The sequence below is a fragment of the Mesoplodon densirostris genome, chromosome 16 (genome assembly GCF_025265405.1).
Source record: "Mesoplodon densirostris isolate mMesDen1 chromosome 16, mMesDen1 primary haplotype, whole genome shotgun sequence".
NCBI lineage: Eukaryota > Metazoa > Chordata > Mammalia > Artiodactyla > Ziphiidae > Mesoplodon > Mesoplodon densirostris.
In genome coordinates this window covers 83,546,770-83,618,858 of record NC_082676.1, presented here as the reverse complement: position 1 = coordinate 83,618,858, position 72,089 = coordinate 83,546,770, and positions in this window count along the sequence as shown.

The following is a 72,089-nucleotide window of genomic DNA, read 5'->3' as shown; positions in this document are numbered from 1 at the left end:
TTTTTAAATCAGTTTTTTTTTTTTAATGTGCTGTCATTTAAAAGGAAACTGCAGTTCAGATTGAAAATGCAGCCTCTGGTGAAAAGTGGGGTCAGGATTGACAGAATTTGCACCTCAAAGGTGTCACCTGTCTGGAAGGGAGCTGGTCACTCACAGTAAGAATCCTCAAAGTTCACACAGGCTGCCAAGGACCTGAAGGAGCACTGGTGATTGAAATAAAAGCAAATCCACCAGGGCTGTAATGAAGATGCTGAGAGGTCTGCTCACAGCTGGCTGGGGCTGAGCCACACGGGGGGTCTCAGAGTGATGGGGCAGGAGCTGCAGCCTGAGGGTGCCGGTGTGTGTGAGTGGAGACGTGGCCACGCCAGCCACAAAGGTGGCTCCTTTCCTGGGTCTCTACCCCTTGGGAGTTATGCAAGGGGCCAGAGAGGGCACGGGGCTATCCAGGGGACAGGCAGCAAGTCCCTCAAACCAGCTCTATGCCTCAGTCGTCTCCCTGTAGGGAGAGCATCCCTCCACCGTGAGCATCTGGTGAGATCACACCTGTAACATGCTGAGACGTGTGCCGGGCACGTTGTTGGCCTTCAGGAAGAACTAGGTCAAGTTCATGTTGTTCAATAAAATAGAAAATATTTCTGAGACAGTATTTCACCGATTATAATGAAAAAAAGGGCAAGGAACTTTGCAGAGTAGAAGTGCTTGGTGGGGTCTGGTAAGGAAATCAGGGGCAGACAGCAAGCCTACCTGGCTGGTACCTCCCATCACAGGATGACCTTTCATGCTCGCTCGAGGTGGGAACCAACACTGCGTATGGACTTTCTGTGGTTGCCAGTGGTCTGGCTGCTACTACTGGATCTTGACTCTGACCCCCCTCCTCCCCAACCCCTGGTTTTGACTGACTCTTGGGATCTCCTTTTATGAAATGAAGGTATTGAGGAAAAAATGGATTTTAAAGTTAAGAAGTTAAACTTCTTTAAAGAAGTTACATCATCAGTAACTTCTTTAAGTTTTGTGACAGTATTTTGCTCAATAATTTGTTGACTAATTTATCTCCTTTAGATGCATCAACACACTTTTCTGGGGCCTCTCAGATCCTTCCCAAGGGATTCAAATGCAGATTAGCATGAACTTTTGGATGTCTGCATCAGCGGCTGGAGGGATTGTTGGGAATAAATGAAAACGCACGTACCAGGGCTGATGAATCAGAAGTTCTGGGGATACGATTGAATAGTTTTCTGTTTATTCTTAATGGAAAGAATGTGTTGCACAGTGGGGTTCAGAAGGTAAACATAAGCTCTGGGGAATTCAGAGAAGAGGGCAGGACTTTTATGGAAGAAAAAGGAAGGAAAAAACAAAACTATACATACAGTAACCAGGTCAGTGTTGCTTTGAATTCCTTGTTGTCTTTGCCAGCTCGTGTTATAAGTTTGGTAATCACCACCACCTACCCCCCAACCCGCCCCATCAAGGGGATGGATGGATGGATGGATGAATGGGTGGAAGAACAGACAGATGGAGGGAGGGAGGGATGGATGGATGGATGGATGGATGGAAAACTCAATAGATCATGAATGTGATGTGCCATTCACCGTGCTGACTGCTTTGTCTCCACTGTATCATTTAATCCCTCCAAAAACTCCACAGACTGGCACCCTTATCTTCATCCCCATGAGGAAGTGGAGGCACAGAGAGGTGCCAAGAGGTGCCTCCAGGATACGGACACTGGTACCACCCACAGGACTATTCAGATGCCAAGAATTCTCCATGCGTTCATTTGTGTGTACTTGTTGTGGGAGGTGAGGGGTAGCTCTGTGCAAATTCATCACAGGTGTAAACACCACACAATCAGGAGACTCACCACAGGGCCCTTCTTGCTGCTGCTTCGTCACCACACCCACCCTCCCCATCCCATCCCTCCCCTCACCCTTGGCAATCACCAACCCGTCCTCTATCTCTAAAATTATGTTATTTCATGAACGTTACATAAATGGAATCATGCAGTGTGTGCTCTTCTGATATTAGCTTTTTTCCACTCAGCATAATTTCCTTGAGATTCATCCAAATGTATCACTTGTTGGTTCTTTTTAGTGCTGAGGAGTTTTCCATGGAAAGCCATTGTGACCTTTTAAATCATAGATTTTTGGCCAATTAAGCAAAATTAACATTAACTTTGTAAGCAAAATGCTGTGTAGTTGCCAATCCACTTGACATGAGTTAAAACTCCAACAGGTTGTGAAACGTGGACACAGTCACTCCGGAGAATTGTGTGAGCGACATCTCACTAGAGCTCGGCACTGGTCTGAGGCTGGGAAACCGGGAGCTGCGTGGAAGAGCTGCTGGGGGCACTTGTTGGACAAACCAGTGGTCCGTGCTTCCATGTTGGCATCGTGCATGTGCCAGGCTGGGGGTGAGTCTGTGAAGGGAGCTGAGTGCCCAGCACAGGGGCTGAGGGAGCAGAACAGTCTTCATTCCCAGACGTTACATGAATCAGAGTCCCTAATCAAGCTCCCAGAGCAAAGAGCAGGAAACCAGACCAGTCAGGCACCCAAGTGTCAGGCAAGGAGAAGCTCCTTCCGTGAAACTGGGGGCACTGATCAGAGTCTGGTTTGGAAAGTGGATTGGCGGAAGTACGCGGGGCCTCTGGGAATGGTTGTGCATGTTGCACACTGCACAACTCCCAGGAACCTGCTCAGAGTAAGGGCGAGGCCTGGTGCCAGAGCCCCGTTGAAACGGACTTGATTTTACTGCAGGGTTCTGGTTGCTCAAGAGGAAGACCAGGCCTGGAAAGCCAGGAGGTGAAGTCAGTCAGCAGCAAGCAGGCATAAGCAGGCAGCCTCAGCCTCTGGGGCTTCCAGCCACTCTGGGTCGTGGAAGCTCCAAGGATAATTGGGACATATCCTCTCTGGGGTTGGTCAGCTGTAAAGGAGACTTGGGGCTTGGGGGTCCCTGAAACCTTGACCTGGGTCCAGGAGTGTGACTTAATTCTACATCATATCTGATTTTGTGGAGGAGGCTGGCCAAAGGACTTACATGTAAATCCTTCTATCGGGCTTCCCTGGTGGCGCAGTGGTTGAGAGTCCGCCTGCCGATGCAGGGGACACGGGTTCGTGCCCCGGTCCGGGAGGATACCACATGCCGCGGAGCGACTGGGCCCGTGAGCCATGGCCGCTGAGCCTGCGCGTCCGGAGCCTGTGCTCCTCAACGGGAGAGGCCACAGCCGTGAGAGGCCCGCGTACCACACACACACACACAAAATCCTTCTATCTTCCAGTGGGCTTACTGGGTAGATATGTAGGGACCCGAGAAGGTAAAAAGTGGTTCAACAGGACAGTTGGAGGAAAATCAGCTCTGCTGGTCCAGCCTCATTGTAGGGGTCATTGGGAAGGCCTGGCAGCAGTGGCGTTATTGTGTCACTAAGTGTCCTTGTATCACCAACAGCTCGTCTATCACAGCAAATACTTCACAGGGAAAACAGGTTTATGGACCGAAGTTCCTAAGACAGCAAAGATTCCTGCAGGAATTTCAACAATAAGGACCTTTATACCTGTGTGCTTGGCTATTGCAAATTGAAATTTAGAAATTGGTTTATCTACAGCTGAAACCAATCTAAAAGTTTCCTCCTTTGTCCTTAAATCCATATGCCACAGCTATTTAGAGTCTTTTGTCATCTTGGCAATCGTGAGATGTGACGCCAACCATCCTGGAAGGGGGACAACAAAGAACAGCAAGGGCATCTCAAGGGCGAGCAGAAGCCCAGGAAGCGCCTTTCTTTGCTCTCATTCAGCTTTGGTCCCAGATCCTGATCAGGCTAGAGCCAATCTCAGTCAAGTCTGAGCAAATCATGTTATCTAACTGAGGAACCTCATGACATCCAATTCATGTTGTGGCAATGCAAGCACTGGGGAAAATATCTGAATTAACAAAAATAGGGGAACGGTCTGTGACTCTCCAAACCCACCATCAGCCGTGTCTGCGGGACCTGCCCATGTGAGCAGAGATCCTAAGACAAGACCCCAGTGAAGGAAGCAAGGCCACCGCCTCTGCTGTCACGAGGTGAGCACGTGACTGGGCAGGCATCCCTGTCCCTGAGGGTGGATGTCTCAGACGGGGGCACTTCGCCACGCCAGACCAGGAGGGCTGAGCTCCTGGAATCCTCCTTCCGGCTTCCGGGTCCTGGGCGGTCTGGGTCCAGCCCATCTCTGGCGGGGTCCCTCATGCCCGTCCCCAGGGCCACATGCGAGTTCAGGCCTTGGCCAGGTCTCAGCCACCCATCAGCCCATCTCACCTGCTTTCACATGCGCTGCACTAAGCCAGCCTCCTGATACACGTGTTGGACGAGGATACATGGCAGATCAGGCTTCCAGGCCCTTTAAACTGCCTTCAGAATATGTTGTAAACTTGCCATCAGAGTATCAGAGGTAGTTTCTGTCTGACTCCCTCCAGCCCCTGACTCCCCTCTGGCCCAGAAGCACCTGAACCCCTAGATTCTGAATGAAGAGCCCCCTCTAACCGCTCCCTCAATCTCTTTTCCTCTCCTTCCCCCCACTTTTTTTTTGCGGTACGTGGGCCTCTCACTGTTGTGGCCTCTCCCGTTGCGGAGCACAGGCTCCGGACGCGCAGGTTCAGCGGCCGTTGGTCACGGGCCCAGCCGCTCCGCGGCATGTGGGATCTTCCCGGACCGGGGCATGAACCCGTGTCCCCTGCATCGGCAGGCGGACTCTCAACCAGTGCGCCACCAGGGAAGCCCTCTCCTTCCCCCGTTTTAGTTCTTTCTTGTGATAATCTTTTTACCTGCCATGCCTTTACCCTAAACTATTCTTCTAGTACCCAATGACAGCATTTATCCGTAATTCCTCAGGAAACCCTCGCCTGACCTCCCTGAAGGCCGCACTCTTGCCTTTGCTAAGCATTTCCATTGCACCTTTTACAGCATAAATATCTTTTATCACAACAGTTCTCAGGCTGTTTAATGATCTGTTTCCCCAACTAGACCGTTGGATTCTCGATGACCAGGAGCAGATCTGATTCAGAACCTCCTATAGACTCTACCGCTCTGCTTAGACTATAAATGCACTGAAAAAGTGCATGCTAAAATGAATGAATAAACAGATTCCCTGAAAGGAGTGTCTTTATTATTTCAGTAGTGAAAATTCAGTTTTCCTGTCCTGTTAGGACTTTCTCTGGGATTTAGAACAGAATAGAAATCAGAGCAAAGGAAGGTGTAGGCAAAGGAAGGGGGTAGGTACAGACAGATGGACGCTTCTATGTTAAGGCATCTCTGTGCATAGAAGTTTTGAGATGCATTTTCCCAATTAGGAATAAGAGAAATAAAATAAGAGCCGAATTCCTCTTCTGCTTTTAGCCGAATGTTCCAGATTTCTTCGTCTTAGATGGGCTCAAGTTCATGATCACCTGCTTCTCAGCATGTGCAGAAACCGGGATTTTTGACTTATTTTGTCATAGACGAGGTGGCGGCACTGGTTGAGCCGAGTCCCCTTTGATGACGTGAAACGTCCCAAGTGCCCTCCTGGCAATGTCCCCAGGACCGTGGGGCTGGACTCCCAGCCGAGATCCTTCCTGAGTGGATCAGAAGTCCAGAGTGGCGAAGGCATCTTGAAAACTCTGTGCATCAGAGGATAGTTAACAACCCTCAGTACACAGTGTCTGGAACTCACAAGAATCTGCTTCTCGAAATCTGGGGGCTGGCCACCAGGGAGGCTTCTGTTGGTTCCCTAGGCTCACATGTGTGCTGCAGTCTCTGAGGGCCTCCCTGGGGCTAGGGGTTCATGAGGGCCGGCAGGTGGCATGGGCTGTTGGTTTTGTGCATCTCCGGGTCCTCTAAGTGGCCTCTCACCATCTAGGAGGCCAGCCCAGGCCTCTTCACAACCAGTAGGCCCAGGGCTTCAGGGGCGGCGAAGGTGGGAGCTGAGGACATCTGGGCTCTGGAGTCTGCCCAGCAACACTTCCCACGCTCGTCTGTCAGAGCAGGGTCCAGGAAGTGCCCGGATCCAGGTAATGCCTATGTTCAGGGGCACCCAGGTCCAGGAGGAAGAGGTTCTTAACAGGCGGAGAAGCAGCATTGCATTTTAAAGGGAGGCCTGGGTTAGACAGTCTGCCACAGCACAGACTAGACCAATATGAGGGGTCTTCACTGACCGAGAGCTGCACCCGCTTGGGCCTGAGACGAATCACAGAGATTCACAGCATCCACAGCCACTGCGACAGTAACGGAACTGGACTAAAGCGGTGGGTCCAGACAGAAGCCTCCCATTGCCCTGGCAGCAGGGACTCGGGCCTGAGTATACACCACGCGTGCCCATCAGAGGAGACTGGGTTAGACTTGGAAACTGTGGCTGAAACAGTCCCGGGGGAAGGGCTGGCAGAGGGGAGAACCGTGAAGGGAAGGTTAGAGCCAGAATGAGCAAGGCCGGGCAGAGCCAGGCTGTGACATCTGCTGGTGGAGAGGTCAGGACCACGCCCCCGGCTGCATCCCTGACCCAGGCCGTGGGAGGGAGGCTCCCAGACCTCTGCCCGGGTCCTGTCCCTCTGACCGCCGTGTGCTCCAGCCCACCTCTACGAGCTCACCCAATCTGTAAAATTGGGAGTGATGAGCAGATAACAATTATGTCTTAACACATCAGGCATTAAAAAAAAGCCTTCTAGATTTTATCTTATTTTTTTCAGTTATCTTCGTGTCTTTGACCATTTCCTGGGCAAAGAGAAACATTTTTTAAAATATTTATTTTTTGGCTGCGTTGGGTCTTCGTTGCTGCACGCGGGCTTTCTCGAATTGCAGCAAGCGGGGGCTACTCTTTGTTGATGTGTGCGGGCTTCTCATTGCGGTGGCTTCTCTTGTTGCGGAACACGGGCTCTAGAGCGCAGGCTCAGTAGTTGTGGCGCACGGGCTTGGTTGCTCCGTGGCATGTGGGATCTTCCCGGACCAGGGCTCGAACCCATGTCCCCTGCATTAGCAGGCTGATTCTTAACCACTGTGCCACCAGGGAAGCCCAGCCTTCTAGATTTTAGAAGTCCCAGGAAGCCTGCGGCTCATAGCCCAACACTGCATGGTTTTGGTGGTTGTGGAGTCAGGAGCCTTCCTGGCTGCGGGGTGTTTGTGTTTCTTGTGTGTGGATCAGGCTGGCTTCCTCTGAGACACTGATGATGTCATGTTGCTGGACCAGGAGGCAGGGGACGGAGGCTGTGAGCTGCTCCCCTCTGGCTGCAGCGGGAGCCATGGGGAAAGACTAGGATGTCCCATAGAAAGGCTGTGGGATTCGAAGACCAGCTCTTCGTTTTACATGGCGACATTAATGTGGTGCCCACAGACAGGTAGAAATACGAACTTGGACTTGGAGAGTCAGCTGTTTATGTCAACAAACACGCAGCAGGTTCATCCTGGGAATCCCAGGCCCACTTGAAATCCCAGCAAACCCAAGGCCTGACAAGGGGCCAGGGGAGCCTCCTTTCCCTAACGTGGATGCAGCAGCAAGGTCCCCCCACCAGCACTGTCCTCCCCACCAGGGCTCCAACCACCCTGTCACTACCAGTGGCCCCAGGGGACTGTCTTCAAGGGGGCCCTGGGCCCGTGCATTGGCCTGGGGGACAGTTTCGCCCCTGCTCACCTGTCACAGCCCACCTAGACCACAGCCTACCTGTCAACAGCATCCTGGTGCTGAGACAATGGCCCCTTGACAGGCCTTGGGTTTGCCAGGATCAACAGGACAGACCGTCGTTTGGTGATCTCACCAATTTATTTGGGAAATTAGCCACTGAGCAGGGTTGATACAGAGGCATTGATTACAGTTAGAGCTTCAGCCACATGATGTATTAATAATACACATAAGAGATTAAGAATACACTTTATACCATAGCCTATATGACTCAACTTATAAGAAGATACCACTAGCTATCTGATTCATTCGCTGAGGGGATCTTAATTCTTGGAGTTTTAGTAATGCTCTGTTAAAAACTCTGATTTAAATGGACACCATAAACAAGACACGTGAATGACTGATACCCACATGAAAAAAAAGTTCATTATTCATTAGGGAAACTCAAATTACAGGCACAAGATACTACCACCACACACACCAGAATGGTTGCAATTTTTACATGGACTGACAATGCTGAATGTTGGCTAGGATTTGGAAGAACTGGGACTCAGATATTTTGGAAAACAGTTTGGAGGTTTCTTATAAAATGAAACATACACTTACCACCAGAGTATGAACACAAGCCCACGCAGAAAGTTGTCTGCTAATGTTCATAGCAACTTTACTCATGAGAGCCAAGAGCTGGGGGAAAACCAAGTATCTACTGTCAGTAGAAATGGGTGACTGTTGATACATGTACGACATGGATGGATCCCAAAAACATGATGCTGAGCAAAATAAGCCAGACGCAAAAGCATACATACTGCGTGATTCCACTTGTACAGAACTCCAGGAGAGGCAAATCTAAACTATTGTGACAGCCTGGGTCTGGGCTTGGGGAGGTTGATCACAGAGGAGCAGGAGGGGATTTGGGGTGATGGAAATATCGGACCCTTGACTACAACTGTGATTACACAGTACATACATTTGTCAAAACCCATCAAACACTGTACTTAAAATAGATGCACTTTATACTGTGTCCCTTTTGCCTCAATGAAGTTTGTTTTTTCGAGCCTCCCTAAAATGTACTCGATAGTCATATTATTTGTGAAGCAAACATATTAAGGCCTGAGCCCCTGCCTGCCGGGCTCTGCTCAGCCGGGGTGAGTGAGGGCTGCTCATACTGTCCTTATCTGACACAAGGTCCCTGTTTGCAGGTCAGCTCTGCTTCCTGTTCCTCTCGGGGCAGAAAGCACTTTGATAATGGAATTAGGGCTTCTCGGCTAGATGCCAACAATGCTCAAATAATTCTCCAGAGGTTGAATCAATCTCCTTCTGAGTTGAACTATTGATCATTGCCAAGTTCATTTCTGCTCAGTCCCCAGAAGATCTTGTTCCTGACGAGAAAATGCCATTAGCATTTCTCTCTTTTTCAACCCAAAGACAGGGATGGTTTTTTCCCACAGTCGATAGAAGTGATGTCTGTTGAACTGTGTTTTCCAGAGATGAGCCACAGAGTGTTATTCTGTGCTGTCATGTTTTGCCAAATGGCAGAAAGAGCTTTAATAGGACAGAACGTGGTATCTGCATCAGCACAGCAATGATCTGCAAAAATACTCATCCAATGATCATAAGATACTCTCCGAAATCTGTTACTTAAACACTAGGTAAAACTGTCTCCTCTTTAGGACTTCCCTGGTGGCTCAGTGGTTAAGAATCCGCCTGCCAGTGCAGGGGACACAGGTTCGATCCCTCGTCCGGGAAGATCTCACAGGCCGTGGAGCAACTAAGCCCGTGTGCCACAACTACTGAGCCTGTGCTCTAGAGCCTGCGAGACACAACTACTGAGCCTGTGTGCCACAACTACTGAAGCCCACATGCCTAGAGCCTGTGCTCCACAACGAGAAGTCACCGCCATGAGAAGCCCGCACTCTGCAACGAAGAGTAGCCCCCGCTCGCTGCAACTGGAGAAAGCCCCTGTGCAGCAACGAAGACCAAACACAGCCAAAAATAAATGAATAAAAATAAATTTAAAAAAACACAACTATCTCCTCTTTAATGCATCTTCTGATGACATGTAGGAAGGAAACTCTGGTTGAAATGAACATTCTTTGGGCCATGATGAAATGACATCACAAAATATAGATTTGCCCAGGGAGAAAAATGACCTCTCAGAGAATATGTTATGTTCTTCACCAGAACTGGAGGCCGGAGGTGCCTCCCGTGATGATGTCATTTCAGACTAGAAATAGCATCTTATTCAATGTTGTTCAAGGCTGGCGCATCCTAACGAATGCAGCAGGGAAAGGCACATCCCTGGAATAAAGATTCAGCCCCTCCCTCTAACATAGTTTCTTGCAAGATGGCGCACATTTCAAGATAAAAAGGTCAGGCTGATATCACGGTGGGGAACTTTTCAAAGCAGATGGTGTCCTCTTATCCTTTGGATTCTGATGGCAGGTGGCACCGTGATGTCAATTTCCAGGTGCAAAGACTGAGTTGCCCCAGTGGGTGTCATGTGAGAACGCACAGTCTACAGAAGGGGAGGAATCCCCGCTATCTCAGAGGTGGGACCTTTGCCTTGCATCCGCACCTGCATCCCTACAGGCCTGCGTTATCCCCAGGGCAGGATCCGAGAATGAGGAGGGGATGGCAGCCTGTGGAACCCCAAGGTTCCAGCTCTGCCATGCTCCCCTCTGGCACTAAAACACTGGTGTCGTCAGAAGAGGAGCCCAAACAGCCCAGACCCTACTCCCCATCTCTACTCCACAGTGTAAAGCACCTCAGCCATTCTCCTCTGACACAGCACAGGATTTGAGTAACAGGGACATCTTCTCCCTACAGGCAGAGGTGGGCTCCCTCTGGCATTGCAAAGGCCCCCGGTTCTGATGGCTTAGCTTCCTGGAGTAGGTGCCGGGGAGCTGAAAACAGAGGTTTGTGTTCAATCGTCCTCATCCAAGGTGACAGACCCCAAATGGATCACGGCGCCCCTGGAAGCCTGTGACAGGCCGAGGGGGTGGGAACAGGATTCACACTTTGTGACTCGGGATCCTGTCATCCCAGGCACTGCAGGCAGGATCAGGATCTAGCCTCACCCAGCGGTCAATGAGACAAGACTCACCTATAAATCAATGATACCACCAGGGCTGACAGCCTCCAGCACAACAAGAAAGAAGCATTTAAAAAATGTATAAGTAACACACGAGGCAAAGAATAAGTGAAAATGGAAACTCAAGAATGGCTACAACTCAAATACATAAATAAAATCCCAATCCTGAGACAGACAGCGGGGGTGGTGTACGTTTTACGTGACTGTATCAGAAGAGAAGAAATGCTGAAAATGGGAAGCACAGAACTTGAGGTGCTAGAAAAGAAACCACAAACTAAGCCCAGTGAAAACAGTGGGAAGGAGAAATAAAGACAAAGGAAGCAATTAATGAAATAGAGAAAATCAACATATTCAAAAGCTTGTTGCTGAAAAGACCAGTAAAATTGAAACATTGATGGAGGAAGGCAGAGAAACAACATAAACAAGATTCAGAACCAAAAATTGTGTATAATTACAGATGTAGCAGAGAATTAATGTTTTCAATAATGGAAAATATGAATTTGAAAATTAGGTAAAGTTGACACGTTCTTAGAGAACTGTAAGTGATCAAACTGAATGGAGAGGAAAGGGCACTGGACCAAGCCCAATCCCCTTGTGATTAAACACACGGAGTGAGCATTGGAAAGCCGCCCACAGATGAGTCTGCACTCAGCTCCCGGGCAGCACTTTCTGGACTTGCTGAAAGCATGTCCGTCATGTGCCAGGCTTTACTCTCAGGGACTTGTGTGTATTAACACTGTCCTAATGACCCCCTTGAGGGGTGTGTGCTGTTCAGACCCGAGAGTGAGTTAACTGGGGCCTGAGGAGGTGTTGAGACCTGCCCGGGGTCACAGGGAACGGAGCCAGGATTTGAACCCAGGCCATCGGTGTGTACAGAAAACACAAGCCACATGCCCTGGATGCATGGATGCTCCCCCAGGAGCATACAGTCCCCGCCCTACACAAACCCTCCCAGAGAAGGAGACCCCTTCACTGAGCTGGCCGAATGCTGATGCCAAAACCAGACATAGGGGCTTCCCTGGTGGCGCAGTGGTTGGGAGTCCGCCTGCCGATGCGGGGGGTGTGGGTTTGTGCCCCGGTCCAGGAGGGTCCCGCGTGCCGCGGAGCGGCTGGGTTTGTGAGCCGTGGCCGCTAGGTCTGCACATCCGGAGCCTGTGCTCTGCAGCATGGGAGGCCGCAGCGGTGAGAGACTCACGTACCGCAAACAAAAACAAAAACAAAAAAAAAAACAGACATAGGAAAGGAAAATCAGACCAACCTCCAGCAGGATCATAGACGCAAAATGTTTAAACAAATTCTGCATTAGATTAAAAAGACAATGCTTATGAGTACGTTGAAATTTTTGCAGAAGGCAATATTGTCTCAACAATAGAAAATCAAATAATATAATTCACCACTGTAATAATTAAAAGAAAACGACAACATAGATAGCTCAATGAAAGCAGAAAAAAGTCTTTTGATAAATTTGATAAAAATCCATGGCAAAAATTCTTAACAACCTAGAAATCAATATAAAAATTTCTTAATTTGATAAAAGATATCTGCCTGATAAGTATGAAAAAAAATCCTACCTAAGTGTGAAATGTCAGAAGCTTTCCGCTTCAAAACAGGAGCAAGAAAAATAAATAGGAACAAGAAAAAAAAACATAGGAACAAGACAGGATGACTACCACTTGCACTTTTGTGCATCCAGGCAGGACTCTCCAATCAGAGCAGTGAGACCAACGGCGGACGCGCCTGGGAAGAAGGAAACAGCCATTATTCAGACGTTACCACACAGAAAACGAAAGATCCTACAGGCAAATTATGAGAAATAATAACAGAACTTAGTGCTGTTGTTTAAAATGTGGACTGTATACTAAAGTTTATTGTATTTTGTATTCAAACAACTGTTAAAAAATCCAATTGAGGGCTTCCCTGGTGGCACAGTGGTTGAGAGTCCGCCTGCCGATGCAGGGGACACAGGTTCGTGCCCCGGTCCAGGAAGATCCCACATGCCGCGAAGCAGCTGGGCCCGTGAGCCATGGCCGCTGAGCCTGCGCGTCCGGAGCCTGTGCTCTGCAACGGGAGAGGCCACAACAGTGAGAGGCCCGCGTACCGAAAAAAAAAAAAAAATTCCAATTGAAAGATTTTGTGGAGAATGGCACAAATATAAGGAACCTAAAAATAAATGTTTAAAATGTAAGACCTTAACATGAAAATGTTTGATGCTCTATTAAAAGCCGTTACAAAAGTCATAAATAAGTGGAGAGACATATGTTTATGGGAAGGAATTCTCAATGTTCTAGAGCTGTCAAGTGTCCCCAGACTGATCTCTCAATATAATACAATTCCAACAAAAGCCTCACCAGGGTTCTTCATGGGTCCCACAGGCTGATTTACCAGGTGTGTGGAAGGGTAAGAGACCCCCCAAGAGCCATTCACAGGTGTCCCAACAGAAACCATGCCCTCCCCTGCCCCTCACCACAGAACGAGCCTGCTGGCACAACCCACAGTGCCGGGGACTCCAACTTCCATCCGGGAGTCCTGTCCACACTCACCCTCTGCAGGGGGCACGTGTGGGAGATGCCCACAAGCACCCTTCCGATCCCTCTCCGTGTTGGGTGTTACCCCCGGGGAGGGGAGGAGGGACTGGCCTCCCTGTGCTCTGCTGAGGAGTCCACCAGAGCCAGGATGCCCTCCGAGCCCAGGGGCCAGGGGACCTCGTCCTCCCCTCATCCACCTGTGCAGACAGGTGAGGCCTGGTCTGCACCTCGGCTGATATCCTGAGCACAGGACTAACCTCCTGCTTCAGAGCCTTGGTTCCCAAAACCTCAATGGCCCAGCTCTGCAGGAGTGATGGGAGGGTCAGAGGACAGTGCTCAGGTCTTCATGGCTGTGAACCAGTGGTGGCCTTGGTCCCTTTTCCAGACGAGAGCGAGGGGACTGAGGCTGCATTCAGACCCCGTCTGACCCTCTCCTTCCCCTCTCCTTTCTTCCCCTCCCCTAGGGGTCTCCTCCCCCTCAGGAGGAGCTCGACAGGGCCGGAGCCAGCAAGTCAGCAGGTCACCAGCCTCCTTGCACAGATGGGGAAACTGAGGCTCAGAGGGACCCCCGGGCAAGTGAAGGCCTGAGTGACACACCGCTGAGGATGTGCCCTCAAGGCCTTCCTGTCCCCAGGAGCCCAGGCTCTAGGGCGGGAGCCACATGGGGGGCTGAGCGGAGACTATCTAGGAAGGCGCGACCCAGTGAGCCTGAGCGAGGCCAGTGTCTGCTCGCGGTCCCTCCGGGGAGCACCAGCGGCTCCCTCCATTTGCTCTTTCAGGGCAAGGTAGAACTGACATCCTCACCACCCTCCCCGCTGTGTCCTGTCCTGGGCCTGCGTCACCTCCAGGGTGTTCTGTGAGTGCCTGAAGTCTCTTCCCAAAGGTTTGGGTCTGTGCCTCTCTCTCGCCTTCTAATCAAACTAGTGGTTTTCCATCTGAGAGGCCAGTGGATTAGTAACAGAATAATCACTGGCAAATTGTCCAGAGAGCCCAAGATGAGACATCTCAGGTCGGCGTAATTTAAACGTGGGTGAAGATGATCGGAGTGGACATGGAGAGACCTGCGCAGGGACACCTGGGCTGGGAAGGGGGAGTTAGGCAGATTCAAGACAGACAGTGTCACAGATGGCTGACTGCAAGTCCCTTGCCTCCAGGACCCCATGAAGGAAGAGAGTACCAGCAGGCACGGGTGGGCCAGCGCACCTGAGCCTCTGCTTCCTAGAATTGCCCTCGTGGTCCAGGGGCCCACACGTCCCCTCCTCTCAGGGTCGGGAGGTATATCCATCCCCAAGGATGTCTATGGCCCCTGGGATGGCACAGCCCTTGGCACAGTCTGCTGGCACGTCCAGGTGCTGTCGCTACTGAGGTCCCAACCAAGAGGGTCTCAGGCCCCTAGAGAACTGGACACCAGGAGGGCTGGACTCTAGTCCGGGCTGGGCCGTAGCTAACCTGCTATCTGTTTGTCATCTGGTCACTTTATTTCTTGGAGCCTCTAGTGACTTATTTGTTAAACAAGGTAACTCAAAACAACTGTCCTTTAGAGCAGGACTATTCTACAACCTGAAATATTCATGAATCTTCGGAATTAATCAAAGGCTTGACATTCTCTCTTTAACATGGAGTAAAACATGGGGCTCTGGCTGGATCCCGCCCATCCTGAGCAAACAACACATCTAAGTTTGTGCAGGGAGAGCACCCCCCAATCCCAGGACAGGCCCCAGTCCCCCAGACCCTGCACTAGCACCTGACTTGCCCTTTCCAGAAGTTCCTCACAATACTGCGTGGTCCCTGACCAGCAGGGTCAGCCTCACCTGGAACCTGTCAGAAGGGTAGATTCCCACCCCACCGCCGGCCCACCCTGCTGGAGAGTCTGGGGTGGGCTCTCGGCCCCAGAGACTGGCGACATGGCTGGCCGGCCTCGACCTTTGCTGTCTTGCCAGCTTACCTGTGCAGGGAGTCTGGCCCCACCTGTCCTGCTTCTCCTGTCAGGGAGGCCTGAGGTTCTTGGGTTTGAGGTGCCACAGCTGATTCTGATACACATCAAAACTGGGAACCCCAGAACTGGTTTTCTCAGACCCAGGTTCTCAGGTATGGGTTTGGAGCTTCAGAGAAGGTCCTGACACATTTCTGAGAGCCTTACATCAAGGAGGAGTCGACCCTGAGGAATCAGGATGTGACCTCAGGTTTGTCCCACTCTTTCCACGATGCCAGTGGTTTTGGCATCAAGCCCGCCTGGGTCCACATGGCAAGGTAGCCTCTCACCAGGCTCAGTCTGTCTCATCGCGCAGGTAAGAGGATGATCTGGCCCTGTGTGTAGGGCTGCTGTACAGAAGAGAGATGACCCTTCAAAATCCAGTACCTGGCAAGGAATAGGCACTCAGTAGAAACTTACTTTCATCAATAATAATACAGGACCACCCCCAAGATATGTCACCCATGCTGAGTTCAAGCTGAGTCCAGAAATGTTCATTCCCGGAGACATTTAAATTGTTTTTCCTGGAACACAGCACAGGAGGTTTATAGTGAGGGCTCCGAAGGGCCTGATGGTGTGTGTGATGTTTGAGAGGGAAGAGTCAGACAGAGGCTAGGACAACTAGTATCACACTCTCCCGTAAATTCACACGGGACCCAGCGTCACCTCCAGCGTGGGTACAGGAAGGGAGAAAGACACACCTCCCTACGCACACTGCAAGACCCCTGACGCCACCACTTCCACCACACACCCACCTCTTTGCACCTCTTGCAGCCCTTACTCACCTTCAGACTATTTTCTCCCTCAGGAAGCAAAGTCACATTCTGATACAAGGTTAGAACTGAATTTAACACATTTTCCCTGATAAACATGATTTCTGCATCCGGCCAGGCAGGTCATTTCCTAATGCGAGGTATTTCCCCTTTGTGTCCACATCAGGGACACCTAATGGGCAGCATCCTTGAGCTTTGTCAGAGTCTGGGGGTGTCAGGACCTCGTGGGGTAACTGGGACGAAATGGCCATTTTACTGTCTAAGGGATTCTCATAGTCACCTGCCCTCATACTCCCCTCGGACCGTCAGAGTTTTCTCATCTATGAAATAACAGGAATCAAATCAGATGCTGCCAGCCTCCAGATCCTGTGATTATGCCACGGAGAGGGGAGGGCACCACAGGACTGCTTGGGGATGCTGTGCACGGCTGTTGGCAAGGGGCAAAGAGGTGACTCACAAATCCTTTGAACCTGAACCCTCCTCTCTCCCTCCAGAAATAACCCTGTGTTCGGTTTCTCACAACAAGATGGAAAGAGGATGGATTAGGTCAGGAATGTAGGTCCATCTTTCGACTTTGTCCTTAACCGGGGGTGTGACCTTGGGGACAGTGTTTCATCCCCCTGAGGATTTGCTTTCTCATTTGAAGAAAAAAACCATTGTTTCACGATCCTTTCCATTTCACCCTCATTAGATTCCAGGAAGCTTCAGTGCTGAGTGCTGCTCTGTTTCCTGGGACTCGGCTCTCTCTCCTCCAAGTTGCCCCGTGGACACACTCCTGGTGATTTCAGGTGACATGTCCCACCCAGAGCCCCACGTCTTCCTGGGGGTTCCAGCCACCAGGGCACTGCTTGTCTGCCCCATGGTCTGAGGCCGTGATGGGTGGGAGCCGCCCTGGGACAGACACGTGCCCTCACTTACTGAACAGTAAGTGCCGCCGGGTTGGTCTCAGATGGGTCCATTCCGTGTGCCCTTCTCATCGCTGATGTCTCTCTGCAGCGTTTTCACCTAGAAATGCCGGTATAACATGGTAATCATACAGAGATTCTTTTCCGAGAGCGAGGTGAGACCGCCCGGCCACCAGCCAGCCTGGGCTTCGGCCACCAGCACACCTGTCGCTTGTCTTGCCCCGAGCTCGTCTCCCGTGTACCTATCACCTTGTCCTCCGATCACGGTGCACATTGAGAGAAGCAAACTCTTATGGGTTATCAGCTCTTCTAATTTGTGACGGGGAGTCTCGGGAAAAGCAAGGTGAAGTCCCAGGACTGGAGAATGAGCTCCAGGGCACCAATGCATTTGAATAAAATCTAAGCTCCACTGAGAGCTGCCAGTTCCTCCCTCATCTGTGTCCTGCTCCTCTCACGCCCCTGTAGTTTCTTCCTTGGTCTTCCCTCATAAACTATGGCCCATGAGCCCCCATCGCAGGCTCTGCTGCTGGGAACCTCTCCCAGATTATTGGGTGCCATCCCTTTGTGCGATCAGGAAAGAGGCCGTTGGTTTAGGTCCATGACCCGCCTGGTCAGACAGGCAGAGAGGGAACAGGGTTCAGACTCAAGTCCTCTCATGAGTCGAGTTCTGTTTTCAACCCTCCACTATGTCCACATTGACTCCTGGGCTGGGCTGCTCCGTGGCTCGGTCCCTGGGAGCTGGGTCTCCATCCCGCCCGACCCCACCGTGGGCAGCGTCCACCAAGAGCACAAACGAGGCTCACGGGCCACGTGGCCGAATATTTAAAATGGAAAACCAAACCAACAGCTTCCTAATAAAATACGTTCTATCATCTCATCTGTACAGGGAACTGGAAGCCAGGTTTTGTTGAAATTCTCTACCCCTTGGACTTCCACGGCAGGGGGTGTTGTGGGAAAGCTGGCTCTGGCCTCCGGGACCTGCCTCAAGCCCCTGCCCCTTTCCCACGCTGGCTGGAGCCCGGCCCTACAATTGAGAGGACGTGTACACACACAGACACTGCGGACATTCACACCTGCTGCAAACAGCCATACCTGGGCCACACCTTGACCTAGAGGTGCAGACAAGCGTGGAACACAGGCTGTCGAGTGGGGCTCCTGGGCTCCGGTTCCTGGAAGGTGGGCACAGGCTCCAGGTGGGCAGGTCCCTCAGGGGCATGGACTCTGGGAACCTCGGAGCCCAGGGCGGAGCCCCTTTGCCTGGCCAAGGCGGTGCTGCTCCCTCCAGCCTGGCACTGTGGTCAGGTCGCTCCCCCTGTAGCCGGCGTCTCTGTCTGTAAGGACAGGATTGCACCATCGGGGGGCCGTTCTTGCACACATGCTTGTGGTCTGTCATCCATCCAGGCACGAGGCTGACCGTGGAGGAAAAGAGACAGATCTTGAAACAAAGCTGTGTTCACAAAGCAGTGCGGGCACATCTGGTGCTCAGTAGGGAAAGGACGTAGGAACGGGTCACGGGCCTCAGATCCACTCACCTGGCATCTCAGGACGAGAACCGCTTCCACACGCGTCTCCCATCACGCACCTAAGACCCAACTGATACCCCTGAGGAGCCTGGGAGCATCTGGCTGCTGTCCCCCTACCGTGTCCCAGAGGTGAGAGTGGGCACGAGTTTCAGGCTTCTCTGGTAGTGCAGTGATTAAGAATCTGCCTGCCAATGCAGGGGACACGGGTTCAATCCCTGGTCCGGGAAGATCCCACATGCTGTGGAGCAACTAAGCCTGTGCGCCACAACTACTGAGCCTGTGCTCTAGAGCCCACAAGCCACAACTACTGAGCCCATGTGCCACAACTACTGAAGCCCATGCGCCTAGAGCCCGTGCTCCACAATGAGAGAAGCCACCGCAATGAGAAGCCCACACGCCGCAACGAAGAGTAGCCACCGCTCGCCACCACTAGAGAAAGCCTATGCACAGCAGTGAAGACCCAACGCAACCAAAAATAAATAAATTAAATTACAAAAAGAAAAGAGTGGGCAGGAGTTTCGAAAGGGGGTGCTGGTTCAGAGCAGAACAAAGGCGCAGTGTCCCCAAAAAGTGCTGCACTTTGATATTGGAAGGCAGGCCCATCAGTATTTCATGGTAACACACTAATGAATATTTAAGCCTGTAAACTCATCCTTAACCAAAACATTTCTATTGTCACAGGGGTTCTCCAAAGCTGACGTGTTTAATTTACCGAAGCCCATCACGCAGCTCAGCGTCGACCCTGCCAGGGCTACCAGGAAGTGACATCAGCAGGACCACCGCCAGGGAACGCTTGGTGAGGCCCTGAGTGCCGCGGCCGTGACATGGTCCAGGAGCAAGGACGTGGGGGCCATGGTGGCGGGAGGAGAGACTCCAGCCTGGCAGGCAGAGCCGCAAGCTGTGGTCACTCATCAGGAAAACGGTGTGCAGGTGGCCTGGGGGAGGCAGGGGCCTCGCAGGACGCGGGAGGACACTGACACGGTTCTGCTCCCCGCGTGCTATCCCAGGTCTGCCCCACAGCTCCACTGCCCAGGACACAGTGGAAGGGCATTTGGTACCATCCGGTTCAGTGGGGTGCAAACTCCTTTCCAAGGAGCTGCCTCCCGGGGGCCAGGGATGCTGTCCAGCAAGCCCGCTCCGCTGCCATCCATGTTAAATATTGCACATCCCTGTTGGGGGCCTCATTCTGAAGAAAGTTTCCGCTGCTCGAAATGAAAGTTTGGAAGTTCTCTAACTTTATTTCAATTTTCTCTCAAGTTGCAATTGGATCCCAGAGAAGGGAGATAAATTGCTGGTGATGTAGCAAGTAATGGATTAGCATGTCTGATCATAATAAATGAAAGAACAGGCCTGATGCTAATGAAGAGATTCTGTGCCTCCCCCCGTGTTTCCAGGTGTGTGTGGACAAAGGGATCTCGGCAGTGATCTCGGCCCCACACTGGGGGGAGGTGCCGTTAAAGCCACCAGCAGGGTTTCCATCATGGCCTGTGTTGAAGGAAGTGGCTTTATGGACTCTGTAACCTGGACGGGGCGTGAGGAGGCCTCCTAGTCCACCCACGTCGGAGAGCCTGGCCCTGATCCGCAAGAGACGGGCGGGCGGCCCTCCCGTTACGTGCCCCCTGGTTGATGTGCCTTGGGATGAAGCACCGCTGCTCTGGTGCCCCTGCCATGGGGATGCGGAGAGCCTTTCCTTCTTGATGGCACGGTTAGGACTTCACCTTCTCTTCATGATGCTGGAGGCCACAGGAAAAGGAAAGGAATGCACTCCTGAGAGGCTGCATGCCTCCAGAATGTGCTCCCCCCAGGGGGGAGGCAGGGATTATGACTGTCTTTTTATTTTTATTTTTCAGTGTTTCACAAATAAATACAAGACAATATGAAGACAGAAAACAGAAGTATTTTCAGTGAGAAATGTGTGTACTCCGTGGGTCAGCAGAAATTTGCACAAAGCAGCACTGGGAGACCGGCTGGAAGCTACTCCTAAAAGGGGCCCTGCCTGGACCCCCAGCAGCACCCCCAGTTTGGATCTGGACTCGAGATTCATTCTGCTCCAGTCAGAAGACTGCAGACCATGCAGTTCATACGAGCGTTTTGGTTTCTGATGTTTTCATTCTCCTTGAGTTTCAGGAAAATGAATGTATAAAGATACATCATTATTTGCAAAGTCAGGGAGGTGCAACTCTGCACAAAGCTTGCTACACATGTCAACACTCACAGCTTCAGACAAGCACTCAGATCCTAAAAGTGGAGAGGCAGCTGTCAGGATGGAAAGAAATAAGACACTGGGCTTTCCTGCTTCATCTCCTGTCTCCTGGGGACAGAGGCCTGAGGGGTGGCATGGGTGGGGGTCAGAGAGCTTTCTTAGGAACCAGGGGAGGAGCACAGTCACTCATCTCTGCCCAAAGCAGACCTGGGGGACAGTTGATAAATTTCCTACAGAAGACGCCACGGATGAGATGCTGGACTTGGGCTCTCGGGCAGGAAGTTGGAGGTGGAAAAAGAGGGAGGTTTCAGAATAAGGGAGCCTATTTTGCTGAAACATAAAAGCTTGAGAGGAGAGCATTTTTCATGTTGACATCTCCTTAGGATATTTCCCTGGCCTGGTACTGTTTTATTTCAGAGCTTGCCAGAATGAAAAACAAACAAAAGAAATGAACCAAAAAAAGAAGAAGAAAGGAAGAAAGGCAATTAATCAGTTCAGGCTCCAGAGATAAGAGATCCCCACTATACCTGCAGCGAGACCTGTTTCTGGCACCTGGATGCCTCCCCCAACCCACCTCCACCCCGCCTACGAGGGAGAGCCTGGAGGTCCAGCTGGCTGGGTGCTTAGAATAGGGTCTCAAGGTCGTATACCCAAGATGACCCTCTGGGTGCACAAAAATAATAGAACCTCCGTTGATATTTTTATCTCAAGCTTTTAAATATTCTATTGTAACATGTTTTATAAGTGCCCCAGTACGAAGTATGCTGTGTACAGGAGTTCATGGCCATTATTATTATTATTATTATTTATTTATTTATTTTTTGCCGTACGCGGGCCTCTCACTGCTGTGGCCTTTCCCGTTGCAGAGCACAGGCTCCGGATGCGCAGGCTCAGCGGCCATGGATCACGGGCCCAGCCGCTCCGCGGCATGTGGGATCCTCCCGGACCGGGGCACGAAACCATGTCCCCTGCATCGGCAGGCGGACTCCCAACCACTGCGCCACCAGGGAAGCCCCATGGCCATTATCTGTAAAGAGGTAAGTGCCCACACATTGGGTGTTTCCTCGTAGAAGTGCTGATCAAATGGATCTGGGGCCTTGGTTTGGAAGATCACTGGAAAGCTAAGCGTGGTCTTGGGCGTTTCTCCAGTAGCTCGGAGCTCTTTGGAATCAGCAGAGTATGGAGCTGCCTCTACCTGGGCCCGGCCCCGAGACTCAAATGCAAGAAGGGGAAGGGGTTAGAAGGGAGGGAAGCTGCAGGAGGTGGGGATCTGTCTGTCCTCTCGGACCACCGCAGGTAATAATGCGTGCAAATGCGTATCACTTAACTCACTGATAGGATAACCAGGATTCCGCACCACCCGACCTCCACACCAACATTTACAAAGCGAAAGAGCAAGAGTTCAGTAGGAAACACTTGGCTGTGGTTTCTGGCTGCAAGAGTCATAAGCTGCTTGTGCCTGGACTGAGCAGAAATGCAAAGTCTGTCTTTGCAAGCTTCCCAACTGTGTTCTGCACCCGTGCAGGACTGTCCCCCATCAAGCCTGCCTGGAACCCACTGTCCTTGCCCTGGGCCCCGGGTCCTCTGGGGACTGTGCCTCTTTCCTCCGACCCTTGCTCCAGGGCTGGGGGCCTTAAGGATCTGTCCTCCTGGGAGGCAGAACCGGGGGGAGCCTGCAGCTTTGCTCTGCATTGAACGGTCGCCCAGGTGCCCGCTGCTGATGCCCGTCACTCTTCCTTTCCCATTACAGGACACCCTGTCCGGCAGCTTCCTTCCCTTCTCAGAAGTGAAGGAAAATAAACGGGCTGCGTCCAGGAGCACCAGAACGAAGGAGCCTTTGTCTGTAGAAAGTGGGGCAAGAGGCAGAGGTCAAGCCTTCATCCACTGTCATGAACCTGCTGCTCTGAGGTCTCTGGCCGCTCCGCCTTTCCCAGTCAAGCTGCCGAGCTGCGTTTCCCTCGCCTGTCTGTTCAGTTCAGTAATGCTAAGTATGTCCACATGGTCACATTGCTGTGCAGCCAATCTCCAAAACTTTGTCATCTTGCAAAACTGAAGCTCTATATCCATTGAACAACAATTTTCATCCCCCTCCTCCCTGCCCCCTACTTTCTGTCTCTACGGGTTTGATTACTCCAGGCACCTCACATAAGTAGAATCACAAAGTCTTAGTCTTTTTTTTTTTTTTTTCTTTTTGCGGTATGTGGGCCTCTGACTGTTGTGGCCTCTCCCGTTGCGGAGCACAGGCTCCGGATGTGCAGGCCCAGCGGCCATGGCTCACAGGCCCAGCCGCTCCGCGGCATATGGGATCCTCCCAGACCGGGGCACGAACCCGTATCCCCTGCATCGGCAGGCGGACTCTTAACCACTGCGCCACCAGGGAGGCCCACAAAGTCTTAGTCTTTTTGTACCCAGCTTATATCACTCAGCACAATGCCCTCCAGATTCATCCGTGTTGTTGGACGTGTTAGAATTTCTTTTCCTTTAAGGCTCAATAATATTCCATTGTACGTATTTACCACATTTTTGATTTTTTATCCTTCACCTGTCAATGGACAGAGGGCAGTCTTTTGTTGGAGTTTTTCTCATCTGCACTGATGGGCACTTCTGGGTTTCTAACCTCTTCAGCTCCAAGTCTGGAATATATGAGGCGGAAAGAAAACCCAGAGAAATTAGCATCACGTCATTCCTCGGGGCCCAGCCCCTCAGTCTGTCTTCTCTCCGCCTTTGTAAGTCTTCTCATGTTCGTTTCATATATAACGTCAGGGTGTTAGTCATGTTGATTGGGAGGAATAGGGCCAAATTCATGCGCTCCATCTCCCTGGAAGAAGAGGTCCTGCGATCGAGTTTTATGTTGGTTTATAATGAGTATTCTACTCTTTCTGAAAATGTTAGTGTTCAAAAATACCCTAAAAATCAGATTTTTTCACTGAATCAGACAAGGTTTTCCTCCCTTTTTGTTTAAAGTACATGTAGTTTTTATTTTTTGAGCCTTTCATTTTAATAGTTCTGTGGTTCTTCACTTGAAGACATGAAATTAGTTGGCAAAGAAATTGTAACTCAAAGGGCCTCTCCTTGTACTATTTGAAAACTCAGTTTCCTTTGTCAATGCCAACCATCTGGTGAGGGTCCCGTAGTCATTCCTGGGACTTGAAGCCACTGACACAAATCTGTATTATTGGACCACGACTTTCAGAATGGCCAGAAGATAAATTCTTTCAAGATTCTCCTAGGCTACTTACAGCCATAAATTTTATTGACTTTGAACACTTCATAAAATTTAAACCTGCTGAGAAAATGATTCGTTACTTAGCTTTTAAAAAAGTGCTGGCTTGAACTCTGCTCAATATTATGTAACAACCTAAATGGGAAAAGAATTTGAAAAAGAATAGATACATGTATGTGTATAACTGAATCACTTTGCGGTACACCTGAAACTAATACAATATTGTTAATCACCTATACTATACTCCAATATAAAATAAAAAGTTTTAAAAAAGTGCTGGGTTTCCCTACAGCACAGAGATGGGACCTCATATCTCTCCACTAACTTGAGAAGCCTCTGTATGAAAGATGGTAAATGGGGCATTTAGCTGAATTAAGAACTGCTCTGACCTAGCAGAGATCTTTTGAGGGCCCCAAAATTTACTTCTAATGAAAAATCTTCCATTTGAAGGACTGTAAGTATAAACAAATTCTGAATCTACAGATTCTATTTCCATAACATTCACATAAATTCAAAAAGGAAGAAAACCTCCTAGACTGAAATATATCATTGCTAATGAGACTGTAAGACAGTTGGAGACATTCCTGAACCACGAAGCTCCTCCCATTTTCTTGGAGAGTATTTTATGATAAAACTACAAGGGAACAGTCATTGCAATGGCTCAAATGAACAAGTATCTGACTCCAAGAGAAATACAAAAATGAAACGAAATCATAAAAGTTGCTCTTGTTTTATTTCTCCTTCAAAGATAAAAACAATATCAAAGCATACATAAGCCAGTGTGGCTTCACTTGTATTCCTGTAGCGCTGATGTGGAAAGTCTTCATGTCTGTAAGGACATCCTTAACTAAGGCAAAAGCACCTGATTTGAGTGGAGGGTCACTGCTAGACCCAGAAATCAGGAACCTCCAGTCTGCTCACTCCTCTTGAACAGCAAGCTGATGACATAGCATAACGATAGGTGTAAACCCCAAAGCTTTAGTGTGTGGAATAAATGACAGGACCTACTGAGCTTGTGCATTATTTCCAGGTGCATTCGTAAATCCCAGCCAAACGGCTGAGACTCTAAGACCTCAACCTAAATGAATCGGCACCATGCTCTGCTCAGCAACTTATGGCTCATAACAAACATTTTATTGTGTCTCACAGCTTTGTGGGTAGGCATTTGGGCAGGGCTCAGCTGGAATCCTTTTGCTCCGAGTGAAATGGCCTGGGCGCTCGGGTGCTCAGCTGGTGGACTGGCTGGTCTGAGGGCCCAAGATGGTTTGTTTACTTGCCCGCTGCCTCGGCACTCGTGTCTGGAAGGCCAAGCTCAGCTCACCCCCTCGGGGATCACCCCATGGCCTCTTCCACTCTCTCCAGTGGAGAGGGTGGACATCTACCACAGAAACTCAGCATGCCAGAAGACCCGCGAGCTGCCAGGCTTCTCACGACCTAGCCATCGGCCTCCCAGTACAGCTCCTCCATCACCTGCAAGGACCCTGGGGTCAAGCAAGTCAATGAAGCAGCGGTCACCAAATTGGGGGAGGGGGCAAGGGCTCCAACTACAATGGGAGAAGCGTTAGAGAATCTATGGTCATCAGTAATTCGTAGTCTTATTTTTCACCAACACAAGTAACATGGTAGTCCTGAATTTTTAGAGGAGATCCCAGCATGACTCAGCCATAAACATAGTCTATGTTCTGGATGAAATCCAAAAACTCAGATAGTCGTCTGGACCCAACGCAGGCCTTCACTGGAGACAGCAGACAGAGGCGGACTGGTGGAGGGAGGCTTCCTCGAAGGTCTCAGGTGCAAAACATCTAAAGATGCTGCTGGTAAGACTCATTCTTCCAGGAAGGAGGGCAGCCTGCGAACGGTACTGCTACAGCACAGCCCAACACAGCCCCTGCTGGCTGATGTTCGTAGAATATTTACTGAGAAGATGGGCTGCAGTGAGAAAAGAGACCAAGGAGCTGCTCAGTGCCCCGGGCTTTACTTCCACCGTCTGTCTCAAGGCACTTGAATTAGCATCTATCAAAGTAATTGGTGTTATACACATATAGACATTCTTTCTTATATATCCTTTTCCGTTATGGTTTATCACAGGATATTGAACATAGTTCCCTGTATAGCAGAGACTGGCACAACATTGTAAATCAATTATACTTCAATAAAAACAATTGAAAAGAAAAGTAATCCAATTCTATTAGTAACAAAAAGTTTGGTTTCAGTAGTTATCCACTTCTAAAATGTCAATGCTATTCTAAAGTAAACGGGGGCAGGGTTCGTCTTCCCTGAGATTGAATTCTTGTTCAGTAGATAAACCTTTACAGGTGCTGCAGCTCCTGCAGAAGCACAGGCTTTATGCAGCCCGGATGGTGATGAAGAGCTCAGAGACGGGAGTGACGAACCAACGAGGCCGGATCTGCTCTCGTGCAATTAACATGGAGCCTGAGTGAGACGGACGAGCCGGCGTGAGGCTCCAGCCCAGGCATTCCTGCCAAGGGCTGCAGCTGTGAGTCAGCATGGATCAGACCTGGGGACACTGTCTCCTGGAACCTGGTGCCTGGAGCATGTGCGCCTTCTGTGTTTGACCAACCCTCTGTACTTTTAGCAGAGAGTCAGGAGCAGGAGAAGAACTTCCCATCTGAAGGGGTCAGGCCCCCAGACAGGCACCAGTTATCTGGTACATACATGTCTGCCTGACGCTCTTCTCCCCAACTCCCAGTTGGTGTTTATGGGCAACTTCTGGACATTCAGGTCCCCCTGGGCCAATCGGACTCTCCCCACTCAGGTCAGGCCCGACCACACTGACTGGAAGATGCAAACATACGTACATTGACCAGACCCTCCCCTGAATCCTGTCATCAATCCTGGGCTGTGGTCTCTTCCACCTTGAGGCATATCCTTCCTCTCGGACACGATCAGTAGTGCCTGGCACACAGGAAGTGCTCAGTAAACGTGAGCTGGGTGCATCAACAGATGGGGGTGGGGTCCGCGTCCATTATAAACTTAGGTCAAGAATAACAATAAATTAAATGATAACTGTAACCAACATACAGGTAAGAAGTAGGGAACCCTGGGGAAGGGGCCTTCTGAGCTTCATTAAAAAGTTGAAGATAAATGAACATGCTGGACTGTCCCAGCTTCCTGACACCCGGACACGACCTTACGGTGATAATCTTATACTCAAAACAATCTTGTATAAAACACCAGTGAACATGATTTGTCTGTGTGTGTGTGTGTGTATACACATGCACCCTTAGGATTTCAAACTGGGAGATGGCAAAGCAGAATCTTGTTCATAACACTTCCTCTGACTTTTCCTGACTGCAGTAACAGGATTCCAACCTGGAATCCTCTTCATTAGCACGGAATGTTATGACTTTTGTGCTGTGTAGGCTGTGGATGGACCGTTCATGTAGGTGAGTTAGTATCAAATTGCTTAGAAAATTGTTGATTTGCCCCTTGGATTCAAGGTGTGTCATGTTGATTGCATCTTTTTATTCCTTCAATATTTTTGGTCTTCAATAAAACTCTATAGTTTTCTCAATATAGTCTTGTTTTTATTTTTTTATTTTTTTATTTTTTTTTGCGGTACGCGGGCCTCTCACTGCTGTGGCCTCTCCCGTTGCAGAGCACAGGCTCCCGACGTGCAGGCTCAGTGGCCATGGCTCACGGGCCCAGCCGCCCCGCGGCATGTGGGATCTTCCCGGACCGGGGCACGAACCTGTGTCCCCTGCATCGGCAGGCGGACTCTCAACCACTGCGCCACCAGGGAAGCCCTAGTCTTGTTTTTAAAGAGATGTATCCCTAATTTTGTCTCCGCTTCTTTATTTATTCTCTCTCCAACCTATTCCAGCCACGCTTCTTCAGGACCTTATCAGGGTGACCAAAGACCCCTCCCCTGCCCACTGCATTTCCTATTCCTAGAATTCCTTGTCATAATTCTATCAACAAGTGCCAAACTGCCCACATGGAAATCTGAGTCCCCACACCACCCCTAAATCAGCTCCTCACCCAGGCTTCTCCATTTCAATAAAGGATGCACCCTCCACCCATTTGCTCCAACCCAGATGCTGGAAGAGTCTTTCATTCTCTCTCAAATCCTACATCCAATCCAACAGTGACTCTTATTGGCTCAAACTACGAAACATTTCCCAAATTTGAAATTTCTTGTCACATCCACAGGCTGATTCACCATCTTTTCTTTCCTGGACACCTCCGTAACCTCTTATTTTTCTGCTCTACAATTTTTCACACGTCATCTGAAGTAAACTTTTTTTAAAAATATTTATTTATTTGGCTATGCTGGGTCTTAGTTGCAGCATGCAGGATCTTTAGCTGAGGCGTGCGAACCCTTAGTTGCAGCGTGTGGGATCGAACCCGGGCCCCCTGCATCGGGAGCATGGAGCCTTAGCCACTGGAGCACCAGGGAAGTCCCTGAAGTAAACTTCTAATAGTGTAAATCTGACCATGTCACCTTCCCATCCGAGCTTTCAAGGGTTCTTGTTTCTCTTGCAGTAAAATCCTGACCCCTCATTGTGGCCCAGAGGCCTTATGTTATCTAGCTACCTGGAGCAGGTTGTATTTTCCAAAGATGGTCAGACCCCCATGTTTGTCCCCTTCTCGACTCTCCTCCCGTTCCTTGAATCTGGGCTTTGACCAACAGAGTAGAATAGAACGGACGTTGCAGAAGAGCTCCGAGGCTGTCCTGTGAAGGACCTATCTCTCTCTCTCTCTCTCTCTCTCTCTCTATCTCTCTCTCTGTGTCTCTGTCTCTCTCTTTGTCTCTGTCTCTCTCTCCCTTCTCACCTTTAGAATTCACCCACCATGTTGTGAGGACAGAGGCCCCAGCCAACAGTCAGGACAATCTTGCCACCCCTGCGAGTAGCCATCTTGGAAGTGGACGCTCCAGCCCCGTCGACCTTCAGGTGATGGAGGCCCTGACTGAGCTCTGACTGCAGCCTTGTGGGAGACTCCGGGCCAGAGCCATGCAGCTAGGCCACACCTGCCCTCTCGACCGACAGAACGAGTGAGTGATAATAAATTATTGTTATTGTTTCAAGCCACTGAGGTTTGGGCTGATTTGTTAGGGGGCATTTAGTAACTGAGGGTCGCCTCATTTTCTGACGCTGTTTCAACCACTCCGTGCTGCTCAGTGGAAGCTTCTTTCTGCCTCAGGAACTTTGTGCTTCTTTTTCCCAAATCAAAGGAAATGTTTCCTTCTGGCACTGCCATATCATTAACTCCCTCACTTTGTTAATGTACCTGTTCTAATGTCAAATCCCAGGAGAGCCCCCTTCACCATCTACACATAAGTGCCTCCTCCTGCCCCACAATCACTTCCTGCCCATGACCTTGTTATTTTCCTTCACTGCCCTTTACTGTACCTGAAACTACATGTCTATGTATTTATTTACCTGTTATCTGTCTCTCATTAGAATGTAAGCTCTATGAAAGCAGCAGTTTGAAAAATCTTATTCAACGGTAGATCTCCAGAAATTGGGATAATGCTTGGCACATAAAAAAAAAAGATTCACCCAGTATATATTAGACAAATATTGAGATAACCCAACAATCTGTCATTGTTCCCTCTCAGGATAAACTGGGTAGAACTTTTCTCCAGAACATATGATGAATTATCTCAAATAAGGGGCAGTCATTCAGTTTTGCTTAAATTTAAACATAGATCCAGGCAATATATTTGTATCATAGACCTTGATATATAAGATCTAATCAATTTTTTTAAATTAAGGATTTTAAAGAGCGTCCCTGGAACAAACGGGAGCAAATATCAAACCTTCACCCTAATACTTCTTGTTTTCTACAAGCCCCATGCAAATGTGGATTAACTTGACCTGGCCATCCTCTGGAAAGGACCAGGATTTTTGATGTGTCAGCTGAGAGACAGTAAGAGTGGGCCACCCATTTATAGGGGAAATGTTGCTATGGGAGAACATGCCGGATTAAAGACACCCACATACTCTTTGACACCTCCTTCAATCAAGAGGTGGAGCCTGTGCCCCTCTCTGAATCGGTGGATGCTTGGTTAAGAGACAATGCAGGCATGACCCTGAACCAGGTTCTGAGACCAGACCTTAAGAAACCGTCAGCCTCCATTTCCCAACGCTTTGAACACTTGCTCTTGGAGCCCTGAGCTCTTGTAAGAAGCCCAACTCTATTCCTGCAGAGACACCTGGACATGACATGCAGATGGAGGGGGACGGCTAAGCCCAGCCTCCCAGCCATCTGCACCAAAGTACCAGAGGCTGGAAAGCCGCCTTGGCCCTCCAGACCAGACCAGCTGCCAGCTGAGCACCACCAAGTAACCCTGGTCAACACCATACGGTGCTGAAGAATCACCCAGCTGAGCCCATCCAGCAGTCCTGACCCACTGATCGTGAGCAAAACAAAGCAATTGTCTTGTCTCTATGTTTTGGGTTCATTTGTTGTAAAACAATGGCTAACAGGAGAAAAGGGCATCCACCCTTCCTTTCTAAGATTAGTACCAGGTCCTCTTACCTGAGATATCCTTGCCCATTCATGTCAGGAGCCTGATGCCAAGGACATTCCTGGGAAACCCTGACAGAAGCTATTGCTTACTGTGCCTGCCTGGCAAAAAGCAGATACATCAAGAAATAATTAAAGTCACACTTTTAATTCTTAACTCCTTTTAATTGAGATCACCAAAGAGAAATAGATTTCATTACAAGCACAGCATGAGGGCTGCATTCTCTGGAGTTCATGTTTATTCATTCAAATTGTTACATTTCACTTGTTGTTTTGTTGCAAATAAGTGACTTAAATTGGGGAAGGGGAAGAGAGAATAATTTAAACTGAAAAGTAAAATTTAATACTTTGGTATTAGATGGATCTGTCAAGAGTGAGATTCTACAACTAAATCTTTCATGACTAATGTAAAAATTGAATATACTGCATGTATTTCTGGTGAGAACATATATTTAATTACTGTCGGGCAAACAGGCAACAATACTCACAGTACAGATACATATCTTTCCCAAAGGAAATATGCCTTTGCAACATGTTTCCTCCTCTTCTTATTTTTTAAGGATTGTTTTATTTTTATCTGCATATCTTTTGAGGGGATATTTCACTGTATCTCTGGCATTTTAATTGTTAAAAATGTTGGATATTATTGAGCAGTTGTGAACATGAGATCCATCTATAATTCTTGAACCTAGTGATAACCACAGTTAACATTTTGGGGTTTTCTTCCTGCTGTATTTCTATGTCTGTTCATGTCTGTCCCTCTCCCCTTCCTAAGAATGGAAGGGTTTATGTGTGTTGTCTTAATTCATAAACAGACAATACCACTGGCTTTTGCTGTGATTTTGCCATTGATGAAATGCATATTTATTCCATTTACACCAAAATAATAAATGCACTAAAAGACATATGTCACAAGTGACAAAGGGCTGAAACAGGGGTTCATTTGCTGCCCTTGAACATCCTGTCCAAATTATATTAATGGTTTATAATTAGAAGAAATAATTATTCCAGAAAGGGTTGAGGCCAGAAAACAAATGAAGGGAAAAGGAGACCGAGATAAAAATGTCAGACAGAGCCCAAGATGCTGTTAATACACGGAGGACACGTCCCGAACACCTGCCTCTTGCTTGTCACCACACCACGTGTTGTGACCTGCGAGGCTACCAGCGCTCACGTGAGGTGAGCAAGTGGCCCCAGAGAAATGCAGGTTTTTCTGGCCGCTGAGTAAGGACCCCCTACTCTAACCTACCACCATCCCCCCCATTCAACCCTCACCAAAAATGTCTACTCGTGTCAGAATTTGGGCTGTCTTTCTACCTTTGCTACCAGAAATTGCCTCAAAATTGAAACGCATGTTGATATTTGAAGCTCGTTTTTTTTTTTTTTTTTTTTTTTTTTTTTTTTTAAGTTTAAACTGTCTCTTCAGGGATTAACTTTGTCCATAACAAGCGTCTTAGAACTTCAAGGTGCTCTTTGGCCAAAGTGAAAGGCTGTACGCTTTGGAATCGTATGGGCTGCCCTGGCATCCTGCCCCCAACACCCTGCTGGAGGTACCGTTTCGCTCCGTCGCAGCTTTCTCCCTTCACAGGGGTTCTGCTCCCCTAACCAGTTTACAGTCCCTGCCCCTCCCCACCCCAGGGGGGTTTCTCTGCCAATGACTGGAGGAGAAGCACAAAATCCCAACCCTGGCAAATGAGACAGATAAATGCTGGGTATAATTCACGCTGCAGGCTGACGCTGGGTCTCCAATGGAAACTTCACCCCTTCCCTGTCCTGCCTTATTACTCACCAGTTTCTCCTGGGAGCTTAAGGCATCCTCACAGCTGGACCCTCAGCTGGGAGAATCCTTCTCCTGACTCTCCCTAGGACCCATAATGCTAGGACTGCTGCCCTAACAGGGCCCATTTCTCAGGCTCTTCTGAGACCTGCATTTCTCCTCCTCTCCCTCTTCCAATCCCTCTGCCTTTGCCTCGTGGAGAGACAAGCATTTCTCTCCAGAGCCTCATCTGGCCCAGCAGAGGACGGACAGGCCTCAGCAAGTGAAGATGACGTTCTCTTCATTGTTAATTTTCATCTGAATCTTATCAATGCATCACATCATTTCAGAGCTGGAAGCGAGATAAATAATAATAAAACAATAAAATAACTACTATTTTTTCAGAAAACTAAAAATAGAATTACCATATGATCCAGCAATCCCACTCCTGGGCATATATCCAGACAAAACTATAATTCAGAGACCAGGGACTTCCCTGGTGGTGCAGTGGTTAAGAATCCGCCTGCCCATGCAGGGGAAAATGGGTTTGAGCCCTGGTCTGGGAAGATCCCACATGCCGGGGAGCAACTAAGCCCATGTACCACAACTACTGAGCCCATATGCCACAGCTACTGAAGCTTGCGTGCCTAGAGCCTGTGCTCCACAACAAGAGGAGCCACAGCAACGAGAAGTCCGCACACCATAACAAAGAGTAACCCCTGCTCACTGCAACTAGAGAAAGCCCGCATGCAGCAATGAAGACCCAATGCAGCCAAAAATAAATAAATAATAAAAATAAATTTTAAAAAAGATGCATGCACCCCCATGTCCATAGCAGCACTGTTCACAATAGCCAAGACATGGAAACAACCTAAATGTCCATTGACAGATGAATTGATAAAGATGTGGTACATATATGCAATGGAATACTACTCAGCCATAAAAAAGAATGAAATAATTCCATTTACAGCAACATGGATGCAACTAGAGATTATCAAACTAAATGAAGTAAGTCAGAAAGAGAAAGACAAATACCATGTGATATCACTTATATGTGGAATCTAAAATATGACACAAATGAACCTATCTATGAAACAGAAACAGAATCGTGAACATAGAGAACAGACTGGTGGTTGCCAAGGGGGAAGGGGTTGGGGGAGGGAAAAAATGGCCACTATTTTTAAGTGTCTACTATGTGCCAGACACTTTGCTAGTTTAGTAAATTCAAGCCCTGTTTACCAAATTCCCATCTGCATGAGACCCCACCCCGAGGTGCTGAGTACACAGTGATTAGAAAAAGGAAATAGAGCCACTGCCTTTATGGAACGTGCCACGTGGCCAGTCGCTGACCTGTGCTACGTCTAAGCTTTACGGTCACCTTGGAGAGCGGCTGGTATTTCTCCCACTTTGCAGTTGGGGAAACAGCCTTCCAGAGATTCATTTACCAGGGCTGCTGGGTCTTGGAGTTGACAGCCCTCCACATTGCCCTTCTGCTTCTCCTTGAAGCTACTGACAGCCCCTCCAAGACGTCCTCCCTGCCTTCACCCGTCCATCCCCTGGCCACTGCCCTCATCCAGGTAAACGGATCTCAAACAGGATAAAGAAGAGCTTCTGTCCCCGGCTCAACCTTCTTTCCGCTGGAGCACAAAGCTTTGCTTCTGTAAATAACTGTTCTGTTTCACGCCTTCTCAATGAGATTGCAAATTCTTGCGGATGAGGGAAAAGTCTCGTTCTTTTGTTTCTTCCTCATTCCTAGAAATGTAATAAGCACTTAAAATGCAAGTTGAATATAGTGGTGAGCTGATGAGCAGATGCACGCATTAGTGGCTCAAATGGTCCTTGATAGAAATAAACGTCAAAGACAGAGCTTACTGAGACATCAAGGCCAGTATCAAAGAACTGTCGTCAGACACCACAAGGCCCACACCAGGCTTCCTTTCCTGAATTATGCAAATGTCAAGTGGAGGAACGCGAAGCAGATGAGAACGTCCTCGTCACGTGGGAGGGTGGACAGCGCATTCTCGAACTGATCTCAGCGGGAGGGACCCTAATGGGATGGAGGACAGACAGACAGACGCTTCCTGAGCCTACGGTTTGGTAAATGTTCCCTTTAACGGCCTCTCCTCAAGCAGTCCTAATTTGAGTATGACTTCACATCGTTCCCTGCTAGGATTCGGATCTCCTGATGTTGGAGTGTTTGCATTTGGTGCATTTGGTGTTCTCATCCTACTTAATTACTATTTAATCAGCTGTTTCACTGATGCATTTGATTGTTCTCACATTTGACGTGTGTTCGTGAGGAACCTAATGGGGGCCAGCATCCCGCCTTCCTCTCTGCGCCACCCCCACCCCCACCCCCCTCCTCCCAGCATCTGACACCTGGCCTGTTTCCCTGCTGGGCACTTTCCCCTGCTCTCCCATGAGAGTGGCTACCCTGCCACTGGCATTAGGTAACCGTAGTGCCTCTCACATACCTTCACCTCTGTTCTAAGGATTTTCCAAGTAAAAGAACTTACTCTTCCCAAGACAAATTTATGGGGTGGGTACAATTATTATCCCCATTTTACAGGTGGGGAAACTGAGTCGTAAGCCATGCAATTTGCCCAAGATATGTGTGTAGTTTGTAGCAGAGGCAGGTTTTGAAGGTAAGTTGTCCCAGCAGTGAGGGCATGTGTGATCAGATTTGGTGAATCCACACAGATGCCCTCATCAGAGCCTCCGTAGGCATGAGGTACCTCCTATGTACCCAAGACCCGATGATGGATTCGAAACTCTAAGGCATTGTCCTTGCCCTGCCCTGTTATCAGGGAACCTACAGTCTTATTAGGAATTAAGAATATGCATAGATTAGTGGATTCCACAGATGCATTTAAATCTGATGGTATGAAGATATAATTGGTTATAAAAAGGAGAACTTATTGTGAGATGAACAGCACGGCAAACATAATGGATGATATGGTTGACAGTGAGGGGAGTTTTCCTCAACAGAAAAAAAGTTCTTAACACCCCGTTAGAGTCTATTGGATAGCCTGACAGTCAATTTTGATGTGAAAAAATCTTATATCTTGAACCACAAATCTTAAAATCTTACTCAGCAGGTAATGAGAATTTGGGGTCCTGAGCAAATCCCAAGATTACATTTTGGGGTTTGTTACAAGATCCTTTGGCTTAGAACCTCTTTAGAAAATCACTGTGATGAATGCAGTGATGGTCAATTACTGTGTTAATTCTGCCCAAAACACACATCCTCCTGAGATGCCTATGTCTCAAACATGAGACAGTCCTACATATCCCCACATCTGTATCCTAGTTTTCATCACCAGTTGAGTAAATAAATCATCTCCACTGTGTCCCCAAAGCCGTGCATCACGCACACCAAGAAGTGACCTGGACCAGAGCCCACTGCCTGGACCAGAGCTCACTGCCCAAATACGTCGAAGGCCAGGGCAGATGGCCCCAAAGAAGGAGGCACTTTGTCATCTTAAAAACTAATCCTCTCCACTGCAGTAGTGCTGTTGGCAAACATTCCTTTCCACAATCCCATATTTAAGGATATGACTTTGGAAATTATAAATCGTCAGTTATTATTTGATGGTCTCAGCTTGGAGCTTGCTACATAATGACTTCCCCAGTAGGATGCTGAGCTGCTAATTCTCAAACTCCTTCTGAAAAAGCTTTTCAGGGAATTTGTGCTACATTGAGAAGTAACTGAACCATAGGGGCCAATCCAAATGCCGTTCTTTTTATTTATTTTCTCCAACCCAAAGAACATTCCATTTAATTCTCTTCAGTGAGAGGGGCGGGCCCTATCCCTTCATGGTTAGGGTCCTTATGATAGGTGCAGAGGGAAATCACATCTCTTCATGGGATGCATTTGGAACTGTCCTATTTAATTAGGTATCTGTCAAGTTTCCATCTAACTTCGTAGACCATGAGCTGGAAATGCTTCAAAAGTGTAGATATATTTCTGAGTTGGGGTTATCACTCTAAAGGGCCGCAGTTTGCAACCCTGGCTGTACTTTAGAACTACCCAGGGAGCTTTTTAAAATCCAGATGCCCAGGCCACGCTCCAGACCAATTAAATCAGAACATCTAGCGGGGAACCCAGGCATCTGTGCTTTCTTTAGAGCTCCTTGGTGCTTCCCCTGTGCCGCCCCTGGCAGTGGTTTTCAGCCCTGAGTGTGGGCACCAGCATCACCAGGACCACTGCCCTCCCTCCCAGCCCCAGGTTCTGACTGAGCAGGGCTGGGCTGGGGCTGAGAATTCCCTGTTGGTCTGGGAATCACACTCCAGAGGCACGACTGCAGGCTTGTTCAGAAAACCCAAGTTCAAACCCCAGTAGCTCAGGACCTCTGAGCCTCATTTCCAACATCTGCAAAATGGGCACACTAATGAATCCTGCCAACATTTTCTGAGAGAATCCAGTGGAACATTTGTGAACCTCCTTGATAAAACTTAAGCTTTGCAATATCTGGGTTCTAGCTGGTGATGAGTAGAAACTCTTAAAGGGTAATATTCAAAAAGGTAAAATCAAGACTTTAACACAAATGTAAACATGCGTTAATCATTTTATTTAATTCATTAATTAATGATGTAAGGTACAAAAACTGGTTCAAAGTAGCATCTAAAGAACAGAAATGTGATAGACAGGTTGCTGAGATGAATTCACTCAGAGATGCAAAACTGGGTCATATTTCAGGCACTAAAATAGAAAGTTTGAAAAAAAAATGTAGAATGTTTAGATCATCCTTTATTCAGGCTGGAAATCAATTCCATTTCCACCAAGGAAAAACATTTGCATTGCTCTGAAAAGGAACCATTTGCATCACAATGGACAGAAAACACCTGCCTCACCATCTGCCCTCCACAAGCCCACTTCTATTTGCAGAATTGCAAAACGGCAGGAGAAGCACGACTGCAGAATCAGAACTGCCTGGGGTGGTAGGTCCTCCACCCGTCAGGATTCCACTGCGAACCCTCGGTCTCCTCTGCCCCTTTCAAAAGACAGCCTTCAGGACAGGATCAGGACGTTTACAGACTTGTGAATGGTGGCTCCTACTTGACTTCTGAGAGGGTGGATGACCTTGGCTCTGACAGAGCAGAGAACACGTGTGTGTACTAACCATACATGTTCACATTCTAGGAACGCTGTATATGTGACCAGCCGTGTGTGTACTAAGATCATCATGAGTTCACACTGATGTCTGCCTCTGAATCCATCACCCCGTGGACCACTCTTGTCTCCTCCTCTGGCTTCTCTGTAAGCTCCCTGCCAACAGGGAGAAACTGGCTCCCCCCACCCAGTGTCTGTTCACCTAATTGTTCAGTTCCAGGGCACATGTAGGGCAACATCAGAGCGCCAACTCTGCTCTCATGGGAAATACCTTTACCCACTAGAGTAGTACCTTCACCTGTGCTCTTAGAGGCCACTCCCTTCCAAAGGGACTTAGTGTCTGTTCCCACCACCCCTTTCATACATTTGTCACACTTAGATTTTTTGTCACATCTGCATTCCATCCTAGGATTCTCCCAACCGCCTAAATACTTTTTTTTTTTAATTTTCACACATTGTTTCACTCTTTGTGTTGTAAAGCTCTGTGGATTTTGACAGATGCACAGGATGATGTATCCACCATTAATGTATCAAACAAAATGGTTTCACTGTCCTAAAAGTTCACCTGTGCTTTATCTATTCAACCCGTGAGGAGCCCGCGGGCAGGATCTCTGCCTTACAGGTAAGTGGTCCAGAGTCCAGAGAGGCCCCCACCGTTCTCAGCAGGGAGAGGGCAACACATGTGTGACTCAGCGCCCACCAGGGAGGAGCCTGCCAGAAGGACAACGCTGCCATCCTGCTGGGAGGCGGAACGAGGCAGCTGTACCCACCACAGCCTCAGGCCCAGCAATGACCCTGAGACTCGGATGGGCACCAGCAAGTTCTCCTGGAAGGACTCAAACCGAAGTCCCCTTGATTGCAGGCTTTCCAATCTATTTACACAATAACCAGGCTTCTCATGCTGGAGACAACTGACCAATGTTACTTCTCACCTACAAGACCCTCACTTTATAGTAAAGTTAAAAATGTTACATAATTACATGTTTCAGCGGATTTCTTGGTGATTTTATTGGAAAGGCTAGAAAGGAAAGCACTTGCATGCTGCTGAGAGTAAGTGTAATCCTGTAGAAAGAATGTGCCCAGGCAGCTGTGTTCCTGTGATGTTCCCGCTCAATTAGGTTACAAATAAATCCTCTTTTAAATGTTCTAGAGGAGCACATATGAAAAGGAGGTCATGGCAAATTTTTTTGTACAGCTAACACTTCATTTTCAATGTGATGATTGTAAAACATACTGAGAATGGAATTTAAAATTTTTGTCCTATTTCCAAATCTTTTTCTAATTAGCTGTAAACTAGGACCAGTGACTTGGTGTCTTTGAGCCTCCGTGTCCTCCTCTGTGAAATGGAGTCACTGGCTGGGTCACATCTCAGACAGCTTCCAAAATTACCACCCTAGTGATGCTCAGAAAAGTCACACTTCTTGGCCACAACCCATAAATACTCTCCTCTGGTCCCAACAGAACACGAACTTTGATCTGTTGATGGCTCTGCTGTGATTTCTTAAATAAAGTGTATTATTGAGCCCTTGGGTGTTTGTTATATTTTCTCACATAAATAATGTTCTAATCAACATCCTTAAAGACACATTGATGTCATCATTTGGAATTTCTTTTGGTGACTTGCAAGGGCAGTTATAATGTTTTCCAAAGTTAAGCGGTTGTTCTAGAGATTGCTGTTGAGCAGTATGATCATTTGAAATGCTAACTTTATCACATATAAATGCTAGATTCTGGGACTTCCCTGGCGGTCCAGTGGTTAAGACTCCATGCTTCCACTGCAGGGGGCAAAGTTTCGATCCCTGCTGGGGGAACTGGGATCCTGCATGCCACACAGCACAGCCAAAATAAAAAAAATAAACACTAGATTATTTTTCTGAGATTTTATTTGTTCCACTGATTTGTATGTCTTTTTGTGCAAATATTTTTTTTTTTTTTTTTTTTTTTACTAATCTTTTTTTTTTTTTTTTTTTGCGGTATGCGGGCCTCTCACCGTTGTGGCCTCCCCCGTTGCGGAGCACAGGCTCCGGATGCGCAGGCTCCGGACGCGCAGGCTCAGCGGCCATGGCTCACGGGCCCAGCCGCTCCGCGGCATATGGGATCCTCCCAGACCGGGGCACGAACCCGTATCCCCCGCATCGGCAGGCGGACTCTCAACCACTTGCGCCACCAGGGAGGCCCTGTGCAAATATTTTAATCATTGTATCTTTATGTTATAATACCAGCTGGAACACACACACTATTTTATTTTCATATGATATTCTTGGTTATTTTTGCTTAATATTTTTAAATTTTTTAAAATTGTCATTACTTCAGAAAATTCTTGTGTGTACCTTTGCAGCTTGTCCCCCAGCACCCGGCCCCAGGGACCCCACTCTGTGTCGGGACTCCATTTAGATGGAGTTACACTCTACAGCATGTAGCCTTTCAGGCCAGGCTTCTTTTTTTTTTTTTTTTTTTTTGCGGTACGCGGGCCTCTCACTGTTGTGGCCTCTCCCGTTGCGGAGCACAGGCTCCGGACGCGCAGACTCAGTGGCCATGGCTCACAGACCCAGCCGCTCCGCGGCATGTGGGATCCTCCTGGACCGGGGCACAAACCCGTGTCCCCTGCATCGGCAGGCAGACTCTCAACCACTGTGCCACCAGGGAAGCCCCCGGACCAGGCTTATTTGACTCAACATAAGGATACTGAAATTCATCTTTGTTGTTATGTGTATCATTAGTTCACTCTGTTTTATTGATAATTAGAATTACATTGTGTGGACTTACCAAAATTTTGATGGACTTTTGGGTTTTTTCCAGTTTTTGACTATTATGAGTCAAACTTATTTCAACATTCTTATACAAATTTTATTTTAAATATCATTTTTTTTTAATCTTGGAGAATAACCAGGAGACCTAGTAGACTTGCTGGGTCATAAGATAGGTGTATATTTAACTTTTATTTTTAACAGCTTTACTGAGATATAACTCATATACCATACAATTCACCGACACAAATGTACACCTCAGTAAATTTTGATACATTTGTAGAATTATTCGACCACAACAGTCAGCTTGAAGACGTTTCCATCACTCCAAAGAGAAACTAAGTAATGTTTGGGATTCATTCTCTACTTGCTCCTCACCCCACAGCCCTAGGCAATCGTAACCTACTTTACATCTCTCTAGATCTGCCTATTCTAGAACTTTCCTTCCAAAGAACTCACACAGTATGTTTGGGGACTGCCTCCTTTTTCTAACCACAATGTTTCCAAAGTTCATTCATATTGAAGAATGTATCAACACTTTATTCCTTTTTATGTCAAATAACTTTCCCATGTATGGATAGACCACATGTATTTATCCATTCATCAGCTGACGAACATTTGGTTTGTTTCTACTTTTCAGCTCCTGTGAATAATGCTGCTGTGAGCGTGTGTATGTGTGTGTGCGTACACCTGTTTGCATTTCTCTTGGGCACATACCTGGGACTGGAGTCGGGGTCCTATGGCAGCTCTATGTTTAACATTTCTGGGACCTGCCTGGCTGATTCCCACCGCGACCTCATGTCCTACATCTCCACCAGCAAGGCGTGAGCGTCTCCCTCCTTCACAGTCTCGCCAACACTTGCTATTGTTTATCTTTCTAACTTCAGCTTGTCTAGTGTGTATAAAGTAACAGCTCATCATTCTAATTTGCATTCCTCTAAGAGAAATGTCTATGTAGATCTTTTGCCCACTTTAGGTGGTTATATGTCCTTTTATTATTAAGTTGTAAGAGTTTTTTATATATTCTGGATACTAGACCTATATCAGATGCAGTCAATCCTTATTATTCACGGATTCTGTAATTGCAAGTCCACCTACTTGCTAACAAGTATTTGTAACTCCAAGATCAATACTTGGCAGTGATTCACAGACACGCACAGGGAGGCAAAAAAATTGAGTCGCCTGACACTTGTGTTCCCAGCTGAGGCCAAATAAGACCTGCCTTCTCGTTCCAGCCCTCACACAAAAACCTGTGTCCTGTTTGCGTCTGCTGCTGTGGCTTTTTCATCTTGTGCCTTTTGTGGGTGATTTCTCTGTTTTAAGAGGCTCCTATCCTAGCGCTGACATGCTGCCTGGTGTCCTGAATGCCTCAATTTCCAGCAGTAGAGAGATCACTGCTAGGTCGCAGTGTGATCTGCCAATAGAGGCGCACAAAGTGTCACCAGCGGATACTCCTAATCAAACACTTGTACAAGAAGCAAGGATCTGAATGACTGTGTGTGATATTTTTGAACATTTTCGTCAAACTAACAAGTGTATTGAGATTGGCTGGTTGCTCCAAATATCACTGGACAAAGTGGGAAAAGAAACGAAGAGCTCAGGGATTTGAAATTCCCAGCTCGAGAACCACGTCAATGATCTGAGAGCTTCTATGTTTGCCCTGAAAGGGACCTTGTCTCCTGTAGCTGAAGGGCTGAGATGGTGGAAAAACAAGCCCAGAATCTCATCCTGTGAGTGGCTGACTTAACAACACAAGTTGAATTTCTAGCCCCACAGAATGTCTACTGTTCAAGTGGGGGCATTGATGGGGAAGGAATGGGGTCCTGAGAGTCAGGATGAGGATGTGTGGGAAGGTCTGGATGAAGCTGGGGACCCTGAGCCCCTCAATTCCAACAGAAGCAGACTCTCCACCCCCAGTGAAGCAGAGCCTTCACCCCCACCTGAGGATATCAGCCCCCCAGAGGCAGAGGCTTTGCCAGACCCTGCTGACTCCCCTCAGGACCCTCCCCCATGGCCCCTCCCCCCTTTGATTCCAGACCCATAACTGGACTCAAGTCCCAGCAGCTCCCAAAGGTGAGGTGCTATGGGTGACCCACGAGCTGCACTGTACCCCAAAAGAACTGCTTGCTTTCTCACGTGTACAGACAGAGTCCAGGGTATGTGTGCAGCTGGATGTGTGGGGTGAGGCTGAGGGGCAAGGTTGGATCAGATCACAGCCGGGCGTGGAGTCCTTTCTATTATTTGCTGGTTTAATGGTTGACCACTGTTGAACTTTTCTCCACTGAACAACTGACCACCCACCCACAAACAAACAAACAAAAAGCAAAAGAATTTTTCAGTCTTGCTGGCCCAGGGCCTTCAGAGGGTCTGTAATACATTCCGGTTTAACTAAACATGGTCCCAAAGGGGCGTTTTGACCGATTTCTCTCTCTTTCTCTCTCTCTCTCTCTGACACACTGTTTTGGTGAGCAGGTGCATATATCTATCAGAGTATTTTCTAAAGTAATTTAAAACCCCTTAGAATCCTAGGAAATGGGGAGACCTCTGGCCCACGTGTCTCTGCAAACTCCTTCGAGTGATGTCCGGCCTCGGTGCCCCGCTAACTGTGATTTAAACACGATCTATGATTCCAGTCAAGAGCCTGATTGCATTTAGTTTGCTGGTGACAGGACCAGTTCATTTCCTCCAGGAGAAATGATGCATTGGCTGTCAGGCTTCTGGTCCAGGGATGTCAGGTTCTCCCAGAGCCACCACCCTGCATACGTGGTGCCCTCCCCTGGCTCCTGCCCTTTCATAACGAGCAGCATTAGGCACCAGCTCACCTGCCCCACGGTCAGGGGCAGCCACTGTGATCTGTCTTCTAGAGAGAGTGGCAGGACCACTCCAGCATCAGCAGAGCAGATGCCTTAGGAGGAAAACGGGGCAAAGACGGAGAGGGTTTCGGTTTACGGCACGGCGGGTCTGGTCAGGTTGGTGCACAGCCAGCCTGGATGACGGCACAGACCTCCACGGCACGGACTGCAGGAGGCAGGCAATGCTGCAGCCAGGGGGCCCCACACACGGCCTGCCCTCGACTCTCCTTAGATCTGGTCCTAGTGGGAGACCCCCAACCACTTCTCCTGTAACGTGTCAGTCCCACACATAACGAGTCTGAAAACCAGCCCTTCTGGATAGGAAATGAAATAGAGGAATTACGATGTTTGTGAGCTGTTGGCCCAGTTGCTTGGGGGCTGCTGGTTCTTGGGGCTGGCGGTCAGTTTCGTCGGAGGGCTTGTATCAGACGGAAGTTGGGGTCTGGGATTCATGTTTTCTGGAGACAGAGAAAAGGAAAGCGCATGAGTGGAATATGCCCAGCCAATCACAAACTTGGGGACTGAGCCCTACCCTCTCCAAGAGCAGTAGGCGATGGGGAGCCCGTGGACTCTCGGACAAGGGCCGACTTGGGAAGCTAAAGGAGACATGTCAGCGTCCAGGAGAACAGCCTATGCTCCTCGGTGTGCTCTGTGAGTCTGACCAGGCAGGGAGCCCGAGTGCCCCGGGCCAGGCCACCCACCATGGATGCTGGCGCCGTCCGGGAAGATGTAGCCTTCTGCAGGGAAATGATGCTCATGTCACTTCTTGAGCATCCACAGGCCACTGGGCCACGATGCCCTGCTTTTCAAGAACCGCTTGGAGCACATTTAAGAACATGGTGCCCTCAGAACATGGGGACACCACCTCACTGCTGGCCACAGAGCAGGGGTGGCTTCACTTATGAACGTTGCCAAACTCACTGCTGTGGGATTTATTTAAAGCAGAAACGAGTTCCTGAGAATCTGTGTTTCTGTCTGTCCCAGGGAACCTCATTACCTGAGCACCCAGAGCATGTCATTATATATGTCTGCAGCTGATTTCTGTGGATTCATTAAAACGGCAGGTAATGGATTTCTGAGGATTTTGTACATTCAGAGAGAAGAAGAAATCTCGTGGGCAAAGCCAGAAATCAGCTTGGTCAACCTGTTCGCTGCCTGATTTTGCCACCGTGAGACCTAGTAGATCATTCCTTCTTTCCCGAAGACAAGTCTTACTCTAACATCACTTCTGCTCCGCTTTCTTTCCCCATGGCAATAACTTGGAGGGGCTCCCTGATCATAACATGACATGCAAAATTATAAGCTTTAGAAAAAGACGTGCCAGAGGGCCAGCCCACCTTCTCATGAGATCCTTGCTGTGGAGTCTGGCCACGGGTTCTGGGCAGTTTGCTTCCCGTGGGACAGGACTGGGAGCAGGGCCTCAGCTAATGGTGGTCACTGGGTTTCCAGGCTGGGACTACTGAGGTCCCACTCATGGAGGAGAAAATGGAGACGGGGCGGGGAAGGCCAGGGGCTGCGTCTTGGACGCCAAGCGTCCTTTTCTTTTTTTCCCCAGGGGCACCTCCAGGCCAAGGTCAAGGAGTGGTGGATGTACACAGAGAAACAGGCCAGCAAAACGCACATTTTTCTTTTTTCTTCATCTTGTGGAGTCTAACAACGAAGTGTTTCTGCTGGTCCAGCGACAGAGCTGGGGTGTGGGACCAACAGACCTGCCAGCCCCTTCGTCCCTTCCACCCCAGCCACATCTGACCCACAGCCCTGCACACCCTTCCGTTCCCACATCAGGGAGGGCCCAGCCCTCCTGGAACCCCTCTTGCATTGCCCCTCGGGCCCCCTCTTGTTCACACCAACAGCAGGGGTGGGGGGGAGTGGGGAGGGATGGGCCCCCTGACTTGCCCTCATGTCGCTGTCCTTCAGTCCTCGCACTTTCTCTGTGTTCTCTGGGCAGCTCTTTGGGGCCTTTGGTCTGGGGACGCTGCTGTAAACCAAGGCGAGACTCAGAGCTGCCACCCTCTGTGACAGTGACAGACCCCACGCAGCCCCATGGCCACCGGGCTCCATCTTCACACCCGTCCTCAACCCTGTGCTTGCTCGGCAACATGCCCCATGTCTCCCCTCAGTCCTGGATCCCAGAAGCCCCCTGCCTTCTCCGTGCAGACGTGCCCACTTGCAGGACTTCTCAGAGGAGTGCAGAGCAGACTCCGGATGCGTCCTGTGATCACAGGCTCTGCAGGATGCACAGTCTGGCAGGTGCCGGATCAACATGGAATCTCCCTGGAGTCACTCGTGATGGGACAGCCTGGGAGCCAGCGGGTGTAGTAAAGGCGGCCCCCAAATATGAGCAGGTCTGATGCATGAGCCCCGTTTGTAATAAACAATAAGCTCCGTCCCATTCTTTCGCAGAGATGTCCTTCTGACGGGTGACCAGGAGTTCCTGTGAAGCTGCTTTCTCCTCCTGTACAGACTGGAGATCCGCCCTGGGAGGCGGGTGTTAACGCGTCCCTCAGCGGGTGGGAAGGACCATCCTGGGGGAGCAGGGCGGCTGCTATTCAGGCTCCATCTATTTTCTCGCGGAACGGGGCTCATGGCTGCAGTTCTCACCCGGAGGCCCAGCTGTTGGTTGATGGCTGGGCAGTGAAACACTCTACAAATGGGAAGTGCTAAATACAATGAGAAAAATCAATATTTGTTCCCAGTGCATTCTGGGGGTTCTGCATAATGTAAGCAACATTAATTTTAAAAACCCACGGCCTTCGGTCAGCATGGACCTGCCTAGAAAGCGGAGACGCATGGAGATTTCAAGCTGGGGGTTTTTTAGGCCATCTCATTAACTTGGCTCCCACTTGACCATCTTGGCCATATTGCCAGGGACCCACTAGTCCATCTGCATTTAACGTCATCTACACCTGGATCATTTCACATATCTCATCACACCTGTACCTTTTTAAGAAAAAATTTTGCAAATGTGCATAGATATTATTGCAGAAAATAAAACAAACATCATATAAAAGCTTTCCTGAAACAAAAAACCATGGCTTTAACAGGGCACTAACAAAGGCTGCACGCGCACTGATTTTGCCATTAAGACACAGGGAGGACACGCAGCTTCGGAATCTCAGATTATTGGAATACAAGCCAGTCCTTGTTCTCTGACTTGTCTAGCATCAACGCCACAGGACAGACAAACAGGGAACTGCAGGCCCCTGGTACAAAACACCAACAAACTCTGAAACCAGAAAAGGTATAGGATGCACAGCTGAAATGGATTTCAAGGACCCTCCAGTTCTATTCTTTTCTCCAAGCGCAGCCCAGGAAGTGTGGTGAGTTGGCCACCTGCGGTGACACAGCTGTGAGGCCAAGTGTCCAACCCACTGGGACCAGGAGGAAAGTGGGAGAAAGCACGGACCAGGACTAGAGGCACCACAGAGGAGACCAGAGGATGTTGGTGGCCAGACACCATAAACCTGAAGGAGCAGATAAGGAAGGGAATGATGAAATCTAGAAACACCCTAGATTTTATGGCATCAGGGAGCCCCTACTTCCCCCTGGATAATCACACTCCGCTTCCTTCTCTCTGTTCTAGGACGGGGACCCCGCTGCCTGAAGACAGACCCTGTCCCCTGGACGCCACGGGCACAAGAGCTCTGGGCACCTTTGCTGCCACTTCTTATCATCTGGATGGACTCACAGCCTGGAGGAGCCTTGAACTTTCTGCTGGGCTCTGGTTCCAATGAAAATAAATCACAATAAAGACGAGACCATTAGATCAGCAAAGAATGGATTTTATAGGACTGTGAAAGTTTGTTGACAGCCGTAAGCTCAAGGGTTTAGTTAAGTCAGAACATATTAGCATCCAAGTTCTGGCAAAATCTCTCTTCTAAGTCCTTGGGCACCCAGCTCAGGTCTGGCCAAGGGGCCCTGGTGAGTCCAAGGGGAGAGGGTGCCTTGAGCACCTCGACGGGGCTTCTTTACAGGAAATCACCTGGGTGATCATCTCCCCAACTGCTGGTCATGGGACTTCTCAGCCTCTATAATTATTGGAGCCAAATTCATTATAATAAGTATACACATAAATATTTCATACACATAGTTCATATACATACATCTTAGGAGATCTAGGTGTGTATATATATGTATATGTAGGTATGTGTATAATGTAGGGAGGCTGAGGCAGTCAGATTCAATGAGGCCATGCGGTCACGTCTGCTTAGAGCCAGAGTTGACACGGCACAGACTAGAGACAGTGTTGGCTACCCTCATGGGAGGTAGAAATGTTGGCCCTTAGAGAGGAAAAGTGGCAGGAGAAACTGAGACCACGTGGTCCCTCCAGGACAGCAAGAAGGTGCAAGAAGCCTGGTGTTTCCCGTTTCTGCAAGACACGCTAGCATTCCTGTAATTTCCTCACAGATCTTCCCAATAAGCTCCCTGGTGGATGGATGGCACAGTGGCCGCAACTGTCCGCCCCTCCCTGTGCCCCCGCCCTCTGCAGCCCCTCTCATCTCCCCCCCCCCCCCAATTTCATCTCTCCTGTGATCTTCTCCGGCCACCAGAATGTGGCAGGAGCAACGCTGTTCCCCTGCACGACACCCCTGGGGCCCCTGCTCTGCCAGGACTGGCTGGGTGTATGAGAGACAAGGTGGACCAGAGACAGCCCAGTTGTCCCAGCCAAGGCCCCACATAGGTGAGGGGCCCAGCCAGGTTCACCCAGAGACCCAGCAAGACCAGCCTGGACCAGCAGAGCTGCCCGTGGACCCAGAGACTGACCGCCATTGAACTCCTGTTTCAAGCCCCCGAGTTCCAGTGTGGTGGGTGACATCACTGTGATACTCGAGCCAGCTTCAGTACCTTTCTGAGTTTTGAATCTAAGAGGTCCTTGATTACTATCTGGGCTCCCTCCTGTACCTTTGTGCACGGGACCTGCATGACTGGGCGAGGGCGGATGGGCTTTCTGATTTTGTGGCCCCTGTGCGGTAACATCTACTGTTAATGTGTACCTGAAAGACCTTAAACTGAGCCTATCACCCCCAGGAAACAATGACAAGATCAATCCCACCCCTGGAAGCCGCTAGTGCTCCAAAGCCCACTGTTGGCTTGCTTCAGCTTCACCACAAGCAGCGACCCCGGTGTGTGTGAGTCATCACCTCCTCTCTCTCCAACGGTGTGCAGTTCTGCTCTGTTTCTGTTTCTGTGGAAAGAGCAAGGTGACCATAACAAGCCAGATTCCCCAGACAAGTCCTTCCAGTCGTTGAGAAGAACTGGATGGTCTCTCCCAGGTTTCCCATTACTGGCAATTCCTCCCTGCGGGGCTTGGGGGTCTCACCCAACCTCCAGCTCTGGCCCAGCTCTCCTGTAGGGCCAGGAACTCCTCTTCCCACAGACCCTCCTCTGAAGGCTTGAAGAGCCCACAGGACCAGGTAACAAGACTGATGCATGGCCAGAAACGTAACCTCTCCACACCGCATTTGCCTGTCATGTAACGTGGCTTGGAATATTCTCTGCTATGGTTACAGTGAGAAATAAATGAAAAAACACTGGTGGGAATACCTACGGCGATACCTGGCATAAAGCAAAAGCATGTAAATCCCTTCCCCAAGCAAGAAAAAAATGCGCGGACTGAAGGGAAGAGTTAGAGTGAACCTCAGATTCTGAGAGAGAGCAGAGGCAGAGGGGGGCGGGGAGAGAGAAAAACTCCTCTAGGAAGAGACTATTTTAGTGGCCTCTGAGGCTATTCCAAGGCTGGTGGCAGGCTTTGTGCTCCAGTGGCCCGTCTGTTGATCACCATCGGTGACCTCGGCAGCTAGGAGGAGTGAAGAATCCGGACACAGCGAGAACTTCTAGCCAAGGGGCATTTCTTGTCCAATAAGAAGCTGTTTAGAGAATGTGAATCTCCCAGGTTGAAAGGCCTGGGCCAGAGCTTCCTGCATGTCTTTGTAGGTGAGCCCTCAGGACAGGGTTCCTCTTCCATGGCCTTGTAGCCCTAAGGCCCTGAAGGAAGTGGACAGTAGCCGCTAGACCCCCGTCTGGGGAGGGCCAGGGAAAGAGGTCCCAGGTGCGAGTGCCAGGCTGGCCCTTCCACCAGCCCCTGATCTTCCTGAGAGCTGTGTGTGGACAGAGAGGGCTTTGGACTGTGGGAAGCGGGCTTCGGAGGGTAAACAACCGGCATGTGTGTAGGAAAGACCAGGACATAGAGATCTGGCACCAAAGGGGAGGGTGAGTGTTCTGAGCTGCCTGTGGGCCTGTGGACCCTCAGCTGCTAGAACAGCCTTCCTCATGGGGGACCCACAAGCCAGTCAGGCCTGCAGAAGACAATTTGCATGAATATTGTCTTAATTATACTGAGGATGGTGCAGGGCCAGTGGTGGCCTCGATGCAGAGAGATAAACTAGTCCTGCCTCAGCTGCAGCGGACCCTCGTGAAATCCAGCTGAGAGGGCAGGAACGCATGCAGCCACATTGGGCTGTAGAGAACAAGGTCGCTCTCCTTGTTGGCTGCCTTACTGCTGGTTCATCCAACCCAGGGAGCACGGGCTACAACCACAAGTAAAACAGTGCCTAGGAAGCCCTATGCTGCTGTTCACATCGCCGACTCAGAAGCAAGTTCAGCCTCTTCCTCGCACCCCTCCAAACTCAGACCTGCCTGGCACCTGTCAGGATGTATCATGATTTATGGTGTATCATGATTCCGTGAAGAATTTTTTATCCCAATTAGCAAAGCTAATCCAGAAATATTTATGAATTTGGCGGAACCAGTGATAAAATACTGGTGCTAATTATAATGATCAGAGAAAGTCAATCACTGGATGCTGATGTTTTATTATTGTCAAAGGTATAGCTGTTTGATCCCAGCCCTCTCTCTCATACACAGTTGAGTGCTCATGTGTACTTTAAATCTGGAATTTTTAATTCTACAAGATAACTATAGAGCAATCCGAATGCCTGTCTCAGCAGAACCTTTGGAATTACAAGGAGCTTGTGAACACTGATTGCTTTGGGTTTTTTGGTTTGTTCTTTTAACCCAAGAAACACCCTGTTTCATTTTTTCAAATCAGGATATAGTTGGCATATAACATTATATTCATTTCAGCTGTACAACATAATGATTTGATATTTGTATTACTGCAAAACAACCACCACAATCAGTCTAGTTACCATCCATCACCACACAGTTACAAAATTTTTTCTTGTGATGAGAACTTTTAAGAACTACTCTCTTAGCAACTTTCAAATATGCAAGATAGTATTATTAGTTATAGTCACCATGCTGGAACACTGATTGCTTTGAATCACTCCACACACTATTTCTGCACTCTCCTTGGTGGGTCTCAGAATTCAGCCAGCGCTTCCAAGCCTGAGAACAGCACTCTTAGGGGCAGCCAAGCCCCAGGCTAACCCACAAGGACCTTGTAGACCCAACCTCAAGCCAGTGTTCTTTTGTTTCTTCTTTTCTTCATCTGCTTCCTCTTTCACCTCCTTCCTCTGTCTTGCCTGGGACTTTATCTAAAGCCTTTGTTTCTTTTCAGGTGGAGCAATGTCTCACTGTCCAGTGTCCAGACTCCTTTCCTGCTTCTTTTTTTTACTTCTGTATGCGGGCCTCTCACTGTTGTGGCCTCTCCCGTTGCAGAGCACAGGCTCCAGATGCGCAGGCTCAGCGGCCATGGCTCACGGGCCCAGCCGCTCCACGGCACGTGGGATCTTCCCAGACCGGGACACGAACCCGTGTCCCCTGCATCGGCAGGCGGACTCTCAACCACTGCGCCACCAGGGAAGCCCCCCTTTTCTGCTTCTTAACCTGTGTCTCCAAGGCCGCTCACCTGAGCACCTGCCCGCCCCTGGGCGCGCCTGCCCAGCCTGAGCCTGGCTCTCCGCCCTCACCTGGCCCAACAGCCCTCCCATCTGAGCTCCCTCCCCAACCAGAGGGGAGGAGACAGCTGGGGCTTGGGGACCGCCTTGTACTCTGTGAGAAGCTGCTAACATTCCCAGCCAAGGTCCAGGGCCCCGGGGGCCAGGCTGGGCTTTTCCTTCTCAACGGAATTAGTCATGGTCTCCTGGCCTTAAGCTCAAATTTTAGAATCTGTTTCTATTCGAAGCTATGATCTTGCACATAGTTAATATTTGCTCCTAAAAATTAGTTTTTGTTTAATTAAAAAAAAATGATATATAGGGCCCCCCCATTCTTGGAAAGTTAGCTTTATGCCACTTTACTTTTACGAAAGACCCACATCAGTGCCTGTTTTCACTAACGGAAAGCAATCTGAAGAAGACTGCCACTTTTATGAAAAAGGCAAAAAGTGAAAATTGCTTTCAGCATCTGTTTTTAGTGGCCATTATAGGGGCAGCCTGCATCCCAGCAGCAGAAGCGGCCCTGCCAACTCCTTACCTAGAACCACACTCAGCACTGGTCGCCAGAGCTGTGCGCTGTGTCTGTGAGCACCTGGGCTTTATCTCCATTTATTTTGTGCGTCTGTCAGCAAGATGTGTCCTAAGGTAGCTGCTTCTTCACTCTAGGCCATTTCGTCTATGAAAGGTTTCCTAGGAATGCTCTCCCTTTGGATTGCGGGGGAAGCCTGTTTGTGTGCAAGGTTTTTTCAAGTATCTCCTGGAGTCCGTGTGCATCTGGTGGAAGGCGGTCAGCCTCCACTGGGGGGCACGGTGTCCAGTTTCCTCCTCAAAGATGGGCATCCTGGCAGGCTCGCTTTTCTTTTTATTTCATTTTGCTTTGCTTCCTTATCTTTTGTGGAATAATCTACACAAATACTTTTCTCCTTTTACACAGTGAAAATGTGTATACTCTGTATTCTGCAGTTTCTTAGGCTTTAAATTACATTCTGGAGATAATTCCATAGTGTCAAAAATGGACAATTATTTTTCTAAAAGATGCATGCTATATCTTTGTAAGAACAAACTGTAGTTATTTAGCTGGTCCCCTATTAATGAATGTTTGCTCAGGTCCAGGCTTCCTCCTACAAAGTCCTTACAAAGTCCTTGCACATTTTTTTAAATATAAATTTATTTATTTATTGGGTCTTCGTTGGGTCTTCATTGCTGCGTGTGAGCTTTTCTCTAGTTGCTGCGAGTGGGGACTCCTCTTTGCTGCGGTGAGAGGGCTTCTTACCGCAGTGGCTTCTCTTGTTGTGGAGCATGGGCTCTGGAACGCAGGCTCAGTAGTTGTGGCGCAGCACAGGATTAGTTGCTCTGCAGCATGTGGGATCTTCCAGGACCAGGGCTCAAACCTGTGTCCCCCGCATTGGCAGGTGGATTCTTAACCACTGCACCAACGGGGAAGCCCCAAAGTCCTTGCATGTTTGCATACAAGTGAGCATTCCTACAGGTTTCATTTCCAGACTGGAAATGTCTGAGACAGAGTGTGATTCATTTTAAATTTGGACAGATATCTTCACTATATGTATATTTTTATTGAGATATAATTTACATATAACATTATATTAGTTTCAGGTATACAACATAATGATTCAATATGTGTGTATATTGTGAAATGATCACCACAGTAAGTCTAGTTAACATCCATCACCACACGAGTTACATTTTTTTCTTGTGATGAGGACATTTAAGATCTAGTCTCTCAACAACTTTTAATTATACAGTACAGTATTATTAACTATAGTCACCATGCTGCACTTACACCACCAGGACTTATTTATTTTATAACCGGAAGTTTGCACCTTTTTTTAAAACTTTTTATTTTATACTGGAGTGGAGCCAATTAACAATGTTGTGGGGGTTTCCCTGGTGGCACAGTGGTTGAACGTCCGCCTGCCGATGCAGGGGACACGGGTTCGTGCCCCGGTCCGGGAAGATCCCACATGCCGCGGAGCGGCTAGGCCCGTGAGCCATGGCCGCTGAGCCTGCGTGTCCGGAGCCTGTGCTCCGCAACGGGAGAGGCCCCAACAGTGAGAGGCCCGCATACCGCAAAAAAACCCCCAAAAAACCCCAAAAAACAATGCTGTGATAGTTTCAGGTGCACAGCAAAGTGACCCAGCCATACATATGCATGTATCCATTCTCCCCCAGAGTGCCCTCCCACCTGGTCTGCCACATAACATTGAGCAGAGTTCCCTGTGCTATACAGTAGGTCCTCACTGGTTACCATTTTTAGATATAGCAGTGTATACCTATCAATCCCAAACTCCCTAACTATCCCTTCTCTCCACCCTTCCTCCCCGCCCCATAACTATAAGAGACTTCATTCTCTTAAGTCTGTGAGTCTGTTTCTGTTTTGTAAATATGTTCATTTGTATCATTTCTTTTCAGATTCCGCATTATATGCGATATCATACACTATTTCTCTTTCTCTGTCTGACTTACTTCACTCAGTATGACAATCTCTAGTAGACAGATACCTTCAAATTAGCCTTTTGAGAGGTTGTATAAAATTGGCATGCCACTAGCTACCTTATTTTTTTATTTTTTATCTTATTTTTATTTATTTTTTATTGTTGACTATGCCACTTGGCTTTCGGGGTCTTAGTTCCCCGACCAGGGATCAAACCCATGTCGCCTGCAGTGGAAGCATGGAGTTCTAACCACTGGACTGCCAGGGAAGTCCCAAGCTACCCTCTATGTTTTAAAGCAATTGTCTTCTGGAAAGTTTTCAACTAATCCTGAAAAAAATCACATTTTCTAAATATTTTTAGTTAATTCTTTTGACATTTTCAACTCTATAATTCTGCCTTTTCCATTCCACATGTTAAACATTTTTTCTTGTCTAATGTAAGTGACTAGTGTTTCCAGAGCAATAAAAATAAGAGGAAAGCCCATGGCTGTTCTTGGTTCATTCTTGACTTAAGTAGAGGGGCTGAGGGTGTTCACAGGCAATGTGGGGTTGATTTGTCTTCATAAGCATGTGTGTATCTATGGAGACACAGCTAGAGATCAGGATGACATTACCTGTCACCCCTATGGCCCTATGACCCTTCCTCCAATGCCCTTTTCCCCAGGATGTTTGCAGTTACAGTCTTTTTCTTTTGACCTACACGACCAGACACTTACAGATTTACAAATATTGAACCTTCCTAAAAGTCCTGGGATAAATTGTGCCAATGGGCAGTGGGGCCTATGGCTAATAACTACTCTGGACTCACCCCGGGAGTGTCTGATATTTGAACGTCATGGACATGGGGAGGCCAGGCCTCCCGCCCCCTCATCACGCCCCACATCGTGGTGGTCCCCCTGCCCCAAGCTTCCCAGCCCCAGGTTCACAGCCAACCCCTCTTTTCTCGTTTTCCAGGAGGTTAAATTGGAAGTGGACAAGCCCAGGCATAACCAGAGGGTCTTCCCGTGACTGAAAAGTACCGTGAGGTTGTGGATGGACTGTTGAAACCCCTTCTGTTCAGGCCCCTTTGCTGTGACACGATCGTTGAAGGTTTACCAACCCCTCTACCCACGAGTAGACTCACGTCTGTCCCTGTCACCCTTGCAGCCACCAATTCTTGACCAATGGTCCCCACTTTTCAGACAGGGAGCTGAGGTTTGGGGAGGGGTGTCATGCCTACAGTCACCACTTGGGATATCATGGGCTCTGAGCACCCTGGAGTTGTCCGCCTGGATTTAAACCTGGCCTTTGCCCATGACAGCATTCTTTGATTTCCCTCCAAGTATTTTCTTTCTCCAGCCTTTCAATTCTTCTTCCCCTCTAGCCACATACATTCCTAAATTAGTCCTCTCCTCCGGCACCTTTTTGTTTAAGTTTCTAGGGGGAGGAAGCCCCGTGTACGGGCATCACCCAAGGAGGAATCTCAGTGCAGAGGGGGGAGCCCTTTGGAATGAAACAGACTACACAGAAAGTAATTCCTCCCCACATTCCCCCTCTCGGTTCTGTGCCACCTTCTTCTTTTCCCAGGGTGTCAGGATCCGTCCTTCCGTTCCCTCAGAACCCACTTCTTACCAGAGGGAGTATTGTTTCCCCCATCTGTAGGAGGCTTTTATCTTCTCGACAATCAAGAGTATTCCCTCTGCAAAGCCTTCCCTCCGTTATTTGGGGTCATCAGCTTTAATCCTTACAGAGATGGATGCTTTAAAAATACCTAGGTTTGCTTTATCTTCTGACATTTAAGGCTTTTGGTAAAATGTCATAAAAACTCCAAAATGAAAGTATGTTGTTATGTTGCAAAGTGTATTGACTAAAGAGCTGAGGTGGCTTAGGGTGGCATTTGAGGTCATCTTCCCACTCATTCACAGAGCAATTAGATCATGGGGCGTTCAATGTGACCTTTAGGAATTCAGAGTTATTTGAGACACCTAGCTTCCATTGCTTTTTGTCTGTTCCCTGAAAGGACGACAAACACACCACAAGTCAAAGAACAATCATGGAGGCCGGGCAGTCAAGGGAAACATCTTGCCCTATTTGGGGGAATCGTTATCTATTATATTTTCTAAAACATTTGAATATGTATGATCTAATCTAAATAAACCCCAGTGAATATTGAGGCACTGTTTCCTTGTTTCGGTTCTATCTTCATTCGATAAATGTTGAGCTTTTTTGATGCAACCAGTGCCTAAATAAGTGTTAATGAATGTCTCAACTAACACAGTTGCAGTTTCTATTTCTGAGCCATTTTATTCCTTCCTGTGTCACTTCTAATTTCTGAATTAGAACAGAGCACACCTAAATAGTTGACCATCCATTTTACCATTAGAAGCTCAACCTGCTTAGAAAATTGCTCTTTCTTCAGTGTTACATCGTGGCACTTTTCCGAAGTGATTTTTTTATGTGGTTGTCACCAGTTCCTTGTGTCTTTTAGATTCTTTTCATATTCGTTTTCTCTTAAACCTTCTCCGGCTCTCATACTTGCACCACGTTTCTTTCCACCTCCTTTCGTTCTGTCTTATTCTCCTTCTGAAAACACCTCCATCCACGCACTGAAATATATATGAAGATGTTTTCAGATGCATTTTGTCCTTCTCATCTCTTTACATTTTTAAGCCAGGGTCTTCCTGTTTTGATTTGTTTGTCTTTCTTCTTTCAGGCAACTTCTTCTTCTTTATCCACTTTTCTTTGGCTTTAATTTATTGGTTTTAAAATTGCTTGTTTCGAATTTTTTTTTTTTTGTAGTTTAATGACACTCTACACAAGAAGTCACACTATAATCTTCCAGAAGTCCTTTTTCCTAGGTTTTGATGAATTAATGTGCTTATTTTGGGTGGCTGGCTAGGGCCGTGTGTGTGTGTCTCTGTGTGTGTGTGCGTCTGTGTGTGTGTGCCCCTGTGAGCCCTACCATGCCTCCAAGTCTGAGAGTCATCAGTTAGATGAATTGGTGCCTCCCCTCAGCAGCCCCTCGGCTACCTTCTGTAGCCCCACTGCCCATATTTTCCTGGGAGGCAACGTCATCGTCCCCGTGGAGTGTCCACATCACGACTCTAGGGGACACCGGCATTCTAGGCGGCAACAGCACCTCCCCTTGGGGCCCTGCAGGGAAGGTGGGCGTGAGATGCAGGACAAGGCCCTTCTCTCCACACCGAGGGCCTGGGCCAGAATGCGCATGACTTTGTGCCTAAGTCTGGAAATGGGAACCGAGTAGAAAAAACCCGCGAGAACACCAGTGAGATGCCCACAAAGGACACGGTCAAATCCTGCTTGACCCACTGTGGACACGTCATATCTGAGAAGGAGAAAGGAGGAAACTACAGCTTGCTGGGCTTTCATTCTAAGAGGCAGAGGCTCCACTCTCAGACCTACAGCTTCTGCAGGTCGCTCTCCTGGCAGAGCAGCAACTGGGGCTGAGCAGACCTTTGACCTCTGCCTGCTCCCCACTGGCTTCCTTTAGCCCAGAAGGGAAAGCAGGAGAACCCCCTTAGAGATCACGGGAGTGGAGATGCCTTAAGTGCAGATGGACAACTCAGCAGGTTGGGTCTTTGGAGAAGCCAGTTTGCATGCTGGTTGGGTGAGGCCCATGTCTCTGCTTATCTGCTCAACACATGAGATCAAACATGTGTTGCACATGAAACAACAAACAAGAAAAACCACCACCGCCACCGCCACCACCAGAAGAGTTTGTGTGCCCTTGGATATGGGACGGAGTGTGGCACAGGGAGAGGAGGGAGGGAAGCGGACCATGTCTCTGGAATGATGTCGAAGCCCCTCATTACCCTCTGCCTGCCCCAGCTCTCTCCTCTAAAGGTTCCTGCCACCATTTCATCCCTTCGGGGTTTTCACAAGAATCCCTCCTTGGAAGGACTACGATCCAGGGCGAGGGGATGGCTGCGAGACTGAAATATTGAACCCCTGCCCAGGCTTGCTCATGACTTTTGAACCAGAAACGACAAACCACAAACACCTCCCTCCCTTCCCTCTGAGGCTGGTGGCAGCTGAGTCTTAGCGGGGACAGACGTTCCAGATCACTCGGGTTGCCCCGGCCTTCTTAGTGATAGCTTCTCTTTCACTATGAAAGTGTCCTGACTTGAATGACAATTATAAAATAACCCTTCAAACTGGGGCCCCTTGCTCCTGACGCCTGTCTGAACTTCGGAAGCTGAGAGCCCTGCCTACCTCCCTAAGCCCGGCAGGCTGGGGAAAAACCCAGGCATAAAGAACTCGGGTTTCTCCAGTGGGTCCTCCAACACCAGTCCTGTCTCTGGAGATGCACCATCTGTCCCCAAGGTGAAGACCATGAAGAGTTGGGGAAGGCTACCAGCTGTAACACAGAAACACTCTCGCTCATGAAGAGCTATGTCAAAAATAACACATGAGAACATCTGGCTTGGAAAATCACAGCCCGATTCTCCAAAGTCATTTTGTGTAATCCTCACAATAACCCCGTGGGTGGAAACAAGGCCCCATGGGGCTCAAGGTCACCCAGCTGGAAGTGGCTGGATGCCAGCTTTGGTCAGAGGTCACTGGGTCCACGTCCTGGTCCTTCCTCTGCCCTCAGCTGCTGGGCTGGACTCGGAAGGTGAGGGAGCTGCAGTGAGGTGCCCATCGGCCCCTCTCCTTTCTCCCCGCTGATGTCAGACATCCAGTGAATGTTCCAAATGTCTTGTCGGGGAGAGGAATGCATATACAGAAGCCAAGGATAACCGTACTGAAGCATTAATAAGAGCCTAATTCCTCAAACGCATGGCTCCCACCTTTGTTTCAGGTAGGGCCATCCATACTTCTGGTGTTTCTAGGTGTGCAAACAGGAGATTCTAGGAGCCAAAGTGGGCTCCGGATGCAAATAACTGGAGCGGGATTCTGTGGGCTAAATTAGTGGGCCTCATGGCAGGGAAACAGGGCTTATCTGCCTTTCTCAGCTCTGCAGGATTTATTGGTTATGAAAAGACATCTGGAACAAATTAACTTCCTGTTATTGGAAAAATAGAGCATGGAGACAAATCTCTTTCACACACTTGAGAGTCGGCGTAATAGAGGTGCCAGTGGTTTCAGGGTGGCGTTAATCTCTTTGGGCAGGTGTTATTGCAAGCAAATGGTTTTCAGGGAAACAGGGGTCCCTGCAGGCTTGTGGGGGTAATTTGAAAGTAAAACAAATAATTTGAATAATCCCCAAAGCTGGCAGAGCCCGAAGTACAGTTCTGGGAAGATGCCAACAAATGAAGTCAGCTGCTCCTGGGCTTCATACGGGTTTTCCTCCAGGCTGGTGAAGATAGGCTAAAGTTACAGATTACCTATCGGTCAGGCCATTAGGGTGCACGCGTGACGGCTGGCTGTCCCGCACTGCACTGGGCACCATGGGAGAAAACCACGAAGGCTCCCAGGGCTTAAATGTGGTGGCAGGAAAGTCAGGTGCAATCATCTGGGATCCCCGAGAAATCCCTGCTAATGGATGGTGTGGTCGAGCCTCCGAGGGCTAGGGGAGGGCCAGGGTCTGGGAGGAAGTCATAGAAGAGGAAAAAGCCGCGGTGGGAGCTCAAGACCTGGGGATACCAGACAATGTGAAATAAAGACATTCAACTGCCCCTTAAGTCTGATAACTTGTGAAATAAAATCAACACACCGACCTAAGGGGTGGGCTGTCTTCCACACCACGTTCAGGATAAACCTCCCCTGAGAGCGGGACAGGGTTCAGAGTAAGACTGAAGGGGCTGGACCAGGCTGTGAGGGTCCTTCCTCAGGCCTGGTCCTTCCTCGGGCAGGTTGCTTATCGGCTCTGTGCCCTGGTTTCCTCGTCCGTAAATGGAGAGTATTAGTATCTGCTGCACAGGGTTGACTCACCTGGTTAAGTGAGAAAATACGTACAAAATTCTTTTTTTTTTTTAAGATGTTGGGGGTAGGAGTTTATTAAATTATTTATTTATTAATTTTTGCTGTGTTGGGTCTTCATTTCTGTGCGAGGACTTTCTCTAGTTGTGGCAAGCGGGGGCCACTCTTCATCGCAGTGCGCGGGCCTCTCACTATCGCGGCCTCTGCTGTTGCGGAGCACAGGCTCCGGACGTGCAGGCTCAGCGGCCATGGTTCACGGGCCTAGTTGCTCCGTGGCATGTGGGATCCTCCCAGACCAGGGCTCGAACCCGTGTCCCCTGCACCAGCAGGCAGACTCCCAACCACTGCGCCACCAGGGAAGCCCCATACAAAATTCTTAAAGCAAGTCTGTATGGGAGGATCACACAGGCAAAGAGATGCTTGAGAGAACTAACACATCAGCAAGTCTACGAGGCAGGGGCAGGAGATGCCTGCTGGGTTTACAGTAGTGAGCTCCCTTGGGACCCATGTCTCAGTGAAATGGAAGGGAAAACCAGATTTTCCTGGTCTGAGAAATAAAGGGGTCAGTGAGGATGGTCCTAATTGTCCACTACATCAAATATCCAAGGGTAGTGTTCATGTAAAGAAATGACTGAATAAATCCAGCAGCAGGCTAAACCAACACGAGTAATACAGTGACAGCTTTGTGTATGAATAGTAGAAATAAAGGTCTGTGTTTTTTTAATGTGAGAGACTTTGGTAAGTGTCTAAATTGATGAGAAAGTCCTAGTAGAGAAGAGATGGTTAAAGATTCAGGATACAGGACATGAGGGCACAGACTCACAAATCTGACATGCTTTGTTCACAAAACCCCTAGCTGCTACGTGCCTCTCCCTCCCAAATTCCCATCCTTCTCTTACTATCAGTTGGGGGGCAATTGGCTTCCAAATAATAGTTTGCAGAGTTTTGGCAATGTATTTGCCCCCTGCCAGGATCTCTCCAAATTAGAAGGTGGTCACAGGAAGGCAGAGGTCTCTGAGTGGAGGCCAGAAGCTGGAGGGTCCACACCCAGCATCTTCCAAAGAGAGCCCTCTGTGGGGCACAAGTAGGGAGGCCTGGAAACTGATCAGAGGAAGAGGCCATCATGACCAATTTCTCAGGCTGCATGGGTTCTTGGACGTGTGGCAGGTGGTCCCCATGGTGGGTGGGCACAGGCTTTGTGAGGGTGATCTCTCTAGCAGCTGAGACCCAGGGTCTCGTGGTTCATGAGCATCCAGAGGAGAGGAAGGAGTCACTCCTGGAGCAGGTGGGGATGGGAGAGTTTTCCAGAGCTCAGGCAGCAGGGAAAGCAAAAAGCATGGGGAGTAGGAAGAAAAGGGTGAGTGCAGGGTAGGCGTGGCTGCAGGTGGGAGGGAGGGTATGAGATGACGGTCAGAGGGCAGCACCAGAGAGGGTGGAGAAATGGTGAGATTCGGGATGTGCCTTGAAGGTAGAGCCAACGTCACTTGCTGACGGATTGAAGGTGGGCTACAATTTTTATTTTATTTTTTGTTTTGTTCTGTTTTTTAACTTTTATTGATCATTTTATTTATTTATTTATTTATTTATTTAAATTGGGGTATGGTTGTTTTACAGTGTTGTGTTAGTTTCTTCTGTACAGCAAAGTGGAGTTCCCTGTGCTATACAGCAGGTTCACATACACTAATATGTATAAAATAGATAACTAATGGGCTACACATTTTAGAAAGAATCAAGGATGAGTCCATAGTTTTCTACCTGAGCAACTGGAAGAAAAGAGACCCTGTTAATAGATACAAGAAGAAATGCAGGGGCAGCCGGCGTGCAGGGAGTTTGGGGCATAGTCAGTGTTATAATGATGTGACTTATCCCTGCAGAGGAATGGGAAGCTTTGCATAATGCTGAAATCTTTCACAGCGTTCCCAAAACAGTCCCAGCGTCTTGTCTTAGTTTCTTTACATAGCTCACATTATTCAGCTTTCTAACAATAACTCCAGGAGGTGCATTCATTTCCTGATGCGATTCAGAGTTCTATTTTTCTCCTCTAAATTGATGGCCACGAGATTCGGAAGCCTTTGTGCCCCTCGCAGTGAGGAGAAGAAGGAGGCATCTGAGATCAAGCATGTGCTGGTGGGAAGGGAGCTTTGTCACAGGAATATGTGTCCTGGGTGGAGGGGTGTGTCCCTTTGGCTCCTGGCTTCTAACCTGACTCTGTGAGGAAACTGTCAATGTCTGGGTAAAAGTTTAGCAGGGAAGCTCTGTGGGAAGACTCAGCACGTGAGAGACGGGTGGCGGATGTGGGTCATGCGCACCTACCTACTGCCCTCACCCCCACCCCTCCCCCAGGAGTCCTCTCCGAGATGGGAGCCTCACCCATCCTTCCTTCGTCTGGTTTTCCACGTGGGGGTCAGGCGGGGGCTCCTGGATGGACCCTGTGGGAACGTTTCGGCTAGCTTCCCCTTAAGAGCCCTGTGGTGTTCTCCACCTCCTGCCTGTTTCCATGCAAGGCGCTGGGAATCAGACCCCTCAGAGGCCCTAAAGGGAGCCCAGGAGAAGAATTCAGAGATGCCCTGAGTTCACATGAGAAAACATGTAATTTTATTTTCATTTACATCTAACTGAAAATGAGACTTTCCTTCTAAAGGTTGGCCCAAATGAAAAAACAACCCTGAAATATTAGCCATACCCATGTCTTTGTCACCAATAAAAACCACAGATATTTTCATATCTCATCACAATTGTCATTTAATACATTGATTTTAAACTACATCTATTACTACATTGCAGCTTTTAAAATAGTTTAGTAACAGTATCTCTACTATCATAATTCATTTTACTTTTTAATCTTATATATTTTATATTATGTATCTAAAATTACTCATCTGAGAAAGACTGCATGGGCTTCGAAGCTCCTAGAAAACAGGGATGGTATTTTGTTACTCTTATCACTCAGGCCCAAGGATGGGGACCAACACAATAGATGCTAAGCTAATATTTGTCAAATGAATAAATGGCTGAATGGGTCTGTTATCTTAATTTTTCAAGGCTGAAGATTAATCTAAAAGTTGAAAATTATTGGTAACATGAGTAACTAAAGTAGGTTTTTTTTTTTTTAAAGAATCATCTTTTTTTAATTAATTAATTTATTTTTGGCTGCGTTGAGTCTTTGTTGCTGCACGCAGACTTTCTCTCTAGTTGCGGGGAGCAGGGGCTACTCTTCGTTTCGGTGCGCGGGCTTCTCATTGCGGTGGCTTCTCTTGTTGTGGAGCACGGGCTCTAGGGCACGCAGGCTTCAGTAGTTGTGGCACACGGGCTCAGTAGTTGTGGCTCACGGGCTCTAGAGCACAGGCTCAGTAGTTGTGGCGCACGGGCTTTTAGTTGCTCCGCGGCATGTGGGATCCTCCCGGATCAGGGCTCGAACCCGTGTCCCCCGCATTGGCAGGCGGATTCTTAACCACTGCGCCACCAGGGAAGTCCCTAAAGTAGGTTTTAAAAAGACTAAGACATGAGCATATTTTACCATTTTATTCATTATGACTTGTCGGCAAACTTCTGGCTTTAGCTATAATTTCTATTTGAAGAGATATTCCTTCCCTGCCCACCCCTCAGCTGGGAATTGTCCTCTACACAGAACTACATGGATTTGTTTCCTCACCATTCTCTGGCTGGCGGTAAGGGGTGGAAGAAAGAGAGGATTAATTCTCTCATTTTTTCTCAGCCTTATGGGTTCCAGTGGTGAATATCAGGTCAACTCTCCTGCACCCCTGACTTTATCTGCTTCCTTAAATGCCCTCAGTAAAGATAAAAATTTCTATTAATTGGTTGATGTTCAAAAAGATTATGCATTTATGAAAATAATCTTAAATATCAATTCTCCAAGAAGAATATTTATGAAAAACGTTATTGTTTTTCTTTCATCTTGGGAGGAAAACAAAGGTAAAAACAAGCCAGCCAGGGTTGATTCTGTTTGCAGTGTTGGTACCCAAGCTTTCTTCATTAGGTAGCACATTTTCCCTGCAGGTGACTTTCAAGGCATGAAATCACTCTGGGAGCTGCTCATGCCGGGAGATGCAGTGACATGTGGATAATTAATGCTCTTCAGTTTACAGGATGTAATTGAGGGCGGCTGCTCAAATGGTACCCAGAGCAGCAACAACACAAAGAGACGATGGCAAGTTCCGGGGGTGACGGCTCTGAAAGATGAGGGCAGGGCCACCGCGCCAGCTGTATCTCAGATGCCCAAGTGCTGGTGAGTGTGCATGGATCCACACCTTACAGGCCAGGAGGTAGCCCCAGCCTGGTCAGAGGCACGGGCAGCAGAACCGGGGAGCTTGCCAACGATTCCCATTGGACTGTGGTGGACTGTGGCTTTTGTGAAGTGGTCGTCATCTCCGGACAAAGGGATTCACAGGTATGTAATGAAGATTAATGCTGATTGGGGCCCCACCTTCCTCTAACTGGATCACCCCAGTATTCTCCCAGCTGGTTTCCCAGCCCTCAGCTCCACTCCTGATCCCGTTCTTCACCTTCATCCAGAGCTATTTTCCCAACAGAAAGGCTACTCAGTTTTCTTCCCCAACTACATGCAGTCAGCACTTCCCCAAAGTCATCACAGGGAAAGGCAAACACTTAGTGGTTCACAGAGACTTTCTCCTCATGGCCTCATGTCCCAGGCTCTTCTCTTGCTAAGCTCTGGCCTCACTGAGTGTTTTCCATCCCGCACATTCCCCAGACTTTTACTGGCCTCGTGGTCTCTGCACACGCTGTTCCCTTCACCTGAAACACTTCCCCTCCATCTTGCACTTTCTTTGCAGCCCAAATTCAGCATCTCTCCTTGGGGGCTGGAGTAGAGAGGTCCCCACCTTCAACAGAAGAGTGGGTTCTGTTCTTTGGTCTCATAACTCCTGGGAACACAGCTCCGTGACAGCTTCATACTTCAGGGTCCTCACCTGTTTAATGTCTGTCCTGTTCGCTGGAGCACAAGACCCCTGAAGGTAGGGACCGCACCCATTTCATTTACTATTGTAGCCCAGCTCCTTGGACAGTTCTGGTACTTAGTACAAGTTCAGCTGAGATTTGGTGAATGCAGAGATCAACAGATAGGGCCCTCAGGAGACCTCCACCGCCCCTGGCGAGGCATCTCGTGAGCAAACCCATTTTTGCAATATTTCCCCCGTTCTCTCTCTGACTTCATTCCTGCCAATAAAGAAGAGAGTGAACTGATTTTTTGTGGATCCTTGGATGAGACCCTATTCAGCTAACACCAGTGCCTCTCATAATCCAGCTTCAGCCGGTTTAGAGAAGCAGCTCTGGGCTCAAGAGACTGTCCCCTGGAGGGTGTGAGGACACACAGGTGACAGGACCCCACCCCTACTGAACCCTCTGACTCTGCCATGGAGCCTGAGCTTTTTCATTCCTAACAGATTCCCTGGTGATGCTGCTGCTTCTAGTCTTGGGACCACATGCTGGGAACCACTGATTCCGGCACCAGATTGAGAGGTCATTTCATCTCTACAACCTCACTGTCCCATCTCATCTTTTTTTTTTTTTTTTTGTGGTACACGGGCCTCTCACTGTTGTGGCCTCTCCCGTTGTGGAGCACAGGCTCCGGACGCGCAGGCTCAGTGGCCATGGCTCACGGGCCCAGCCGCTCCGCGGCATGTGGGATCCTCCCGGACCGGGGCACGAACCCGCGTCCCCCGCATGGGCAGGCGGACTCTCAACCACTGCACCACCAGGGAAGCCCCCATCTCATCTTATGATGAGGACCGCCCCCCGGTCTGATTAATCTATGAGGTTTTTTTTTCAGTCAAATCCTCTGTGAGGGGAAAACACCCTCAGTGCAATCTCCTCACGTTCGACTTTCCTTGTTGCTTAAGCAGGGCACTTGTATGCTCAGTAAGGCCCACCAACAAGCCAAGAACATGTTCCACGTGACTACAAAAGAAAAGCTGCAAGGCCACTGCTCCGTCATGACTGTTTCACAGAACTGGGGAGAGCTGATGCTAGTGTAGATGGGAATTGAACCATTTCTGGATTTAGTGAGAGTAGGTGAGAGTCTCGTCCTGTTGTTCCATAGTTATGTTTTGCTCTTTTTCCAAGGTACCTGAGAAAGAAACAGCATGCGTATTTTTGAGTACTTTCCATATCTCTTATGGTATCTGCTTTTATAAGTTTCCTCATAGGGACAATTCAATACACTCAGCATACAAAGTCCGTCATCACATTTGCTTTGGGTTTTCACTGTCATTTTGGCCAGTATCTGTCTTTTAAATTTTGCATGTCGTGTATGGAATAACTACAGAGCAAGCAACATTTACCCCCAAAGAAAAAATGATGGGTCCAGAAAAATTCTAGGAGATTTTGGTCATTTCTTCCCTCTCTCATGCCCAATCCACAAGATTCCAAGGGATTTCAGTGTTGCTCTAACAGGTGTTGAGAGGCCGCAAAAGACTAAGACTCCACGTGTTGACTTATCCATTTGGTATTGATCAGAATTAGTTCACCAGGGACTTCCCTGGTGGTCCAGTGGTTAAGACTCTGTGCTCCCAATGCAGGAGCCCCGGGTGCAATCCCTGGTCAGGGAGTTAGATCCCGCATGCCGCAACTAGGATCCTGTGTGCCTCAACTAAGACCCAGAACAGCCAAATAGATAAATAAAAAAGAATAGATTCACTGCCCACCCATCCACCCATCCATCCATCCATCCACCCACCCACCCATCCATCCATCCATCCATCCATCATCTATCCATCCATCCATCCATCCATCCATCCATCCATCCATCCATCATCTCTACCCATTCACCTATCCAGTCACTCAACAAGGCACAGCAACATAAAGCTCAGTGTACCATGTGTGGTATGGACCAAAGCTTATGAACCAGGGTTATCTTAACCTCAGGAATCTTATAATTTGTTAGGAAAAATATGACACAAACAATTAGTGTTATGAAGAGATACAGTTAGAAAGTTAAATATGTCCAGGAAAGGAAATGGGATGGAAGAGGTTAGGCTTCGAAAGCAGGAGAATTCTGCATCTGCAGTGCAGCCGTTGTCAGACAGGCAGGAGCTCACCCCGAATTTCTGCTTCCTCATCTGCAAAAAGGAAGTGACAATATTCAGGCTTGTGTGTTTAAGGGTTTAGGATGCTGCACGATGCTGCTTAGTGAGGGCTACGCTCTCAACACAGCGAGGTGCTGTCATCACCATCAGGCGTGGCGTCTGAACTAAAACACGTGGGTTTCTCTGGTGATCTTTCTTTGTCTCCCAGGATCAGCCACCTCTCTCTGCAAAGCTCCCTCACGCTCTCTACCTGTGCTCACATCTCCCCCTGCACAACCTTTGCTGCTGGCGAACCTCAGGAGGCCCATTTCTTCCCAGATGAAGAGGAACAAGACTACAAGGCCAAGTGCCACTGGGGTTCACCTTGGACTCCCAATGCCTCCTCTTTTCTGAATGCAGAGACCAGGATCAAAGCATGTACAGGTGGACTAAGCCAGCACATGCACTGAACACACACACTTGTCCTTTGAAGGACTGAGTCGAGTGGGCATTGGCAGCTCTCTCTGCCGGGAGCCACTCTGGGTTTGATGGATGCTGAGTGAAGCGCTGCCTGTTTCAGGCTGACATAGAGACGGGGAAGCCCTGCCAGGCTCAACCCGTAGAGCTGATGGATCACCTAATGACACGCCCAAGCTGCATTTTCTGACTCCATCTAAGAGGGACACAAGCACGTCTGGAAATACATGCAGCACGTGGGGAGGAACTAGCAGGGCAGGGAGCTCTCTGACACCACTGTCATCCTGAAAGATGTGAGCGCTCAGGAGACAGCAGTCAGCTAGTAGGGGAAAAGCACGTTTTCGTGGATTTGGCATAGAGGAGAAGATATGAAAATGGATAACAACACACATGCAGGTTGTGTTTCTGTAACTGTGTGAATCCACAGAAAAGCCATATTCCTATCTGATTACGAGGTGACAGGTGTGTTTCACTTACAGTGTAGAAGGAGTCTATCCCACGTGTGTCAGCCACAGCGGGTGAAGTGGTTGCTGCACTCTGGGGTGGTGCTAGCCTGTTAGGCATCGGAAACGACAATCAATTAACCCACCAAGAAGTACAAGCGTGTATGGTCATGTGTACCATCTACAGGCAGTGCCTTCTGTCACATGTTAGGGAGGGGCATGCACGGGGATGACCTGGCTGTTCTCAGCCAAAACACAGAGCGGGCCCGTGCACAGCGGTGCTCAGGGGATGGAGGAATCACCAGGCCTCTTTTTGAGACAGTCGTGCACAGGGAATGGCATCCCTGAATGCAGCCTTGTCACCTGCCACATCAGCAAGGGCCGTACCTACCTGGCCATGCTTGGCTCTCTTCTTTGTAGTTATCACGTGGACCTTGTTTTGACCAGCACTTATTTTAAAGGTAGGATTCATTTGAAAAACTTAAATGAAATAATTTCAAATTCAAAGATTTACGAGAAGATCCTGGAAAACCCCTGCCCCATTATAAAGACATTCTCAGGTCAAGCGTTTCCCATTCACCTTTCATCACTACCAAGAAGTCGGGCATCCTGACTGGCCCTCTATTCTTAGAGTAAATTCCCAGGAGCAGGTCACTCCATAAGTGAGATTCACCACTTGGGTTTCCAGGGTGTCAGATTTACAGTCCTGTTGTCCAACCACCCTGCTCCTTAAGTTGGAATGTCTCTGGTTGGAGAATCACAGATGAAGTAAATGCTCCCAGGGGCTTTGAAAACAGTGGTGCTCGTAATCGGCGATGAGCCCTTTCAGGTTCAGCACGGGGCTCCCCTTTAGGAAAATAACTACCTTCAGTGTGCCCCCTGGGAACAGGTACACAAGGGTGATTCTTGGGATGCGAACTCTGTGTTCCTGAGACACAGCTCCTGATCGGCCTGCAGGGAAAGAAATGCTCACCCTCTGCTACACTCAGAGTGAGCAGGAGAAGTTGACATGAATGGAGGAGAAAACCACTCCAGGGTGGCTTCTGGGCACCAAGCTGGGGGTAGATGTGCAGGCGGGGAAGAGATTGCTCTAGCTTCCCCAAGAAGAGCTCGACCACTCACAGCAACGTGACCGTCTTGCGGAGAAGTGTCTCCTCAGAGAAACCTGGGTCTTGAGTGAGTTCACTGCATCGTGTCCACATGTTTCTGAATCATTTGTATGTCAACAGATGGAGTAACAGAACACAAAAGCTAATACAAACCAAGAAATTTTAAAACTGTCCAAGCCTGCCCGTGAAAGCACAGGACCCTCTGGCTGATGACGTCCTTTGCCCCCAGAGGAAAACCATGGCTATTTATTAGGGAAGGGTCACCGTGCACAGCAGGATGGATTGGGAGGGGTGTGGAAGGATGAGCACTAGCGGGAAGGGAGCGAGTCTGGGTTCATATCTGTTAGCTGTGATAGAGGGGCTTTGGGGGAGTCATTTAACAATCTAGGATAGTCAAGACATTTGCTATAGAATTGCTAAATGTACATCTTTGTTGATATGGATTCATTAATGAAGTGGACGTCCATGGAACAACTGAGTGTCACATTCACCCATATACAGTATTTCATCTAATCGTCACTACATCTTGGGACTCAAATATTAGTGTTTGTAAGCCCCGTGTTTGTAATCCTTGCAAGATATTAAATCTATTCAATGATTTCATCCCAAGATAATTTAATAGAATTACTATGTTCATGTATTTTATATTCTATAGACATATTATACTGAAGATACACGTGTGTATTTTTCAAAATTGGCAATGTCGCCTGCCAAATGGCTAGTGCTAGGAAAGAAAGAGTGGATGGGGACTTGAAGGGCCTCTAATTTAAGAAAAAAAATCAGGATCTTGGAAAATATTATAATTCTAAGACCAGCACTATAGTTACCTTAGAAAATGAGATTCATAACTTTGGCAATAGAGGGTTTACTAATTAAAAGCATTAAAGTATAAAAACATCAATTAATACTTTATTCTTTTCTAAAAAGAGTTGGAGAAGATGGTACTTGACAAGTGCATGTTTCTGGTGTAATCGCGTGAAAGGCGAATCATAAACCTGAGCTTAGGGCATAAAACAGAGGCTGACGCCTTCCTGGGATCTCACTTGAGGCACGAAGCTTCACCGTAAATTGTAAAAATAGTTCCTATGACTGTTCTTTTTGGAAAATGACTGTTCTTTTTCTTCAAGGAAATGAAAATACAAACTATACTGAATAGTCAAGGATCAACATCATTTTCTATTTCAAGTCATACACATATCTGTGCTCATAGATGGATCCATGACATATATTCACACTTGTCAATTTCCGAAGGAATGTCATATATATGCAAAGAAGATTTAATTATAAATGGGGAGGGTTCCAGGAATTATACATTCTTCCTGCTTTCTCCACCCTGCTGCAGCTTCTTGGTTCTACTCTTTAGCAAATCTACACCCCCATCAGAAGGCACACAGAACGAGTAAAAGAAATGTAAACTCAAAACCACCAGTGTCTGGGACTTCCCTGGTGGTGCAGAGCTTAAGAATCCGCCTGCCAATGAAGGGGACACGGGTTCGAGCACTGGTCCAAGAAGATCACACATGCTGCGGAGCAACTAAGCCCGTGCGCCACAACTACTGAAACCCAAGTACCTAGAGCCTGTGCTCTGCAACAAGAGAAGCCACCGTAATGAGAAGCACCTGTGCACAGCAATGAAGAGTAGCCCCTGCTCGCCGCAACTAGAGAAAGCCCGCGCTCAGCAACGGGAAGACCCAACGCAGCCTAAATACATACATACATACCTTTATTAAAAAACAAAACAAAACCATCAGTGTCTTGCTGGGGACTTAGAAAATGGACCTGAGAAGGGGCCCCACATCCCAGGACCTGAAATGCAGGTTCTGAGTATGCATGGGATTCACTCGTCTTTGCTTTCCTGGCTCTGCCTGTAACTATGGATAATCGTGACATGACTTGACTGTGCCTGTGATGGCAGGTATTTACTGAATAAACACATATCATGTTTACAAATCCAGAAAAGGCTGGTGTAACTGAGGAAGTAACTGGGGATACCATTTGAGTAAATGGATCCCACCTTCATTTGGATTTGATGGTCCCTTGGAAAAGGGTTTGGAGTCCGTGGGGCCATGACCAGCCCCAAGCACCGAGCATCAGCAAGCGGCTGTGCTGGACCAGTCCTGAGGGGTCGGAGACATGCGTGGGCTCAGGCGTCACCAGAGCACAGGGATTCTCCTCCTCAACACCTTGAACCTGCTGATTCGCTCTAGAAACCTCTCAGGCCTGTTGCCCAGCTGCTCCTCGATTTGGTGCTCACCCGCTGCTGTGGCAGCCCCCGTTCTCACGCCATCCAGACCTGCGAGACCGTCAGTGTTTGTCTGTTACTCCGTCCATTCACCTAAATTCTCTTTGGATTAACCTCTGTGGCTAGGGTTGCAAACTGTTAAAGAAAAATACATTTGACAGTTTTTGATGACACAGCACCTTCAGTAGACGCTCTTCTCCAGATCTTTATTGAGGCTGAACACTCTCCTTCTCCATATTGTCATTGTGAAAATTGCCTTTTTATTGAATCTCCTGCACTCACATAAACTATCACTCATTTTGCCAATCCCAAACAACCTTTATCATCAAAAATTGACAAAAATCCAAATCAACCTCAGGAAAAATGTCAGGCAGCTGAACAATGAATAGAAAATGGTAATTATGCACTTCCTTGGTCTTATTTTAAGATCATTTTATTGAGTCTTTTAAAAATAGATTACAAAATCTATCAGCACCTGTAAGACAGGGTCCTGATTCTGTGCACCAAACTGAAACATCCATGCCTCCAGGAGGAGGGGCCAGGTGGGCCCCACCCCTGGTGATGGTGATGCAGGTCCAGTACGTGTAGGAGGCACAACCCACAACCCACTTCACAGCCAACCTGTGAATGTGCTCCTAGGGCCAAAAGAAGCCCCACCCCAACTCGTTTCATGTTAAATATGCAAAAGAAAACCCATAAACGTATCAATTCCAAGACTTTGATATGAATCCATCCCATCTCATCCTGGGAATACTCATCTAAACATTTCCAAGCCTACATTTCCCAAATGTAGTGAGTGTGACACTATACTGCTTTATAAAAGATCAATGATCAAGAAGGTTATAGGCAAAGGTTGCCATGAGTGCAAATTTGTCAATAATCTCTGTAGGGAAGCAAAATTTGCCACCCCAAAATGTCTCCTTGGCACATGGGTTATCTCGAGCGGAAAACTATCAAGGCCCAGAAGATTCAGGAAGAACCTTTGACCTTTCCCTAACTGCCTAAAGAATGCGGATAAAGAACCTGTTCCAGGAAGGGAGCATCACCACGGACCACTCTAGTGGTCCATAGACAGGCGTGTGGACAGGGGGGAGCCCAGCACAGTCTGTTAAAAGTCCGCTCTGTGTCCCATCATCTCTGCTGGCCCAGCAAACACTTGTTTACCAATCCTTTGCTTTTCCATCGCCATGTAACTCGCCTTCCTCCCCTTTGAAGTCCCAAACCACTACCCCAACTTCTTCCTTTCTCTTTAGCAGAAGATGATACTTAAAGTGAAGGCTTCAGCCATTCTGGCGAACGACTCAGTGTCCCTGAGTCTCTCCCACGCGCACACGTTATTAAACTTTTGTTTGATTTTCTCCTGTTAATCCCTCTCACGTCAACCTGCCATCTCACGACAGGCAGGCGACCCCCGACCCCAGGCCTCGACTGAGAGCTCAGCCTGGATACATGGGGGGGACGGGGGCTCGTTTGTTGACTATCCACACGGCCCCTGTTCCTGCCTGCTGGGCCGCCAGTGGGCCCGTGTGAAAGGTCTTGAGAGAGTCCTTTGCACACGCTCCGATGGAGGAGAAGTCTCAGCGCTCCCAGGTGTTTGTCTGAGACCAGCATGAGAGGCTGCTGTCTGTCACGAAGACAAGGCAGCAACAACACCAGAAAGCAGCCGAGGGAACAAACTGCCCTCCCAGCCACAGGGTTCCCTTTCCTCAAATGGGACGCAGGTTTACTTGATCACGTGAACTCGGCTTCATCTCTTCCACCCCGCCTCCCACTGCCCAGTGTTTCTAGAAGACCTGGTCCACGACATGATTATCCCGGCTCTTCGCTCTTTTCCAACA